Below are 70,433 nucleotides of genomic sequence, written 5' to 3'. Positions count from 1 at the left end.
TGCATGCTAAAACGAGATTCTAGCTAGCTAGGTGTTGACGGCAGTTAGTACGCCAATTTGTGAATCGTAAACGTACGGATCATCGTAGCTTTTTTTCTTAGAGTATTCCATCTAAGGTTTATCAATCTGTGGATCGGCAGCGAACTGGATAGGATTTTCTATCTAGTCTAACGGATCTATCCTAACATGAAACATAGATTGTATATGAAGGCAAACTTGTTGTAAAGATTGGTATCATATATAAGAGTAGATCACATCCACAGATATATATGATATAACACCACCAAGGGCGCAAGAGCCTATCATCTTCTAGTTGTAGTTCCAGCCAATGAGCAAGCACATCATGCATCTCATCCAAAGTAATCTTTAAATTACTACCTCCAGTCAACCTCCCGAAAACCCCCACCTTACACGGAAGCAGACCCTGTCATGATCCCCCTTATCGGCACAGGTAGTTTAAGGGCACGAACACAGATGAACATGTCTAGCTATCAAGAAGGGTCATCATACTAGATCTAATCACCATGATTACATAAAGCATGCTATGTAGTCTAATCGCGAATTAAACTAAGGAACAAGCATATTCATGATAAGTAAAAAGCATAAAAGAAGGCAATCAGTCGCTCACAGATCAGATGACAAGAAGAACATTGCTCACATAATAGATATATTTAGATCATCACCTCCGAGTACATACCATTGATGATCACAACTAGCTCCTGAACTTCATCATGGCACAACCGCGCAGGGAGGCCATGGCGGCTAGGGTTTGGCCTAAGCCATCTCCTAGACAACTCCAAAGACTTGTAGCGGCCGTCAGCTCCCTCTGGTGAACACCCTAAGTTTCATCGAGTTCTCGTGGATGGATTCCGTGTGCCGATGAAAATTGGGCATATTTATAGTCCAGAGGTGCTGTGGGGCGAAGGGCTGTTGACGCTCGTTATTGATACACTTTTACCCCTATCTATCTTCAATAATGACATGAATTTAATACCTAAACTATCGATCACACCTAATAAACCAGTCATTTGTATTTTGGAGGATGTTGTGTTTTTGCAGGAAATTGGGCCTAAAAGCAGATTTTTGGATAAAACATTGAACGAGCATCGAACCAGATGAAGATGAAAGTCAAAGGGTCCAGGAAGGGGCTAGGCCGATCAGCCTAGAGGAGCCCAGGCCGATCAGCCTAGCACTCTCTAGCGTCTCTGGCACCTCATGATGCCCATCTTTAGCAAGCAACCCTCCAATGTTGCTTAGGGGCTAAGTTTATGAAGATATGGCAAGGATCAGCTCGGGATCAAAGAGGAATCGGAGAAGATCAAGCGGAGATTTGAAAATTATTGAAGATCAATCTCATCCCGAAGCTACTGATGTGCTAGGCCCACATACAAGTGAAAAGAAGATTCCAGAGTACCTGAGGAAACTTGGAGATGAAGCAAGACACGAGAGGGCAAAAGGAAGGCTCAGGCCGATCGACTTGGACCCTCCAAAGCCGATCGGCCTGGGGGTTTCCTTCGCCCCCTCACCTTCCAATTTTTGCCACGCGCACTCTGGACTATAAATACCCCCAAAAACCACCAAGACCACATATTGGAGACCACGTACTCGAGTGAAGCAGCAGAGAAGCAGAAGGAGCTTGAGGGAGACCACTTCGGAGAGCCGAGAGCCGTGCAGTGGCCAGGGGTTAGCGTAGGCGAGCCTCTGCCGGCGTGATCACCCTGCGAGGAAGATCACGCTGGAGTTCTGGAGCTAGGAATCATCAAGATCAAGGTAGGATTCCGGTGGTAATCTTGTGATGTACAATCATTCATGGTGAAGTAATAGATGTATTCATGTTCTTAGCGATCTAAGTATCTCCTTGTATGGTTTTATGCTCTATTGGGTTTGCTTGCTTCTCAATCTATTAATCGATGATAGATTGTTTAGATGTTCTTGTGGTCATGGTGACCGGATTTGCATGGTTGATCTACTAATGACTATATCATGTTCTTTTGATCGTGTCTTTAATCTACCTATGCTGATAGAGGGGATCGTGACGTGATCTTATTTGTGTAAGATAGTGGGTTTCAGGAGCCGGAACAGAGGTGTAGATTTAAAAATGCTTTTTACTAAGATCACATATGTGTTTCTTTACTATCTATGCTCAGAATTACGACATATACATATTCTAGGTTGCTCTAGATTAGTTATCTCTGATCTATCTGTTATCTATCTGTACATGTTTAGTAGATTAGATCTGAATCACTCATCAATACCAAGTCCATACTAACAATGCTGGTTAAAATAGATCTTGTGCTATAAGTTCCACAGATTGATAAGCCTTGGAAGAGTACTCTGAGGGAAGAGTTACAACTGATCCGTGCGCTTGCATTTACAACTTGGTGTGCTAACAGCCATCAATAAGGGCACGTCTGTCGGGGCCAGAAATGGGCTAGGCCGATCGGCCTAGGCAATATCACCTCCTTCCTAGCCTCAAACGCCAAAACTTTATGTACAGAAGTTGTAGATCTTTTTAAGCCATACAATTTAAACACTAAATTCGCCCCAATTGGAGTTCAAACGAGGGAGATATGCCTTGAGTTTCCCTTAGCTTGACCACGAGATTGACTTGCCAAATCACCACATACTTCACCTCTAAGTCATCTGGAATGATGGTTCATCGAATGTGCACGCATTTGGACGGTGAATCAGTCCAGGCCGATCGGCCAAAGGGTCCTAGGCCGATTGGCCTACCGTCTTTTGGTCTCCGTTGGTACTCATCTTTCTTGTGTAGACTTCTCGTGTTATCCAAAGTCCAGGTCCAAATCCAACTTGTAGAAAAACCCTTCATTTATGTCGTATTTCCTATGATTTTGCAATATGGTCCAAAACACAACACATATGCAAATATAGGGTTATTTCATATGCCAAGTGGCGGGTTAGTATAAGAATATGCATGAAAACACTATTCAAATGGCACTAAAAGTGTGTCAATAACGAGCGTCGACACTAGATCCATTCTTGATGTACAGGCTAATTTCATCTCAATCATCTCTGTCACCAAAACTTTTTTCCCTAAATTAATAGCATTGGCATTTTCTTCGGAAAGAAATACCAGTGATTTGGAACCTTGCACTGCATATATACATGCCTGGTTTTGCCCGGCTTTTTATCATTCAGCTCGAGAATTAATGGCTCCGGTAAAGGGTCAAGTCGAAAGCAACACACGTGATTATCAGAGTTAACGCATGCATGCAAAAAAATGTTTTGGAGAAAAAAATAACTAGAATAATACAGGGAGTACATGCAAAAGAAGTGAAAGAAAATAGCCGAGAGAAAGGGACTCCCCGACTTATTCCATGCGTGTACTCAGGCAGTACTCTGCGTCGGTTCCTTTAAAAACAGACACTGGTAAATAGTACTCCCTCTATCCCTATAAGATGCGGTCAAACACGGCACGGTCTCCAAAACTAACATTTTACTTTTAATATATCTCATAATATGATGTTTATAGTAACAAAATTATAGTTACTTTTAAACATAAATCTTTTTTTATCAAACATAAATCTAATGATATTACTTTAGTAAGATAAAGTTTTCATTATACAAGATTAATTGCAGATTAAAAATTTTTAAGTCTAAATCTGGAAATACGTGCGCGCCTTACGGGAGTATAATACCATAGCATGAGTTACGGGTCTGAAAACAAATGGTTTATTGTAAACTTGCATTGCATCGTCATCATCACAATCGAGGTGAGTGCTGATGATGATATCCGCGTTTAGTTGCGGAGTCAGTATGGTTTAGCAGCGACCTCTCGTCCAAGAGGACAAGGAAGTGCCATCTTTCGTTTTATAAACATGCAGTGGTATAGCGCAAAGATGCTCAGTGTAGCGTGACTCATGCTTGCCATATTGGCCGGAAGATCGAGGAGGCCTTTCTGCCGGATAGCAGAAGTGGAAGGCAAGGTTGGGACGGCATCGTCGGCATGCAGAGTCCAAGTTGCACTCGGAAGGTAGGCAGCTCCAACACTTGTGTCACCCGCCACCATGGTAAGAGTGAAGAAGATTCAGAGCTAATTAACTAAACCTCAAAAACGCTAGAACATGTTGTGACACGTATTTTCATTGAAAAAAAAAGCTAGTCTCCCCACTTCTCATGTTGTAATTAAGGTGCAAATGCAACCGAAGATTATTCAAATTCCTCTAAAATTTAGTCCAAAAATTTGTAGATTGTACCATATAATTTATGAGATATTAATTGTCAAATCGTGGCATCGAATTAAGGTGATAATCTTCTACTCGATCTTACACATATAGTGAGGGAAAAAAGAAGCTATAAGTAGCAAAGGATATATATATATATATATATATATATATATATATATATATTATACTAATTCTCACTAATCTCCAATTATTCCACCTGTACTCTATTAAGTTAACATGCTATTACCTATTAGTAGTAGTACACCACGGAAGTAGTACTTATGAGTAAAAGGTGACATGCAGAATGCTTGTACGTTTTTTTAACGAACCGCACAACACAGTGCGAGTTTTTATTGATATAGCAGAAAAATACAAGTCTACAATATTGGGAGGTCATAGGCAGGAAAAAAAATAAAAATAGTCTATACTCGTCCGGTTAGATTAGGATATCAACGTGAGTAACACTTAACTCAAAACCGTCAAAACTGACCGACTAGATTGGGACCCCAACGCAGCCGCACAACCAACATCCTGGTGAGGCTAGCTGAAGAGGATCGGGTCGGAGCTGAGTTCAAATTTGGCTGCTCGATCACACCCTAACTCCAACTGGGAGCCGGAGCCCGGAGCCACTCATCGTGACTCGTACGTGTCGCTGGTGTCAGTGCCATCGTCGCTTTACGAGCAATGGAGACTTGAGCGCCGAGAGACCACGCACCGAACCACCGTACTCAGCAAGCCTTCCGAGCTAGTTCTGACTCGAGATCGACATGCATGTACCGGATGCTTCGCATGCATTGCATGACTTGCCCTACACAACTCGCCGACGCCGATGTGCCCGGCCGGGCCGGTCGGTCCTGCATTTGCCTCTAATGGTGCGCGTCCCTTTCACGCAGTCCCATCGATTTTAATTAATTAATTATCGCCATGGTTACGGGCTTATTACGGGTGATCGTCGATACATGCATGCATGATTGAGTGGCAGTGATACGCGATGATTGTGAAGGAACAGAACGAAGAATCATTGATGCCTCTGCGTTCGTGCGTGTGGAGGCGTGTGTGTATACCTGCACGGCATTGCTTCTTATACGGTTGCAATCAGGAGGGCTCGCTCCCTCCATTCGCGTCGTGCGGTCTCCGTCCCGGTTAGGTTCGGGCGCCTCCCTGCCTGTCTTCTTCGGCGCCCCCGAACCACACTCCCTCCGTCCTACAAATAGACCCGTACCTAAGTTTACGAGATCCCGACACGAAACAGGCTCTATATTTTCAAATGTAAATAATAAAAATGTATTTGTATATAATAATGGTCCAAACATAGGAGTGCAAGTCTCTTCTAGAACCCTTCTGAACAAAAATATCAACTATTTTCTGATCAAGTGAATTCCAATATCTTAGATAAAAAATATCAGGTTGAAAAGGAACTGATTCTGAATCAATACCATCGGCGTTGTCACTTTCAATACTACCTGATCCGTCGAGGGCAACATCAATACCATCGGCATTGTCTCCACGAGTGTGTGCCTCAACATTGGCGTCTCAGTTTTCTAATGGGCCTGACGACTTGCTTAGTGGGATAATGAAGTAACGATGACAGCTTTAATTTGGGCGGCCCTTGAATTCTGCCGTCCCGGCGCGATTTGTTCCGCATGATGTACGGTGCTGTGGACGTTCATTTAGCTTTCAAAATTTGTTCATATAACTTTTAGACCATCCAACAAATACTACCTTCTAGCTCAGTTAATAAATCGATCATTTACTTCTACCATCACTGTTCGAGCAAGACTCGTTAAATAAGAAAGAATAATATGTCCGACAATTACTGCAAGCATGCATGCATAATTAATCATACTCGGTAATCTTTCCGATTAAGAAGAGTTATTAGAAGTATTTTAAATTTTTAGTATTGCTACTATCTTATTTAAACGAAAGTCTTTGTATCGTCATCCCCACGCCAACCTGTGTCCAATCCTCCTTTTTTTAAAAACTGTGTCCAATCCTCCTGCTAAGTCCTAGCTCTTGCATAGCCCAATGCCCCAGGCCCCCAATCAATCATCTGGCCAAGATAAGCAAGCTATCGTTTGAGGCAACAAATTCTTGCTTTTATGTCACTTGAGGCGTGCGAACCGGCCTGCTATCTGTTAGGCCGAATCAGCTGGGGACGCTGTCATATCGTGCCAACATGTGTTGGGCCGAATTGATACATGGGCTCAATCATCCTCCCATCTGCTGCTGTCGGTTTGTCACTTCTTCATGTGATTAATTTTTGCTTTGTCACAATGAAGCGCGCGCACCGGCCTGCTATCTATTGGGCCATGTACATACTTTTCCTATCTATATGGACCATGTACATACTTTTGCTATTGATGTTTTGCGTTGTCAACTAAAGAGGAGAGAGAGGATCGGTGCGCGCATGGAAGGAAAGATAAAAATGACGATATCAACTCATATACATGCAAATTCAAAATAAAAAATCTATAAATATTGAATCGAGCATCCAAATCCAAATTAGTTTTTGATTGCATCCTATGTTTTTTAGATAAAATCTTCAAAACAAGATCACACCTGATTATGTTTGGAGGACTATTAAAAAAATAGAATAATCAATTTTGACTACTGCAAAGAAATACTTGAACAACAGCAACAAATGATTAATTTCTACGAGCAAAGGGATTAAACATAACACATTAATAACAGTATACTACAAACAAAAGATTGAATATTGTGTTTGATATATTTAGCAACAATGTTATCATGCTTAAGTTCTTTCCAGCTGTAGGAATGACCAATAAAGAGTTGATATATTTAGCGACAAATTTATGAATGTAGATTAAACATAAAACAATTCCATGATAATATAGAAATGGTGGGCACTGTTAGACTTTTTCTTTTCTCAAATGTTTATATAGTATTACTTTGTCCAATGTGGTGCATAACTCATCACTAAAACAACGAAGGGCACCAAAATACGGTGCCCACTATATCAGAAAATAAATATGCTAAAAGGCTATTGTAATGCATCTTTAAGTAGTCACCTTTCCTAATAAACAGGTATAGCTCTATCACACTAAAATTGGAAATTTAGAAAACTACCCAGCATAAGTGTAGACATAATGATAGATGTGTGCTTAGAGAGTAATGTAGAAATTGCAAATCATAAGTTTTGCAACTATTTTCAATGTAGAAAATAGACTTTTTGTTTCACACCTATATAATTGAGCGTGTATTTTCTCTTGTTTTGATATTTTTTAATAATGCTTTGTTCTTTTGAAGATAAAAGAATATCTTGTTATATGATGTCATCAGCATAGCCTGCTCTCTCAAAGCTACTTTAGTTGCAAACGTATTCTGGTCATAAGTCACAAAAAAAAATTAGCAGTATAACATGCTCTCTCTAAGCTTACTTACACGACGAACATAGTTGCGACGTACAACACAAAGTTAGGAGATGAATAATTTGTGTCCTGATTCATATGATCTTTTTTTGTCACGTCCTATTCACTTCATTACTTCTATTTTTTATACTCCACCCTTTTTCTTAGAAAAGATTGATTGACATTTGATAATTTTTTAACAAAATTAAATTGTTTACAAATTTATCTAACTGTAGGTTTCTTTTATTAGCCAAAGGAGAAAGGAGGGGTGGAAGGAGCAGAATTACAAAACCTTACACAGTACACAACATATGTACTTCCTCCTATCACAAATATAAGTCGGCCAGGACATCGACATGATCTCTAATTTTGCACTTTCACTAACCAGATCTATGGAAATATATTACCTTAAATAAGAACAGTTATATATTGTATTCTTCGTGAAAAATCTAGTGGTATCAATATTGTATTGTCAGCTTATATGAAGTTTGAGGTATTAATAGTCCAAATAGAAAAGTTTGACTTGGGAAAAATCTAGATGGACTTGTATCGGAGGAAGAGAAAAAGTCCTCATGCACCACACAGCCATACGACACAGCCATACAACACAGAATAACAGATACAGCAAAGGATGAAACAACAGTCTCTTGGTCGTCGGTCCGTGGCTCCGTGGCATCGTCGCGTTAATTGTTGCTGACTGTAAGAGGTGCACGGCGGAATTTGCAGCACTGCACAACCCGTGGTTGTTTATAAAGGTGCTTATTAGCAGAAATGGTGGAGAAACGGAGCATTTCGAAATACAATGAACCCGTTCATGCTGTGACGCCACAAAATACAAACAAATAACACGATGCATTTCGAACAATGAACGTCACGTAGAACATGAACATTTCCTAATTTCCCGTTACAAGGTTTGAGGCGCCCAGAAATTTGAGTAGAACACCATGTACTAGAGTCACTAGTCGACCTTCCGGAGCATGCGCACCAGATCTTCCAGGTCCCCGTGCGAGCTCCCGCCCTCTGCCACTGCCGCCACCGCCTTCTTGCTAAGTTCCGCCGCACGCTTCCTCACGGGCTTCCCCTCCTCCCCGACCGCGGCGGCGATCGCGTTCGCCATCTGTCCGGCGTCTGGCACGGCCTCGGCACCCTCCGCCACGGGCATGGCTACGCCGGCCGCCGCGATCAGCCACGCGTTCGTGAACTGGTCCGCGCCCATCGGCCACGCCAGCAGCGCCACGCCGGCGGCCGCCGCCTCGAGCACCGAGTTCCAGCCGCAGTGCGTCAGGAACCACCCCACGGCACGGTGGCGCAGGATCTCCACCTGCGGCGCCCACCCGCGGATCACCACGCCCCGCGAGGCCGTCGCCGCCTCGAACCCCTCCGGCACGGCGGTGCCGCTCCTCACCACCCACACGAACGCCACGGCCGAGCTCCCGCGCCAGCGCGTCGGCGACGCACGCGGCCTGCGGCGTCGACAGCGCGTGCTGCGTCCCGAAGCTGACGTACACGGCGGAGCCGTCGGGGAAGGCGTCCAGCCACGCGGCCACGCTCGCCGCCGGCACCACGGGCTTCCCGCCGCGCCGGTCGCGGCAGAGACTCACGGCGTCGGACAGCGGGCCCACCGCGAACACCCGCTTCGACGCCAGGTCGGGGAGCGCGCGCTCGACATAGGCGCCGTCGAGCGCCGCGAACGAGTTGACGACGAAGCACGCGCTGCCCAGGTTCCACAGGAAGAACTGGCGGATCGCCTCGGAGACCTCGTCGCCGGGCACGCGCCGCGTGAACAGCCACGATAGCTGGCGCCACGGGAAGCTGGGCGAGCCCGGGATGTTCGGGAACGTGACCGGCTCGTCGGCGTCCTCCGGGCGGCGCCCGCTCGGCAGGTGCCGCCAGAGCGAGTGCGACACGGCGGGGTGGAGCGCGTTGGAAGGCGAGAACGTGACGTGTGGCACGCCGAGCTCCGCCGCGAGCGGCTGCGTCCACCCCGTGAACAAGCCGGAGACGACGGCCGTGACGCGGTGGCGGCTCTGGGCCTGGGCCTTGCACCAGGCAAGGAGCGGTGCGCGGAGGGCGGCGAGGGAGACGATGAACGGCCGGAAGAGGTGGGCCGGGAGGTCCTTGGTGTTCTCGCCGCAGCCGGCCGGGAGGAGGGGCGAGGTGGGGAAACGCAGCGTGACCGTGCGGGCAGACGGCCGGACGGGCACGACGCGAGCAGCGACTGCAGGAGTGGGGCGTTGCCGGCTGTGATGGCGACGGTGACCGCGAGCCCTCGCGCAGCGAGCAACGCCGCGAGGTCGAGGAGCGGGAGCATGTGGCCATGCGCCGGGTACGGCACGACGAGCACGTGTGGGTTGCCCTCGCCGCCGTTGCATGCGCGGCTGCCTGTGGCGTGGTTCTGTGGTGCCGATGGCGTGTCCATAGACGATGCAAATGGTCAATGGACGGTTTCCAAAGATGGAGGAGGACAAGAGCACGTGCGCTGGATAGTGGATAGGACAGGCCTAATTATGCTATGCAGATGAAGGAAAAGATAGCAATCACCTACTCGGTAGGTGTGTCTGCATGCAGCCATGCAGGAAGAGCGGGACCTTGTGTAGTTGTGAGGTGCGCTGCTGTCTAGGCGCTGCTGCCAGCCGAGATCATCACACTGTGACGTGCAAACTGCGGTGCCAGTAACCGTTGGACCGAGACTCGTTCGATCTCCTCTTGAGTCTTGGCTAGAGGTCCCTCCACGCGAAGGAACAGGAAGCCTAAAAGCTTAATATGGTATGCAGCGTGTGAGCTGTTAATTGCTACCTTGATAGAAAGTAGAGATGGATTTGAGAGCAAATCCTAACTTTTATATACCATGCTCGTATGTGTGAGAGAGTGTTGAAGAGCCAAGAGAGCAGTAGCCACGTTCAGCCCATAGAACAACAAAGGAAGACTAGAGGAGAGAAACATGCTGTCCAGATTAGTATGTCCTGTGCAACTATCGTCAAACTTGTGATTGGAGGTGCAAACGGAGTTGGATTCACAGCAAACTTGGTGAGCTTATTCCACACTTGTAGCTCTCTAATCCGTATGGTTGGTTTGAGAATTTGGTTAGATTTGAGGGGGAGTTCGTCAGCTCTGTTAGCAGCAGATTCAACAGTGCGCAGTTTTGGTAGGAGTACAATCTGAGGGGTTAACGTGATTTGATTTGGCTGAAACTTTGTCAGCCCATGGGTGATTGATTGAACTTCAGTTCTACCAATTTTGAGGGTATTTGGATTTGTGGTTTGCTTGGTGTGGGTAGAACTCTGAAGGTGACAAACTATTTTTTCAGCAAAGCTAAAAATATTAGCTCTTGTTGTAAATCTCGCTTCAGTGTTGTTGCAATTGTTATTGTATCAAGATTGCAATTGTCTTGTTGGTATTGGTGCTGCTAATATGTACATCTAGATGTTCTAGAGAAGAATCCTTGTACTTATTATTGAAATATAGTGGAAGAGGTTGGGAGTGGTTGGTTGCCTCGTAGTTTTTACTCCTCTTGTTTGAGAAGATTTTTCATGAAAATCATTATGTCACTTATGTTGATTATTCCTCTGCAACCTGCAGTTATCCCTAAGTTCATTGTAAGATGACGGAGTAATTATGCATTTTAATGTTGCTCGTTATTCCCAACATCTCGGCCTATCGACTCGTCGGTTGGTCGCCCTGCAAAATGCGCGGTTTGACAACACTGGCCCTGTCTGTACTCTGTAGTAGGTCTCTCTATGCTGCATCGCGGCCTCGTACGCTACGCCATGCGGGCCGCATAAGACGGACCCCAACGAGCAAGCTGACCGGCTGTCTGTGATCCTGATCCCTGAGGCCCCGACGAATGGATGATCCAATCCTGACACTAGCACGTGTGGTAGCACATGTTGCCTCGCTTACGAACCATACATTATGGGATGGTCGTACAAATGACGGTCCCGGACTCACACGCCCAAAGCATGGGGAGTAGATAACGAAAAGGAGCATCGTCTCACGTGCAGCTGCAAACTAATCCTCACGTGCACGCAGGCGCGGTTTTACTTGCCCGCGACCGCGAGAATCTCCGGTCCGGACGCAGGGCAACGGTCCTGCTGATAATAGAGTACAAGAGCAACGGTTAGTACTACGCTATACGAGTACGAGAGCACATGACGTGCCGGGTTGTTTGTTCACACTACGCCTAAAAAATTTGTGCTGGCGGGTAGAAGAGATTTGTGCTGCGGATACTGCACCTACCAGCAACTTTGAGCTAGCAGAAATAGCTATTTCCACTTGCTCGTCAGCACAAACGGTTCTATGCTGGCAGACCTCTTAAGCCACCCGCTAGCACAAATGGTTTTTTTTGCTAGCGGGTACTTATGGTGCCCGCCAATAAAGATATTTTTAGGAAAACAAAAAAAGCTGGCAGTAGCGGTCGCGCCGCCACCCAGCGTTGTTGCTTGCATCACTTCGCACCGCCGTCCTGCGTCGGCCCCTTCCATTCGCCTACAGGCTGCCCGGAGGCCGAACGCGCTACCGGCGATGGCCGCCCTGCAGGGCCCTGCCCTCGCCAGCGTCGGCCGCCACCAGCTGCCTCGCTGGACCCTGCCACCGCCGGTCGCCTGCGACAGGCTGCCCTGCCGGGCCATGCCCGCACCAACCCCCACCTACGCCCTCAGCCCGCAGCAACGCCCGCGCCGCTGTGGCTCCTCCATCGACAGGTCGCGAAGATCCTGATGCTGCACAATCCAATCCCAGTAGTACGCACACACTCCATTGAGCAAACGAACCTAATTGGGGAGGAAGAGCATCGAAGGGCAGTAGGGGGATTTTGGGGGGCGGGGCGACATGAAGACGAAGATACGGATGAAGATGATGTCGTCGAGCCCCACGGTGGTGTGGACGTCATCCTCGGAGCGGCGCCACGCCTCGAGGAGCCAGGGCTCAAGCTGCGCGTAGGACCGGTGCAGGGCGTAGATCTCGGCGCACGGCGGTCTCCGACGTAGCAGTGTGTAGGCCGCGATGAGCACTGTGAGGGTCTGCCGCTTGGTCGTCGTTTCCTTTGGTCGCTCGCGTCGGGGGGGCCCCGCGCAGCTCGCCGGCTGCCCGCAGGCCCCCCGCACTGCCGCTACCTCCACCCGCCGTCTGCTCCTCAAGAGACAAGGGAGAGAGAAATGTGAGGAGGAGAGAACAATGTGAAAGAGATTGGGCGGAGGGAGATAAAGGGAAAGGTACGGGCTCCTTCGCGCTATTTTTTTTCGTTTGGCGCTCTCATCCACGAATTTTTTTTATCTTTGTGCTAGCGGGTGACGTATCTATGTTGGTAGGTAACAAAATCGTCCGCCAGTATAGATCTACCTACATTTTTCTTTTTCTCCTTTTATTTTTAATCGAAGTAAATCAATTCCAAATTTGTTGAAACTTCTAGAAAAGACTGTATATATATAGTCTTATGCATGTAAAAATTATATTAGGATATATATGATAATTTTATTTGCTAAGTTAGTTCACAAAATAAAAGCTTGACTTGAGTTATATAAAATGTTGTATGCGAAGTATACATTTGTAAACAATGTATAGTCCAATTTTCTTTTAACATACTGAAACTTTTATGTCACGGTTGTGCACTCATAAAATGATTCCATACTAATTTATATAGATTTTAGACAACGTTTAGATATTATTAGAATTTATTTTCACTAAAAATTTTAATAGAAGTGATAAATATGCCTAACAAACTTGTGAATCTTTCATGTTCTTTCATGTTTTGAGTTAAAATAGAACATGTGTCTTTAACTTCATTTTTTTTGAAATATCTAAATCTTATTTGTGAAAATTTTAGTTCAAATATATATTAATGTCAATAAACATCCTTATAATCATTTAAATTTTAGAAAATAGTAAATCACTTTGAAAAATTTTGAAATGCCTACACAACAATATATATGTAGTCTAATACATATTAAAAATATATTTTCATATGCAAGGTAAAGTTTTTTAGGCTATTTATAAACTTTTTGCATTTCCCATTGCTGTAAATTGAAAAATATTTGTGTTGGCGGTGGAATCATTAGAGTGATGGCAGGTGGCAATTAGGCCCGCCAGCACTCTAATTTCGACGTGCCAGCACAAATTATCCGGTGTAGTGTCGGACACGCGTGTAGAGATCGAATGCTGATGGAGGCAGGGATCTCCGGTGACGACGAGCCGGCGGACCGGCGGGACAGCGCGCGGCGCCACGGAGGACGTCGGCGAATCCCTGGTATTCCTAGCGGAAACGTACCATTGCATCTGCGTGTGTTAATAAAGGCGCCTACCATTACTGTTGCAGCTCACAGACTTACAGTAAACCCGAGACGTAGCGAAAGGAAGCATTCATAGCTGCCGATCCGGTCCGTCCCGTCCTCCCTCGGCCTGCCAGATGCTGACTTGCCGTCCTCTCTTAGTTTCGGAGAAAAAAAGATCGATGCGGACGTGCAGTCATGGCCTTGCATCAAATAGCAATGCACCGTGGCTGCCAGCATCGTCATCTGGGTTCTCACTTCTCACTACTTTCTCAGTTTTCCTGACCCTTTGCTGACCATGGGAATGGCCGAATGGAAAAGGATTGATGCGCCGGAAAATCCATGGACTGACTGTGGAAAAGCTAGGCGCGAGAACGACCCACTCGAGGTCAGTTGTAGCTTACCACTCCAGTTTGTCTCAGCGCGCCCCGGCGAGGCGAAAGGCGGCGACCGGCGGTCGCTTTCCTTTGCCGACGTGCAGTCATGGCCATTCATCAAAAGAGATTTTTTTTCCGAAGATCAAATTGCAATGCACCGAGGCTGCGAGCATCGTCACCTGGGTCCTCAATTCTCAGTGCTTTCTCAGTTTTCCTAGCCCTTTCACTGAGGACCGATAGAATCACGGCAAAACCCGTCGACTAACCGTGGAAAGGCTACGCGCGAGAGGGTCAGTCGTAGCTTACCACTCCAGTTTGTCTCAGCGCGCGCGGCCCGGCGCGGTGACCGGCGGTCGCTTTCCTTCCTCCGTCGATCCAGAAGGTCGCGCGTGACGGCGTGGATGCGGGGCACGACGACATGGCCGGCCAGCAGCGCCCGGCATCAACGTCTTCGTCGCCAAACACGTTTCGACAGCGGCGGGTTCGCAACTTCGCATCGCGAATGAATATTTGTTGACGAAATGTTCAGGACGCAAGCACCCGTTTTCAGGAAACCAGGGTTGGAGTACTGATCGATCGACTGAACTTTTGCACCTTCCTTCCAGTCACGAAGCATTCCCAAGAACGGACAGTCAAAAGAAAGCTCGGGGAAAGGAAAAGCAGATGCAGATCGAGACCGCGAAAAACTTCAGTCATTTGAAAACCGCCCAACCAGTAGTCATTTGACGAGTCCGTGTCAATGTCATAATCTAGAGAGGTTCTAAATGAGGAACTGCAACTGAAGGCGTAGCTTCGGTCCATTTAACCTGTAGCGCGCTTTCAGTTCTTGCCAGTTGCCACGGGAACCGAACGCATCAGGTCCACTGGTCCACTGGCCATGGCCGCGCCACCGCAGAAGAAACCCGCGAGCAACGGCCGGTGCCGCGACGGCGAGCCGCACGTGCTCCTCGTGCCGTACCCGGCGCAGGGCCACATGCTCCCGCTCCTCGACCTGGCGGCGCTGCTCGCCGCGCGCGGGCTCGCGGTCACCATCGCCGCCACGGCCGGCAACGCCCCGCTCCTGCAGCCGCTGCTCGCCGCGTGGCCGTCCGTCGGCGTGACCGCGCTGCCGTTCCCGGCGGCCACGCCGCTACTCCCGGCGGGGGGCGGCGAGAACACCAAGGACCTCCCGCGCCACCTCTTCCGGCCGTTCATGGTCTCCCTCGCCGCGCTCCGCGCGCCGCTCCTCGCCTGGTGCAGGGCTCAGCACCAGCAGGGCCGCAGCGTCACGGCCGTCGTCTCCGACTTCTTCACGGGGTGGACGCAGCCGCTCGCCGCGGAGCTCGGCGTGCCGCACGTGACGTTCTCGCCGTCCTGCGCGCTCCACCTCGCCATGTCGCACTCCCTCTGGCGCCACCTGCCGAGCAGGCGCCGACCCGGCGACGCCCACGAGGCCGTCACGTTCCCGGAGATCCCCGGCTCGCCCTGCTTCCCGTGGCGCCAGCTGTCGGGGCTGTTCCGGCAGTACGTCGCCGGCGACGAGGTGTCCGAGGCGATCCGCCAGCTCTTCCTGTGGAACCTGGACAGCGCGTGCTTCGTCGTCAACTCGTTCGCCGCGCTCGAGGCGCCCTACGTGGTGCGCCCGCTCCCCGACCTGGCATCGAAGCGGGTGCTCGCCGTGGGCCCGCTGTCCGACGCTGTGGCCACCTCCGTCGACCGCGGCGGGAAACCCGCGGTGGCGGCGGCGAGCGTGGCGGCGTGGCTGAACGCCTTCCCCGACGGCTCCGTCGTGTACGTCAGCTTCGGGACGCAGCACGTGCTGTCGCCGCCGCAGGCGGCCTCCGTGGCGGACGCGCTGGCGCGGAGCTCGGCGGCGTTCGTGTGGGCGGCGCGTCCGGGCACCGCGGTCCCGGACGGGTTTGAGGCGGCGACGGCATCGCACGGCATGGTGATCCGCGGGTGGGCGCCGCAGGTGGAGATCCTTCGCCATCGCGCCGTGGGGTGGTTCCTCACGCACTGCGGCTGGAACTCGGTGCTGGAGGCCGCGGCGGCCGGCGTGGCGATGCTGGCGTGGCCGATGGGCGCCGACCAGTTCACGGACGCGCGGCTGCTCGCGGAGGCCGGCGTGGCCGTGCCCGTGGCGGAGGGCGCCGACGCCGTGCCCGACGCCGGACAGATGGCGAGCGCGATCGCCGCCGCGGTCGGGAAGGGCGGGAAACCGGTGAGGGAGCGCGCGGCGGAGCTCGGCCGGAAGGCGGCCGCGGCGGTGGCGGAGGGCGGGAGCTCGCGCAGGGACCTTGAGGAGCTGGTGCAAATGCTCACGAAGGTCGTCTAGTGCGTGCCTAAGACAGAGCTAATTAATCCTTCCATGGGATTGCTCTCAAGATTTGCTTCCTCACCATCAGCTGCTTCAGCATCCTTTGCGTCAGATTTCCCACGGCTACCATCCAGGACAATACTCAAGATCTCGTAGATCGTGCCATACAACCCCGCTGGAGTCTTGGGCTGAAATTTCGCATGAAACAAAAAATAAATTAGGTTCATTTTTTGCTATAATGAAACACAGGAATACATTCAGTGTACTTACAGCGGATCCACTACAGATCAAAGCAACCTCGTACAAAAAGTTAGCCACCGCCTTAGCTTCTCTGCTTGTTTTTTAAAAGAACCTGCCATATTTCGTAGTCATATTCTTTATCGTTAATTCCAGGAAAATATGAAATATAACAAGGTGAGTGGAGAGGGGGAAGTCTTACATTCAACTTATTGACAATAGGGTGATGAGGGTTAATTTCAAAAGTCAATTCTCCCCTCCTAAACTCTGTCGTGGTACCAAGCACTTGTGTTTGTGACCTTGTTACCCTATCAGTTGCACAAAACATATACATCATAAAACAAGTAATGATTCTACAAAACTCATAACCTAATTGTACAACTAAATACTCTCTGATTCCAAATGTAAGTTTAGAGCAACAACACGGTCTCCAATGTCACATTATGACTTGCAACTTTTATAGAAGTATATTGTTTTAAATATACAATTATACACTAAGAAATTATTTTCCATAATGAATGTAGCCACACCAATCATGTCATGTGTTGCCAATCTATGTAACTTTTTATATTGATGGGTCAAGTTAAAAAAAAGTCTGAAACCCTAAAATAGCCTATATTTGGAACAGGAGGGAGTAGTAAGCCTACCTTTGCATGTTGGGTGACGAACCTGTTTTGGCTAAATGAAGAACACATGGTGACCTCAAAAGTTTGATACCTGAACCTTGTCAACCTTTTCATGTAGAAGTTGTTGTAACCAGTCACGCAAGAGCTTGGTTTCTTCATCCTCATTGTCTTCTTCACCTGTGAAAATATATTATTTAATGCGATGCAAATAATCAGGAGCATATAACAAAACAGAGCAAACATAAGCATTTTCCCACCCAATTCCAGATCCTCAATGTAGATATTCAAGTTCTCCCCCTTGCACTTCTGATAAAACTCTGAAGCTTTCTCAACCAATTCACGGCCAACCTAAAAAAATAGTCGCGGAGACATGTGCAGTTTTAGTCATGCCTTCAACTGGAAAACAAAACATATGGTAAGTTATGAACATGTGACTAGCTACAATGGAGATTTTATCAAGAAGATCAAGCAGGAATAGGAATAGTTCTGTTCTACAGCGAAATGAAATGATAATTGCGTCAGATATCTTTGTGCGAAACACTGAAACATAAAAGCCTGAATAATAGTAACAGCTGGAAAGAAAAATGATACAGTAGCAATCCAATCTTGGAAATTTGCATTCCGAACGGTTCCGATAAAGCTAGTCAAGAGAGTTGTTAGTATGCGCAAAGATGTGGGGTTTTACTATCTGACAATGGCTTGAGTGTGCTGTTGGAGATTTACCATAACGTGTCAAAGGCACTGACTTGATATTTGCTTCACTTTATAAGAAATGAGCCTTTCATTACTGGTAAGGAACATGAACATTGGAAAACATGTATGTAATTAATTCAAACTCAACCATTCATTTTCAGAAAGAGATAAGATTTTAGTAAGTCATGCAAAAATTAAGTTTAAGCTTAAGCACAACAATTTGTATGTATCCTAATGTCAAGCTTTCCCATTTAGTGTTCACTGGAAAAACTGCAAAATTAATACGAGAATCATTTTCTATACCAACTGTACATGGTTAAATACTGTTCGAATGATTTTTCATGATTCTAGCAAAAACATTAAGAAGTGACACATGCTAATTTCATCAGTAATATAAGGCACAGCAGTACTGACAATCTTGCACAGCGCAATTATCCTTCGTACTATGAGCCAATCCATAAATTTATCTTTTTGGCAGTTACTAAGGCTTTTTTGTCCTTTTCCATAAAACATGGACTCTCCTAGTCCTAGGGGCAGCTAAGTTGCTCTGTTACCACAAGGATCTTCTCAAAGTAAGGTAATTCATTTCTGAGCCATTTCAACTGACTTTAGAGTAGAGGCAGAAACTAAATACCTGATCTTCTAACTCTGCAGTCGTCATATACCACATGCCGTTCAATAACATTCAATAACATACATCCATTTTCTTGGTATTCCTTGTGCTACTTAAAGTGTGCTCATACGCCAAATTCTATATGCAATTCACTATTGCAAATGCTTTACTAAATGATGGGTCGATTGCAAAGAGTGACACAGTTAATGAGATCCTCGGATATGGTGCAGGATAGAGTTCACTGCGAACAAGCTTGGCTTGCTTCGATTGGAATATGCAGCCACTGGCAACATAAATGCCATGGCACCGCTCTTTTTCTCTACAATTTCTTTCCAAGCATAAAGCATTTTAATCTAGTCTTATGAGCGTGTCAATCGCCCCCAGAAGGATTGCATTCCAAGTCCAAAAACAATGAAGAAAATGGATGAGCCTAGGTAACATGACTTATAATAATAAGTATGAGTACATCAAGTTTTTTTTTAATAATTGTAGTCTCTTTTAGAAAATGTAGAATGAAAAGAGAGAGAGGATACATAAGACCTTTAACTCATTAGGAATATGCCACACCGATTCCTTTGTCACTGTGTTGAAATAGTACCTAGAGTGATATTAAAAGGTCAGATTATGGAAAGAAAATGGGATGAAAAATAATAAAATGTTAGCAGAAATAACTCACCTGTGACCTAATGGTGTGCAAAATTCTTTCCACACAGTCAAGGCATCAACTTTCTATTCAAACACCAAAACCAGATGCATTAACAAGAATTTTGGTCCATTGTAAATGTTTTCTCACAAAACATAAATTAGTTAGCTAACCTCCAAGGGATCCATCATCGCAACTGGTTTGTCCCAAACTGTCCGCTTTGTTTTCTTATTATGATAATGCCTAGATAATGGAATTAGCCAGACAAATGAGCGGACACCGAAACTCAAAAAGATTAAGTTACTAATAATGAATGCAAGGATAACTAACAATGTTCCATCCGAGGTCATGTACTCTTTCCAGTCCGGTGAGATAGTTCCAACCTTATCATTATCAAATTCAATTATTGCATATTCTTATATAAAAGAATGACGAAAGTGACAAATATAGGGTGGGCAAAGGAGATTTATATTTGGATAGCCGCAAGGTACTAAATAGCATTCGTAGCATCCGCAATAGCGGTCGCTATAGCGGTAGCAGATCCAAGATAGCATGTTTGGACTTAGCGGCCGCTATTGTCCGCTATTGACTGCTATTACGGCTGCTATTGTTAATGTTAAGCTGCTATTTGCTACATTTATGGTTCAAGTGACATATGAATATGAATCAAATGTTAATAATAATGTTTGAAATGATTATTTAGGTAATGATGAAGAATTATGGGATGACAAATGAATTTTTTATTCATTAATATGAGAATTTAATGTTAATATATATCCATACATCTTAATTATATCTATTTATTTGCGATTCTTACCATGAAATGTAATGGCTAACTTAAATACGTTAACTTTTTAAGTAAACTAGATGTTAATATTCATATACGCTCTAAATTTGTGACTATTTTTTAAATTCCACTATTTGGACTTAGTGTCCGCTATAGCACCCGCTATCTGCGATCTGCTATATTGGCACTAATCTACTACCATACCACTAAATGCTATTTAGTACTTGGATACCGTTGGTGGTAACAGATGTCGTGGAGCTCCTAAAGTCATCTCGGGAGACATGCGAAGCTTCTTGCAAGAAAACAACAAAGGTTACCACCTCCGCCCCTGAAGAACAAGTCATTTAGGATTCAAATTTTGTCTTATGAATTAACTTTTTCTAGACAACTTTCGGGGGCCAAGCATCAAGTACATGTACTAAAGTTGCTGGGACCGGCACGATTCTAGGCATGGTAGTACTGTAGCTTATAACTGACAGTAGGACCGTTCTGAGCTCACACGTCTTTCCTTTCTCCAGCATGCGCACCAGTCATCCTGTGAACGAGCTGTCTCGAACAATCGAGCATCATTCTGGGCCTTGATAGCGTTGCTCCTGCCGAGAAGCCAGCTAACGTTTGCATTACCTTTTTTTTTTCCCTTAAAAAAAGCAAACAAGATTTATAACAGAGGGGGCATAGAGCACGAGCAATCATAGCGGGATGGAGTGGAGTAGTGGCATTGTTAAGATTTATAGTAAAAGTGGCTAATATTTTCAGCACACAAAAACTATTATCTTTGACCTGTGTAGATACAGACGTACAGTTTGGTTGAGAAGGCATTGAATTTGAAAAAAGTTGAATTATGACTTTATTTTATGCCTTTTATTCTATTGGGAAAACCAACAGAGACTGAAGTGTTTCTGCTACTTCAATTATAAATTAATAGTCGCTTGCATTTCATTGTTCTTTGGATTAACTATATACTTTAACCATAAATGTGTTCTTTTTACTCATCTTTTTTGGCAGATTTTTCTCATCCTTTGGGCTGGCACACGTAGCGTGCCAATCTGCCTAGTTTTTATACTGTCGTCGGGAGCCCTAGAGGCAAACACAGCGTCAAACCATGGGGGGATGCGCAGAAGCAGCAGAGGGGAGAGGGGCCGAGCACCGTGCTGACCTGCGGATCGGAGGCGCCGACGAGCTTGGCGAGCGAAGCGACGGGCGGGGGAGGCGAACGCCGTTCGTGCGTAGCCGCTACGGCCTGCGGCTGGCGGTGGGGTGGGGGTGTTGGATGTTTTGTAGTTGTAGGCGTGGTGCGTGGGCTCGGACGTCAGGACGTTGCCATCCTGTCGCTCTTCCATTTTTCCTTTTGATAGGGACACTTCCATTTTTTTGATCGGACTCTCTTCCAAATTCCAAATTGGATCCTGTTGTGCTGCCTCTCCACAGTCCGGCTCGATCTCCATAACCCTCTCTCGGCGTCTCATCTCTATATCCATCGACACAGCAGAACAAATCCAGTTCCACTCCAAAAACAAAATAAAATTATTGCGAGGAAGAGACGATCAAGATTAGAGGACAAGAGATCGATGGATCCACCGTCCCTTTCTCCCCGATGCTACAAACGCGGTCCCGGCTTAGATTGAAAGACGCCAGCTTGCACCCGCCCTCCCTCCCGACGACGACGGCGCCGCCGGGATCCCCTGGGTGCTCCTCGACGGGCAAGCTAGCCTACGTCGCCGACCTCCGCAACGCCACGACCGCGTCCTCCGAGACGTGGGAAGGGCACGAGATCGAGGTCACCCTCCGCCTCGCCCGCCCGCCCGCCGCGCGTCTCCTACCTGTGCGCCTTCTGCCCCGGGCTGGAGGCAGCACGTCGTGTTCCCCCTGGAGCCGAGGGTCCTCGCCACGGAGGACGACTCGTCCTCCTCCGCATCATCGTCACCTGGAGAAGCGACATCCTGAAGGACGCCGACTACTTCGTCTACCGGGCCGCCGACGAGGCAGCCGGCGGGGCGAGCGGCTCCCGCGGCCTCCTAGCCCCTATGGCTTCGATCCATATAGCGTTCGCATCCTGCGCTCCGGCCGCACCAGCGACACGACGGCGGGTGGTTTCTACTTTGTCGCCGGACTCGGTAGAGCACCCAATGCCTATGCCATGGACCCAGGGGAGTTCGTCCTCTGCCTACACAACTCCAATTTCCCAACCAGTTGGAGGAGCATCGGCGCGAGTATGGCCGCGGCTTCCACCATGTCAACAGCAAGGTCATCGCGATCGGAGGTGACGCTGGCACCATGGGCTTCGTCGACCTCTGGCGGGGCATCCTCTTCTGCGACGTGCTCAAGGTTGAGCAAGGCAAACCCACCTCTCCGTTATGTAACGCTGCCACCGCCACTCCTGCCGGCGGAGGACAGCGGTGATGTGCGCAACTTGCTCGGGACATCGCCGTCGTCCAACGTGGTCGCACCATTAAGTATGTCGAGATGCAGCCTCGATGGAAGCCTTGCCCAACCTGCAGGGGTGGCTACGTCAAGGATGGCTGTGTCCAGGACATGGAGCACAGTGGCCGCTGATTGTTCCAAGGGTTGTCGGGATCCGGGCTGCAGGCAAGAATCCTCCGGTATCCCTGTTGATGGTAACCCGCATTTTGAGCTACTCTCTAAGTTTTGCCAAAATCCGGGACTGTAAGCATGTGACAACAGTTTAGACAGCAGGTGTCTGTAAGTTTTGTCATGTCACAGCTAAACAGACGACTTGTACATTAAGTTGTCTATTTCATTGTCTGAAACTATTTAATGCATGCATGTATCCATGATCAAACACGAATAAGATCTTCGTATGCTATTTTGTTGCTTTTTTATATATAAATTAGATCAAAACTAAGTTTCAGATATATAACAGAACCATCTTGATTTAGTAAGACAAATAGATTGTTGAATGTGTCACGGCCACCAAGTAACGCAGCCATGTCAACTTCAGGATAGTGCAGCAATTTATCTACTACATATTGAAAAGAAAACATTGATAATTTTGAAACATCATATTACATGTTTAGGTAGTATCACAAATGATCGTACATGGTACATACGAAATAGGCTCAGTATGCAGCCATCCTTATTTAGAACCAAAAAAAAAGAGTAGAAATTGACTATGCAGCCAGCCAGCCATCTAAAACAAGGTTGATCTGAACTTACTCATTTAGTAGGACAAATTCCATCGTATGCGTGATCAAAGGCACAGGCTGCACAGAGCTGCTGTAGCTGATCGACCACTTCCAGGCTGTAGGAATCAACTCCGGCCGGATCTGGTTTTTTTTTTCCGTAAACAGAGCCCTAGCACGTTTTTCATTAAGTAGCACGTTTTTCATTAAGAAGAAAGCAGTTTACAGATACAATCTCGATGAAGCTAAACAAAGCTTGATCAATATAAGAGCACAAAGGACCAAAGAAAGAAAAACACTGAAGAAACGCACAAGCAACCACCACACGACTCGAAACAACAATAAGAAATCACACTCGAACTCACAAATTTAGACACAACCACTCTCTTGAACCTATCAAAATATACAACCTCGTCAAGGGTGCTAAAGGTCTCAGAACCACAATGGTGACAAAGCATCCACCCAGACATCTGGATCACGACGGCAAAGCATCCATCCAAACACAACAACAGTAGCAAAATATCCACCCAACCAGCACGATCATGACGGTAAAGCATCAACCCGAAGCAACAACGACGGCGGCAAATATCCGCCAGAGCAAGAACGGCGGCAAAGGAATCAACCGAGAACTGGCTATACCAGCGGAGTGACAGAGGATTGAGAAGGTAGCCAGGCTGCATTGGAGCGGTGACTTGGTCGGGTGCATAGGTCCAGCAGCTGCTCGGGCGGACACCGGTGAGTTCATCACGCGGGCAGCAGGGCAGGCGCTGACAAGAACGGGAAAATACAGATGAAATTGAACACGGAAGGAGCAAGATTCATAAGGAAAACGAACTAGAAAGAACCAAATTGGCAGAATCACTAACCGAATTTGCACCGAATCAAGTTGCCAAGCTTACAGACTCGATACAACTGCCGCCTGGAAGACAGACGAGATGAATGCCCCATTGCCATTCCTGACAGGCGCGTCCGGGAGGCGTCGACACGGACGAGCGACGCGTGCAGGAGCTTGCTGCTGTGCCCTTCTGCTATCTTACCGCCGCTGCCCCCTTTCGCTCTCTTTCCGCGCCCCCAGCTTCCGCATCGTCTTCCTACTGCCGCTCTTGGAGATCTGGTGGGGATACATGGTGCGGGAAGTTGCTCTCCGTCGACGGGACGACCCGGGGAGGAGGCGTGGATGGATTCATCTTGAGCGGAGGAGGTAGGGATGATGCCTGGAGCACCTGATCCGGCGGCATCTCACAACGACGCGAACAACGGGAGGATGAGCGTCGCTGTAACTTTGGAGCACGAGCCGACGCCGACGACGAACGAGACGACGGCGGTATTATCTTCCCTCATTTGATGATGCACACGTCGGACGAGTTTGCTTGCGTGGCGCGAAAAAAAAGGCAGCCGTCTATGGGTTGTAGGTGCCCTAAGCTGCTGGACCATGGAGGCGAGCCTCTGGAATCATCATTCAAGGGGCTCGACATATGCCAACCCACGCTCAGCTTGGATGACGACGACGACGACGATGATGGTATTGTTTAATTCATGGCCAAGAAGGACCGCATGGTCCGCATGGATGGGAAGGCTTGGGTGGTTGCTGTGGACATCAAGAACAACACGTTGCAAGAGGTGGCTGAGTTTGCTGCAGAAAGATTTGCCGGCGTGGGCTTCGCCTATATGCACAGCAGGATATCCAAATACCTGACCTGACGACAGCTCCAGGAACGAAGGGAAACGTGAAGAAGACAGGGATTTGGTAGATTGGCGCCATTCTCTTGTTCTGGTGCTATATTTGTCGTGTTAGTCAGGATGGAACTGTCGAAACTTGGTTCTTGTATTTTGACATGTTATAAAAGGCACCCACAGGTAACAGACAGGGTTTCTTTTTATCCTCATCGAAATCACCCAAATTCGTGAAATTTCGGCTGAAATTCAGGTTTTAAAAGTGGTCTTTCGGTGAATGGTGCCGAAAATTAGGTAAGACCAAAAATTTCGGTGAGTGGTTTTAAAAGCAGTAATTTCGGTGGTCACCGAAAAGACCAAAATTCGCGAAATTGATGAAATTTTGGTCGGAATTTTTATCTTCCTGGACTACCCCGTCCGTATCTGCAAGGCTGACTCAGGATGTGTGTTTTCTTTAATTGAACTCAGGATGTGCTTTGATGTTAAGCTGAGCGGATCCCATTGCACAAGAACGAACTGAGAGAGCTGGCAAAGAGAGAGACGGGGACATGAGGCCCAACCTGAGCCATCTCGGCCCATCCCCGCCATTTGAGGCTCAGGCTCTATACCAGGCCCACCCTGTCTCCAATTTCTTCGCCTACGCGGACGCGTCGATGGGCTCGTCGTAACCTTTTTGTTTGGGACAGGCGAGGTATGAGCGTACGAGTCATTCAACTTCAACACGGCCGAGCCAGAGAATCAGAGATGGTCAGGTGGATGGGTGCTGGGTGGTGTTTGTTGATCCGGGATTTCTAAATACTCTGTGCTGGAAACTCTGACCTTTTTGATCCCGTTGCAAACTTGCAATGCATACGGACTGGGTTTGATTGCCCGCGAACTCTAAAAAACATCTGACACGAAAAAAATACTAAACCAAAGTAAAAGATTGAAAGGAGGAGCTCCATATTCAATCATAAGTTTTCCCGCTGTTTGTACTCCGTTATCGGCTTTTTCAGAAATGTTCAGAAGATTTTGCAGGCTTGCAGGTACCCATGCTTTGCAATTTGCATTGCTCATCAGTCAAGGCACTTGTCTCTACCTTCTAGGCTTCTACTAGTCACTCGTAATATTATATTATCACATAAAGCTTCCTCTTCTTAATAATATGTCGACTATGGCCAATGATATCGTAGACAAATGGCAACTCTTAAAAATGCCTAGGCCAGTTCACACTTGGCAGTCACCTAAATACGATTCAGGGCTATTAACTACTTCCTCCGTTCCAAATTGTAGATCATTTTAATTTTTGTAGGTTCATAGATATTATTATGCACTAGATACATAATAATATCTATGAACCTAAAAACAACTAAAACAACCTACAATTTGGAATGGAAGAAGTATTAAACATAAAGCTTTATGGTTCATGATGGTTTTTATGATCACAATCTTGACTAATGCTGGTTTTAGAGTACACAATTGTCAGTTCAACGCTACTATGGTGTCTAAACCCTGAAGCTGCCACAACCCCATGCATGTCATCGAGATGCCCGTATTAGATATACTACATTGTAAAGATATTCTGGTTGTTGTGCTCAACTTGATTCTCTTAGAGATAGAGTTAGAGATAGATTGATCTCGTACTTGAGATCAAGTTGAGTACACAACTAACTCATGTAAATCCCAGAAGCTGTTGCCCCTATCTATTAACATGCAACCGTGGTCATCCAAGATAGGAAGCCATGTTCTTCCCATTCTTTCATGGTAATCAGATTCTATCTCCCACAAACACATCTAGTCCACGGCTCCATCCTCTTCCTCCACGAGCGCCCTGCCTCCTCTCGGCGTCCCAGTGACCAAGAAGCTCACCCATGAAAACTACATCCTCTGAAAGGCGCAGATCATACCAACCATCAGAAAAGCCAACCTTGTGTCGATCCTCAATGGGACGTCACAAGCTCCAGCAGCCACCATGGAAGTCACCAAAGATGCCAAGAAGGTGATCATCCCCAACCCGGAGTATGAGAGGTGGATGGCGCAGGACCAGCAACTCCTCTCGTACATCCTCAACTCGCTCACCTCCGACGTCCTCGCCCAAGTGTCGACGCTCGAGTCCTCAGCGCCAGTCTGGGCGGTGCTGGAGACCATGTTTTTGGCGCAATATCGCACACAAATCACCAACCTTAGGATGCAACTTGCAAACTGCAAGAAGGGTGGCATGATTACACCAGCATACTTCTCTAAGATGAAGAAACTCGGCGACGAGCTCGCAGCTACTGGCAAGGTGATAGAAGACGATGAGATGGTGACACTCATCCTGGCCGGCCTCGACTTCTACTACAACCCGCTGGTATCTTCTGTTGTTGGGTGCTCAACTCCCATCTCGGTGAGCGAATTGTACTCTCAACTGTTAGCTTTTGATTCAAGGTTTGAGCTGCTCCACAAGAACTACAAACAACGGCAACTACCAATCCTCGGCAAACGCGGCATCCCGTGGTCAAGGAAACTACTGTCGCCGTGACAGTGGCGGCCATGGTGGTCACGGTGGCCGTGGCCCTACCAATTTGGGTGGCCGCGGCAATGGAGCACAGAAGCAGCCTCGGAACTCCAACAACAAGCCCATCTGCTAGATCTGTGGCAAGCCCAACCATGAGGCTGCAGATTGCCGACACCACTATGACGAGTCCTACCAGGGCCAGGCCAACACCAAGGTAGCTGGCTCGGCTACTACCAGCTATGGAGTAGACACCAACTGGTACGTCGATGGTGGCACCTCCGACCACATCACCAGCGAGCTTGAAAAGCTCACCGTCCGTGACAAGTATCATGGTCAGGATCAAGTGCACACAGCAAGTAGGTCAGGTATGAAAATTAGTAGCATCGGTCATACAGTTTTACATACCCCGCATAAAGATATACACTTGCAAAACATCCTTCATGTTTCTAGTGCCAACAAAAGCTTAGTCTCAATTCATCGCTTAACTTATGATAACAATGCTCTTATTGAATTTCATCCAAATCTATTTTTATAAAGGACCGGGCCACGAGGAGGGTAATCCATCAAGGTAGGTGTGAGGATGGATTGCACCCTCTAGTCTCGCAATCTATGGGAGTTGAGTCTTGGAATCAAGCTTTTAGTGCAATAAGGCTGTCTACATCAAGATGGCATAGTCGTTTAGGTCATCCATCATTTCCTATAGTTGAGCGTGTTATTAAGAATAATAGTCTCCTTTGTATTAGTGATCAAAACTCGAGTTCAGTTTGTGATTCCTGTTTGCGAGCTAAAAGTCATCAGCTTCCATATCACAAAACTAATAGTGTGTCACATGCTCCTCTTAAGTTAATTTTTACGGATGTTTGGGGACCCGCCCCTATTTCGGTTGGGAGACACACATACTACGTGAGCTTTATAGATGATTACAGCAAGTACACTTGGATCTACTTGATTAAAAACAAATCTGATGTCTTTTAAGTGTTCCATGATTTCCAAAAACTAGTTGAGAGAAAATTCGACAAAAAGATCATATGTGTTCAGAGTGATTGGGGAGGGGAGTATGAGAAATTATATTCCTTCTTCCAATGTATTGGCATCTCATATCATGTCTCCTATCCACACGCTCATCAACACAATGGCTCCGCCGAAAGAAAGCATCGCCATATAGTAGAAGTTGGCTTAGCGTTGCTTGCAAATGCATCTATGCCCCTCAAATTTTGGGATGAGGCATTCCTTACTGCCACTTTTTTACTCAATCTACTTCCTAGCAAGGTTATAAACTTTGATACTCCTACTCAATGTCTTCTCAAGGAAACTCCTGATTATAACTCCCTTCGCACGTTTGGATGTGCATGATGGCCAAATCTTAGACCATATAACAACCGCAAGCTGTCTTTTCGGTCGACTCGATGCGTCTTTCTTGGCTATAGCTCGCTCCATAAGGGTTTCAAGTGCTTAGAACCGAACAATGGGTAGGTTTACATCTCAAGGGATGTGGTATTTGATGAATCAATCTTTCCTTTTGAACATCTACACCCAAATGGTGGAGCAAGACTTAGAAAGGAAATTCTCCTTCTTCCAGATAATCTTCTTAATCCAGATAGTAGGGTATTAAACTGTTTTGATTCGCATGCTTCTAATAATTCTGCTGGAGCTAACCTGCCACAGGAACCAGATCACCCTTAGGCGCATGGGAGTGCAGAAGATCCAAGCGCAGGTTCCAGGGCTGATACGCCTGACAGATCTTGCATCCGATCCGAGGAGGATCAGGAGGATCCGCCCGCAACTCTGGCCAGACCATCGGAGCCCTCCGAGGATGCTGGACCCGCTCAGAGTCCGCCGCGTGGGGGGGGGGGAGGGCAGAGATTCCCTCCGCAGCTGGCGCACGCGCGGTGAACCCGCAAGCGACGAGTGGCACGTCAACAACAACCCCTCAGCGGGCTGCTTCTCCCTCGACGACAGCTGGCGCGCACTCGGCCGGAGAGGTCCCGCTTACCTCGACAACAGCTGGCGCGCACTCGGCTGGAGAGGTCCCGCCGCTGTCTCCATCAGGACCCTCTGCCCCCTCAGGATCCCCTGCTCCCTCTCCAATTCAAGCTACACCGCCAAGACCAAGAACACAGCTACAAAGTGGTATTATCAAACCCAAACAAATCACTGATGGGCATGTACGTTGGTGCAATGCTTGTGTAACAAGAGAACCAAGCACTGTACATGAAGCATTTGCAGATTCTCGTTGGTAACAAGCTATGCAAGATGAGTTTGATGCATTGCTTCGGAATCAAACTTGGTGCCTAGTACCTCCTAAGCAAGGTCATAATCTCATTGACTGTAAATGGGTGTTCAAGGTCAAGAGAAAGTTAGATGGGACAATTGAAAAATATATGGTCAGGTTAGTAGCCAAGGGGTTTAAGCAAAGGTATGGAATTAACTATAAAGACACATTTAGTCCAGTAGTTAAAATTGCTACTATTAGATTGGTTTTATCAATTGCCGTATCAAGAGGATGGTGCATGAGGCAACTAGATGTGTAGAACGCGTTTTTGCATGGTGTTTTGGAAGAAGAAGTGCATATGAGATAGCACTAGGTCTTGAGAGTACCTCTACACCACATTTTGTGTGCAAGCTAGATAAGGCCATCTATGGTTTGAAGCAAGCACCGAGGGCATGGTACTCGAGGTTGAGCTCTAAACTCATTGATCTTGGTTTTAGAACTTCAATATCAGATACTTTATTGTTTATTTATTCCAAGAGAGATGTCACTCTATTTATGCTCATATATGTTGATGATATCATTGTTACTGGAAATTCTATGGAAGCTATTGCAGCATTACTTAGAGATCTCAAGCAAGACTTTGCCCTCAAGGATCACGGTGAATTGCATTATTTTCGAGGAATAGAAGTGAGAAAGAATAAAGGCATAGTTCTATCACAAGAAAATATGCTCATGATATTTTGAGCTGAGTAGGTATGTTAAATTGCAAATCATCACCAACTCCTTTGTCAGCCACTGAAAAGCTATCCAAGCATGAAGGTGAGCTGCTGGGTCCAGATGACGGTACACGGTATAGAAGTGTTGTTGGGGCATTGCAATATCTTACTCTTACTCGACCAGACTTGGCCTACTCTGTAAACAAGGTTTGCCAGTTCTTGCACTCTCCTACTTTTGTTCATTGGTCAGCAGTCAAGAGAGTTCTTCATTATGTAAAGCATACCTTTGATGTTGGTTTCAAAATCTCACGGTCCATCTCAATGCTAGTAAGTGAATTTTCTGATGCTGATTGGGCTGGGAGTATAGATGATAAGCGATCGACAGGTGGTTTTTGAAGCGTCCCCACATAAGTAGGGACTAAATGTGATACAAATATCAGTCCCAGGAGGCTGATAACACATTTATTCGACAGATAATTCAGTTACCGTACAACTCCCGAGGGAGTGGGCGTGAGAGCCACGCATCGATAAGAAGTAAATAAACAACAGCGGCTAACCAAGCGACTGCCAAAAGACAGCACTCGGGACTACACGGCAGCAGCAACATCTTGGAAAGGCCAACACCACAAGCAGCGTTGGGTGCGGACACAACCTCTACTCAAGGTCCTCGGCGACGAAGTCCGGGTCTTCCTCTGTAGTAACGAAGCAAGGGTGAGTACGAACGTACTCAACAAGTCCAACCCCATCCACGGAGGGGGAATACAAGCAAATATATGCACAGGATAAAGCAAGGATAGGCTAGAGTTTATTTGCAATAAAGCTAGATTTTCAACACATGCATAGGCTCGTTTTCAAACAAATTTTTGTAAAGCTTTTCTTTGGTAACCGAACATTGAGTGGGGTTGATCCTACACAAGGATCCAAGTTTTATTGCTATCGGACTCCCCGTCCGCCATAGCACACGGCACAGCTGCCGGACACTCCAAAACCCAATACACACACACACACACCCGTAACCATCCATGCCCAAGCACTAGTTATGTGACCAAGCCGTAACTCGTCCAATGCCGTGGACACGGCTACCCGGATAGATTTTAACTCTGCAGAGGTTGTACACTTTTCCCACAAGTAGGGTACCGCAGCACGATCACATTAGTGCCGGTGCGGATCCTAACAAAGCCATTACCCACCTTAGCTAAGACTGGCTAGTCCACACGGAAGCACCCAAGGGGTTCACGGCTCATCCACGAGGCCGTAACCGGGACCTAAGTCACCAAGATCTTACTCCTTTTCCATGAGCTCCCATTGCTCACCAGCACACCTGAAGACTATCAGTTCAGCTAGTGGGATTTATGCTAAGCCGTTGCCCGATCGAGTGGTTGCACGATGGTTGAATTAGGCAAGATGACACATCAACTCGGTCCTTAACCATGACAAGATGGACATCTCCCAACCTTGCTCAACCACTAAGGTACGAGCACAATAGTCTGGCATTTCACACAAGAAACACCCATCCATCTCATCTACACATTCCTTTCCTTTGAACCCAGAAAACCATTTTCCCATTTGAACACACACACACATTTATTCTCCAAATAAACCATTGTAGTAATGATTGCAGTTGAGTAACAAATTCCTAAGCGTTCTAGCAGTAGTTATCATCTAAACAGACCAAGTCGTATTTAGAGATAAACATAGGATAACAAGGAATATTCATAACAATCAAGGGGTGGCTACCCAACCATGTCTTGCAAAGAAATAATATGCATTTTATAAAACAGGCCAATAGGTTGTGTTTGAAAAACTAGGTATTAAGTATGCATCAAAGGGTGGGATTGGACTTGCCGTCTTCAAAGCCTTCCGGGAGTTCCGGCTCGTGCTGCTAGTCCTCGGGCTCGGGCTCGCGGTCAAACTCCTCCTCGGGATCCTCCTCGGGCAATCCGCGATCTACGGCACACACAAACGGACACACAAATGAATAAATGAAAGATCGGTTTTTAACCGTGAGCTCCGAACAGAAAACGTGAACAGAAAATAGGTAGAAAGATTATTTTTGGGAAATTTGGATATGGATCGGCGAAAGTATTTCGGAGGATGACGTGGTAAAATTTAGGATCAATTGGAGGAAGTTTGGTGCATGAAATGACGGGTTAAACATGAATTAGGGGCTTAAACAGGAGGTTTAGGACTGATTTGTAATAAATTAGGGACCTATTTATGAATACTTTTGGAGGTGGAGGGGCCTATCCGCGAATAGGTTTATGAGAGTAGTGGAAGGACTATTTCACGAATAGTAGATTCTTTGGGGTTAGATCGGAATTTTGTGGTTTCTTCTTCCTTCCCCTCCAGGAACTTGGAGAGGGAGAGAGAGGGTGGGGCCGGCGACGGCCGGCCGGCCGGGCTTCGCCGGCGGCGAGCCATGGGCCGGGGGTGGCGGAGGAAGGGGGCTCCATTTTGCCCCTTACCTTGGAGTTTCGGAGAGGGAAAGGGGGCGGCCGGCGGTGGTTCGGTGGAGGCGGCGTTCGGGTGGAGGAGTTCGGGCGGTGGCGGCGCTATGTGGCGGCGGCGGGGCTAGGCACGGGCACCCGGGTGGCGGTGGTGGTGGTTGGGTGTGGAGGAGGTGGCCGAGGCGCCCCTCCTTTTTATAGGCCGGCGGTGGCGTGCTAATCGGCGGCAAAGGGTAGGGGTCCGGGTCCGGCGGCGTACGGCGGAGGTAGGGGCCGGGCAGGCCGGGCCGGCGGCGTGGGTGCTAGGAGGTGGCGTCGCGGCGGCGGCACGGCAAGGGGCGGGTTCGGCGGCGTGCGGGGAGGTAGGGGACCGGCGGCGGCGCACCAGGCAGAGTGGCCGGCGAAGCCGGACCGGTCGGGGAGCCGGTGCCGGGCGGCGGCACGTGGCCCGGGTGCGGGCCCAAGGCGGCCGAGCGGCGTGGCGCTAGGGAGTGTGGGCGCCGGCGGGAGTGAATGCGCCGGTGGGAGGGAAAAAGAGAAAGAAAAAGAGAGGGACCGGCGGCATTCGCGGCACGCGGTCGGAGCACGCGCGCGGCGTCTGACGACGGCACACGGCGGAAATTACGGGCACGGATAAAATGATGGTGGGCGGCTTGGGTGCCGGAACGGCGAAATCGCCGGGAAGATTTTAGATTTTCGGGAGCTCTGCGGTAAAAAGACTTTAAAAGTAATTTTTAACGGGTGAATTTAGGTTGGTGATTTTGCGGATGTTATAGTTTTGCTATTTATTATGGAGATAATCTCATCTCTTGGAGTGCTAGAAAATAGGCCATTGTGTCAAGATCCAGTATTGAAGCTGAGTACAAGTCCATGGTGAATGCAACTACAGAAGTTATTTGGTTGGAGTCTTTATTGGCAGAACTTGGGATAAAGCTAAAGGAACCTCTTTGCTTGTGGTGTGATAATCTTGGTGCCACATATTTACCTACTAATCCTATGTTTCATGCAAGAGCTAAACACATAGAGATTGATTTTCATTTTGTAAGAGAAAGGGTCACCAAGAAACAACTACAAGTTCAGTTTATTGCATCAAAGGATCAGTTAGCTGATGGTTTACCAAGGCTCTACTTGCGCTCAAGTTTGAAGACTTCAAGAACAATCTTAACCTTGAGAGAAAGGCAAGTTTAGATTGAGGGAGGGTGTTAGATATACTTGAGGTTTTGTGTAACAAACATTGTAAAGATATTCTGGTTGTTGTGCTCAACTTGATTCTCTTAGAGATAGAGTTAGAGATACATTGATCTTGTACTTGGAGATCAAGTTAAGTACACAACTAACTCATGTAAATCCCGGGAGCTGTAGCCCCAGTATATTAACATGCAACCGTGATCATCCAAGGTAGGAAGCTACGTTCTTCCCATACTTTCAGCCTGAATTTGTGGATGACATTGCCAGTGCATTTTGGTGTCACTGTCCATTTTGCCGATCGAGTTCTTCAGACAGATTTCATCATGGCTACCAAACGGTAGGGCACAGCGGGCGCCACAAGAAATTGGCCTGCCCTGCAGGAAAAGAAACGAAGCGCGGATCAGTCCATGATTGACCTCCCAACCAGCAGGCATGTCTACCCCAACCATGCGGCTCTGCACTCTTCCTGGCGAGCACACGAGCTCCGCGTTCTGATACCCAAGACAAAGGAGAACGACGGCGAGCATGCGCGTTCGATTTACTCGTCCTTTCACCCCCTCCATCTTTTCATCGCCCAACTGGAACCATCGAAAGAACTCACCATCATTGCTGGAAGCGAAGAGTCGAAAAAGAAAAGGAAAAAAAACAGAGACAGATTGCAAAAACTGCTGTGCCTTGTCAAGCCGTCAGTGAACACTGCAAAGTCAAAAAGGCTAAGAGAAAGTGTGGCTGGTGAGAGGTAGCTGCCTTTCATGCTACAGATTGCGGGTTTTGCGTTCAGCGTGGGTGCAGTGCAGGAGCTTAGTTGCATCCAAAGAAGAGCTAGAAAGTCTCGTAGCATTTTTTTCTCCTAAGGAAAAGGCTAATGATATCGATGCGAGTTTGTTTAAATATTCATTCACGATCTGCTCTGTGTGTTCCATTCGAGACAGCCTTTGCAAGCCCTAATAATTCCATCCACTGACATGGGCCATCTCAGTCTCTCAGAGTTAGTGGATTTGATATTTTGATCTCGACATGTACATTAGCAAGTCCATGTAGGTTATTGCGTGCCACTACAGCAATATGTCATGGTGTTGCTGTAAAAGGAGTTAACATTCCATTCGAAACAAAGTTGCGGTGAATATCATTGTTTGAATGGGTGATTTTTTTGGTGATTTATCTTATTTCTTTTGATGAAATCATGTTGCAATGTTCATGTCATGATGGCAAATATGGCATATGTGTATGATGATATTGCAGTATGGCCTGGAACTGAAAGAGTGAGCTGGGTGAAGGGACCCAGTGGCAGGTCATAGTGCCCATACATGCCAACCAACTCCAATTCCATGTCGCCGGCACAGCTTACACTGGATCTGATCCCCAGCAGCAAGACCCGGATAGAGATCATGAAAAAGGCAATTTGCATGGACCATGGGAAGTTGATTTTGTATATACTAACATCTCTACCACAAAAAAGATAGAATCGGTATTTCTTGTTCGAAAAACAAAGAACAGTACAAACACGTTACACGTAATTAACATTCCTGTTCTTTAGAAACAAACAACTTGTTCCACGTCATCATCAATTTGTATTTTTTTTTTAGAACGTGCAATGCATATGTATCAATGTACTATCATTAAGACCCACTGTCAGATCAGGCCATACATTCCACCGGCAAGCATAGCTCATAGCGTTATACTAGCTACTAGCATTATTCACATCAATTCAAATTCAAAGATGGAGGTGTGGACGTAACAAATCTCATATATTCTAATGGTTTGATCTTATGCTCCATATTTAGAAATAAGCATTGGCATAGTAACCTCCCAAATCTTTGGTCATTAAGCTCGGATCAAAGAAAGGAAATGCTCAAAGCCAGGAAGCTGCTCAGTGCTAAAAGAAAAGGAAAAAAAATGTTGAAAAGGGGACCTCACGTGCGCTCCTTCCGGTGATCACGTGACAGCCCATCCTTTAGTTCTCCCGGCAGCGGCAAAGGCAACTCGTCAACTCCGCCTCCCTAATTCCGCGCCAATCTTTAACCCCCACCCCTCCGATAAACCCCGAAGAAATTAACTATTTCTTATAAGATCCCTGAAGAACTTTGCAACTCCAAATAGCCCCTTTCGTGGAGCAGCCCTTCGCTGTAAACTTTCCAATTAGGACTCTAAAAGAATCTGGCCTTGAAGTTGAAGCCCCTGCCCGCCCCCGCCTCCACCTCCCCCGGCCGGAGAAGACCCTGATGCCGCTGCGGCCGGAGGCCTGAGGTTGGAAATGGGCGGGGTGACTTCATCGGTGGCCTCCAAGATGGCGTTCTTCCCTCCCAACCCGCCGTCTTACGGCGTGGTCGACGAGGAGGAACCGCCGCCGCCGGCGCGTGCCGCTCAGGGGACGAATGCCACGGCGGCGGAGGAGGATGCGTGCAAGGTGGCAACGAGGAGGGTGGCGATGACGGGCGTGCGGTGGAGCGTGGGCGTGGAGGCGAGGCGGGTGCGGACGCGGCGGGGCTCGGAGATCATCGCCATGTACGTGCGTCACCCCGGGGCCAGCCTCACCGTGCTCTTCTCCCATGGCAACGCCGCCGACCTCGGCAATATGTACGGGATCTTCGTCGAGCTTAGCGCACGCCTCCACGTCAACCTCATGGGGTAAGTACTTGAACTCTTGAGGTGCTTGTGTGATCGACGACTGATTTCTCGGGTAATTTTGACTCGGTTGGGCGTGCTCCACTCCACGCCTTGGGTAACTGCTTTAGTTACTGGATGATGATCCTGTGAAAAGAAACGATTTTTGGGGAATTAATTTTCTTATGAGAAACTGATCGGAACATATTTTTCGAGAAGGCCACAATCTGATCGGATCATCGTTTGATCCTTCAGAGTGGGCTTCCTTGATTGATTACATAAAAAATTGTTTTTCTTTTGTTTGGCTCTGTCGTTTTCTGTGTTGTTGATGGTTTTTTGTTTGACTCGTGAAGTGAATATGATGGATATAGTGATCATACGGTCCTCCGTACTGTTATTGAGTGGGGGTGAAGTGCTGCTACTGCGATTTGCATTGATGGTTTTCATTAGCTTTGTATTTCTAAATGGGGTTTTATTTCTGTTGTTAAAGTTGTATCATGTGCAATTGATGCTCCTGATTCTTTTAAGGAATTCAGTTTTTCGCATGATTTATGGGATCAGGGGAGAGCATGAGCGTGGTACTTGGCTAAGATTTAGTTTGCCATTGATACTTGGCTGTGTAAATTTTGTGTTGCTGCTGCTGTTGCAGAGACTGAGAGTGGTAATTTCATTTACCATTTTACAATGAATTTGTCAAACTTGAACCTGAAAAATATTTCATTCTTTTTTATTTTTAATGTCCATTCAAGATTAAGCTGTTAATGACGCTTTTCTGGTCTAGTTATCCATTTTTTTTTCCTGGAAGTGGCATGCTCAAAGGTTTCAATATGATTTTGTGGTTGTTTCCCACTGCGTACTGTAGACAGAAAACTAATCATTGGCTTCAGTTTACAAGATAGCGCATTACAGTTTACTTGACATGATTGCTTGTATTGCTTGATTAGCCTACAAGGTCTGCACTGTCTGTCTGTCTGTCTGTCTGAAGCTGGATTATAAACTTGTTTATGTGGGCCACTGTCACTCACGTCAACAGTATTTTGATCTTTTATGGGATTTGCTTTCATACACGTTTCCTGCTCAAGCAGTATATTTCTTCGAGTATGCTGCATCATATTTAATAATTTACTTGCTATTTGAGCTAACTATTTGGCTACACAATGACACTCAAGTTCACAGTAAAACAACCCCTCTGTATGTCCTACATGTTACCCGGCATTAAATCTTTCGCTCAATCCAAGGATCAAATTAAGTCAGGACCAGGTTTGTAGCAACAAAACCCAGACAAATGAACCGTTAATTAGATGGATGAACCACGCAATGGCGCAGAACACGTTAGGGTGCCCATTCCAGCAGATACTGTTAGGTGAAAGTAGGCAAATATAGTTTTTTGGTATTTATGTTATTCAGAAAAAAAATGCTTACACAATTTTTAGCTCTATTTACGAAAACTTACCTTCATGGTTGAATCTTGCACTAGGAGTTTTATTCTTTAACATGACTGTAACATGCAAAGTAGAAATACTCCAAAAGAAGGCCACACATATATACCTTTCTATTCTCTCCATTTGTTTTCGAGGAACACATTTGTATTCTCTCCTTAGTACAAAATGCGTAATACCCTATTAAGTACAATTAAGAGGACAAGAGGAATTTTCACACTAGGGTGGGGATGGGTGCAGACTGCAGGAATGTGAAGAAAAGGAGGGAACAATGACATGGTCCAGGGGTTTTGTTTGTGCAGAAAAGTGAGACAGTGAGTGATGGGTTATGGGTAGGAGCAGTTGACAGAAGAAGGCTAGATTGATTAAAAAGAAAATATTGTTGAAACAATTTTTGTTTTAAGATGGTTAAAGATAAAATGTCAAAGTGAGTTTGAAAGGGCATGTCATATACTGAAACGGCTGCCATTACTCGTATCAAACCAATAGCAATTCTCAGCGCTATTTTTCCTAGTAAATAGATTCCTCTTATTGGCACACAGTACCATCAAAAGTTCATGAGATACTATATTTTGGTAACCCATCCTGCATGAGCTGAAATCAGCATATTGCACTTGATAATTGATTTGAAACGCATGAAACTTCCATTTTTTTATATATATCGTAATTGACTGGAGCGCCAAACTTAAGAAGCTGCCTGCCCTCAATAAGTCAATAACCATTTAAACTCGGCTCTTATGTAAGACAAAGTCAAAGAGAACTGTTGTGCAACCTGCATCAACTATTTATAGTATTCTGTTGGAGTAGGATCACAAAACTTATTGTCAATTTCATTTCCATGGGCCACAACTTAGGGTAGACTGTTGCTTGTATGAAGATGCAGAACAGACCTTCATTTTTGTTCTGTTGCTATTTTTTTACTAGTGTATTAGGGTTACTGTGTGAATAGTTTTATGATATGGACATTTTCATCGACGTGAAGACATCGATCATGCTAGCTTCTTTCTTCATGCTGGTTAAGCCACTTAAATAACTACAATATGCTGCAAGTCTAAGTCCCTGAAGCCTTAGCAAGTTCTGTGATCATGCTATTCTCGATAATTGAAGTTGCTTGTCTTAAAAGAATTTCATCATACTTCACAGGTATGATTACTCTGGTTATGGACAGTCATCAGGCAAGGTAATTTTATCTCTATCATTTTTTAAACTAATGCTCATACCACATCATATTCAGTAGAGGACCAACTCACAATATTATTAGACGCCATGAAATTTATTCGTGCTCGAGGGAGTTTGATTCGGGGGATTATTGATCTTAGCTAGTTCGTTTTTTTAGTAGTTGCTTCTTTCTAGGAATAACAGTAATGACAAAATGTTTCTGGAAAATCCATCTTCAGCCAAGTGAAGCTAATACCTATGCTGACATAGAGGCTGCATACAAGTGCCTTGTGGACGTTTATGGGACTAGACAAGAAGACATTGTTCTGTATGGTCAGTCTGTTGGCAGTGGACCAACCCTCGATTTAGCTGTTCGTTTGGATCACATAAGAGCTGTTGTTTTGCACAGTGCAATACTGTCTGGCTTGCGTGTCATGTATTCTGTGAAGAAAACATACTGGTTTGACATATACAAGGTTTGCATCGCTGACTGAAGTATCTAAGATAAGTAATTCGCACACTGTATATGCTAACACTTATTTCCTTTTCAGAATATTGACAAAATTCCACATGTGAAATGCCCTGTTTTGGTAATCCATGTAAGTTCCTTGTATATATCCATGTGCTATGATTCTTGTAAATCCTAATAGCTTCAGATAACTAAACTGAGGTATTTTTTTTCCTTGTTTTCAGGGCACAAATGATGATGTCGTCGACTGGTCTCATGGGAAGCGGCTCTGGGAGCTGTGCCGGCAGAAGTATGAACCTCTGTGGATTGAGGGAGGTGACCATGGTAACTTGGAGAGATTCCCAGTGTACGCAAGACATTTGAAGAAGTTCCTATCGGCCATAAAAAAACTGCCAGCTGAAAAAGAATCTGCAGCTGAGAGTGAAAAATCACCAGCTGAGAACAAAACACTATCTGATGATGTAGCTATTTGCGAGGTTCCTTCCATGATCTCGCGAAGGTTGGAGCCATCGAGAAAGAGCGCGATTCATGAGCAGCCTATGCTGGGCACCGGACATGTGGACAAACGCAGGCGAAGCACAGGCCACAGAGAGAAGGCGAGATCCAGCACAGACAGGAAAGAAAGATCAAGGAGAAGTGTCGACTGCTTTGACAGGATTGATGAACACGAGCAATCAGAAAAGCCAAGGAAAAGCTTTGATAGGTTGGTTTTCTCTGCTTGTCTTGCACATTACAATTTCATTTCGTTGATCTGAAGAAGCATTCCCCCTACAAATTTGGACTTTTCCTTATAAATTGCATCAATTTCTTACTTCAAGAACATTAGCATTATATTGCCTATGATTTTTTTCCTTATGAATTTATGATAATGAAAAGGTGATAGAATTGTACCGAATTGAAGTTCACAGTAATCGTTTGCAGGATTGGAGAGAAGATTAGATCGATGGGTCTGTGCAACGTGGATTGCTTCAAAGAACCTTCTCACAGCACTGAGCCTTGTCCTTCCGAAAGAAAACAGCAGTGAGCCTCGCCGTGGTCACTGAGTGGATTTCTGGTTGCTGTCAGTATTCCCCCACCCCCCAGCTGCTTAGATACAGGTTTGTGTTGCTCCGTGTGATGGAAATCATAATATGTTCACGAACAGTAAAGAGAAATATAGCACGACCTTCTTAAGTTACCTTCTGATTCTTTGCCCCTATACGTTGGTTGAAACTTGTAAACACAGCGCTGTGATATGTACAGATGACTGTTCAGTCTGTTATCAGCAAGAAAGATTGCCTCGAACAAGATTAATGCAATATCTGCCTTCGGTTCAGTTGAATCAGTTTTAGCGTACGAATTGTTAGACAAAAGGAACTACTTTTCCATTGGTGGCTGAAGTAAAGGATCTGTTTGGTTGGTGTACTAGGATTGCCAATGTTCACCATATTTTTTTTTTTGCCAGACTTGACCAAGTCTAGTTAATCAAATTGTTCGAACCATTTCTTAGTCAGTGCCCCAGCTTATGGGTACAAGCCAGCAACCCAAACATCTACTAACGTGATGACCAAACTGAGGCCTCCTTTATATCCTACGTAAGATAGATAAACAACTTATCTTTAAAGCACGTATAGCTTATGTACAACAAATCTTTTAACATATGTTGACATTCGTCAACATTTTTTTAAAAAATCTGACTTAATTGTTATCAACATTTCTTGACATTGACTAACATTTTTTTATATATACTAGCATTTTTCTTTAACTTTTTTATATTCACAAATATTATTGCTCAACATTTTTTTACATGCACCAACCTTTTTTTGCACCTACCAATATTTTTTTTTGCACTCACCAACAATTTTTGCTCAGCATTTTTTTTACCTTCACCAACATTTTTACGTAAAAAATGTTAAAATAGTTCATCTAAAATGTTGAGATACTCCTCCGTCATGTAATATAAGGCATCAAAGTGTCCAAAAAAATTGTCCTAAATACAAGGCATTGTAGGCACATTTGGATAATTTCCATTTAATTCTTTCTATAATTAACAAGATCACTAAAAATAAGAGTCAACTGCTATTAACTCAGGTACATGCGTCTTTTACTACTCCCCTAAAATCTTAATCTTTAGGATGAAAGGAGTAGTTTGTTGAGCTGTTGTGGGTCCGTTACTAGGCTAGATGTTTAATTATCTAGAAGATGGATATGACTTATAACGGTAGCTGCAGGCTCTCCGACAATCGAATCCCTTTCGTTAATGGCCCAAGAAAGCCTATATCTTCTTATTTTGAAGAAAAGGCCTGTTGGGCCTTACAGAAACGACTTCGACTCATAAAGCCCAGCCCGCTATCCGAACTACACAGGCAGATGGGCTTGTTTGGAAGAAAAATGGAATCGACCCTTCGCCCTCGATCCACCGTCCAATTCATCATCGACCGTGCTGATGTGAGCTCGGGCTCCAGCCCTTCTAGATGCTTCCTCAGCGCCTCATCTCCTTCCTCCTCTTGAACCCGCCCGCCCCGCACAGCTTACAAAAACCCTAACCCCCCTTATCCTCTCCCTCTCCCTCTCTCTCTCTTCCCCCGAACATTGGCGCGCCAGCTCGTGGCACACGCGGTCCCTGACTCCCATGGCGCCGGCGCTGAGCGGGACCCTGGGCGCGTCGTCGGTGGCGGCGCTGCGGCCCTGCGCGGAGAGGAGGGCGCCGTCCGCCGCGAGCTCGGTCGCTCCGCGGGGGAGCGGGGCGGTGAGGTGCCCCAGAGGGGTCAGATGGGAGGCCGAGAGGAGCAGGGGGAGATTGGTCACGGTGAGGTGCGACGCGGCCGTCGTGGAGAAGCCCGCCGGGGAGGAGGCGGCCGAGGAGAAGTTCGAGTACCAGGCGGAGGTGAGACGTGGGCGCCGTGCATATCCGTAATTCATGTTGTTTCAGATGAAATTTGTCAGTTGGTATAGTTACAACTAGTTCTTTTAGGTGGATTAATGTGATAAAAGGTTATCTGACACGAGTTCGGCAGAAATGTTGCCAAATTTGTATGGGTGAGAGTAAGATTGAGTGTGTAGCTTTCATTTATGTGAACGCTGGCTACTGAAACACGTTCGTTTGTTTCTGCTTGTGTTTGTGTAGGTGAGCCGCTTAATGGACTTGATCGTCCACAGCCTGTACAGTCACAAGGAGGTATTTCTTCGGGAGCTTGTCAGGTTTGTAGCTATTCCTGGTTTGGACATAATTAGTTTATACAATTATCCATTTGATGACATGAACTAGTAATTTATGGATGCTATTTTATCTGGAGTTCTATACAGTAATGCCAGTGATGCATTGGATAAGTTGAGGTTTCTTGGCGTGACTGATTCTGCTTTACTTGCTGATGGTGGAGAGCTGGAAATAAGGATTAAGCCTGACCCTGATGCTGGAACAATTACTATCACGTAAGTTGCTGTTCTAAGGGATGTGCTTGGTCGTGTTCTCAAAAGACGCTATGATAGCACTGTTTGCTTATGATTATCGGTTACTACAGTGATACTGGTGTTGGGATGACCAAAGATGAGCTCAAGGACTGCCTTGGTACGATTGCTCAGAGTGGCACCTCAAAATTTTTGAAGGCCCTCAAGGTGCAGCGTCATTCCTTCCCTTTCCATTCTTGTACATCTGTGTGTGATTGTTTTGTTGCTAATGTGGGATTAATTTCTTCCTCAGGAGAACAAAGACCTTGGGGCTGACAATGGTCTAATTGGTCAGTTTGGTGTTGGGTTTTACTCGGCTTTTCTTGTAGCAGAGAAGGTATGAAGTATATCTTGATGGTGCCTTTTGTTATAATACTTTAAATGGAACACACTTTTTTTTTTTGACAATTTGCATGTGGGCTCAATGTGCTACCAATGCTAACATTTTGCCAATCACGGTGCAGGTTGTGGTGTCAACTAAGAGCCCAAAATCAGATAAACAGTATGTGTGGGAAGCTGTGGCGGACAGTAGCTCTTATGTCATCAAGGAAGAGACTGACCCTGAGAAGATGCTTACTCGTGGAACTCAGATTACTCTCTTTTTAAGGGTATGTTCCTGATATTGTCATGAAATAGCTAGATTTATATTTTCTTTTTTGGTAACAGAAATCTTACATTCTTGTTACTTTTGTAGCCTGATGACAAGTACGAGTTTGCTGACCCTTCAAGGATTCAAGGCTTAGTGAAGAACTACTCTCAGTTTGTATCATTCCCCATATACACGTGGCAGGAGAAATCAAGAACTGTTGAGGTGGGTCTTGATAGTGATTATTGCTGATTCCCTTGACTATGAAAGTCCTTTGGGGCTACTACCATATATTGCCTTTTTTATTAATTGCACTGATCTAATCTTCTTGATTGACAGGTTGAAGACGATGAAGAGCCAAAAGAAGGTGAAGAGGCAACAGAGGTTAGTTTTTCTGAATGGGCTGCTTGTGTTTTTCTAATGTTTCTAGTGACCTCACACCTTTTGCAACTAATTCAGCATGGTTTAACATACAGGGTGAGAAACAAAAGAAGAAGAAGACTATTACTGAGAAATACTGGGACTGGGAGCTGGCTAACGAAACAAAACCCATTTGGGTAAGTGTGCAGTTGATTGATCATCGCATACTTTTCTGGTACTTGTGGGCACTCTAGTCTCCACATTGACAAGTGTACAGGATTTAGTAATGGCCATTGAAGAAAAGGATACAGATTTTTGAATTCTATTCCCTCTGTGCAGATGAGAAGTCCAAAGGAAATTGAGAAAACTGAATACAATGAGTTCTATAAGAAGACATTCAATGAGTTCTTGGATCCTCTTGCCCACACTCACTTCACAACAGAGGTTTGTGATTTCATCAAACTCCACTCTATTAAGCACTTAATTCTCACATTGAGTACTGTCTAACCTGACCTTTTCTTTTTACAGGGTGAGGTGGAGTTCAGGAGTGTTCTGTATGTTCCAGGAATGGCACCCCTCAGTAATGAGGAGATAATGAACCCCAAGACCAAAAATATCCGGCTATACGTCAAAAGAGTCTTCATTTCTGATGACTTTGATGGTGAACTGGTACATTATCTAGCAACACTAACACTATTTTGGCATTAACTTTTAGTATTCATTAAGTAAGATGGGATAATAAATTACTGATTTCAATATGTATCTTGCAGTTTCCAAGATATTTGAGCTTTGTGAAAGGTGTTGTAGATTCAAATGACCTTCCCCTCAATGTTTCTCGTGAGATTCTTCAAGAAAGTCGAATTGTAAGTTGTGGGCAAAATGCCTATCAATTTCTTACTTCAAAATTGGAGACTCGGAAGATTCTTATTTACTAGAGAGTCCTTTTGTGTGCAAATATGTGGAGATAATCTTATTTTCTATTCAGGTAAGGATTATGCGCAAGCGACTTGTCAGGAAGACATTTGATATGATTGAAGAGCTTGCTGAAAAAGAAGATAAGGAGGTACAACTGAATCTTTATTTTACTACCAGTTATTCTGTTTACTTGATGTTAAAGCTCTTTAATTTGTGCTGTAGGACTACAAGAAGTTCTGGGAAAGCTTTGGCAAGTTTATCAAGCTTGGTTGCATTGAGGACACAGGAAATCACAAGCGCCTTGCTCCATTGCTGCGTTTCCACTCTTCTAAAAATGAGGGTGATACGATAAGCCTTGACCAATATGTAGAGAACATGCCTGAGAGTCAAAAGGCGATATACTACATTGCTACAGATAGTCTCCAGAGTGCAAAGACTGCTCCTTTCTTGGAAAAGCTGGTCCAGAAAGACATTGAAGTATGTACATGAATAGACATACGTGATTATGAGTAAGAGCTGTTTCTCTTCCATTGCTCTGACCCAGGATACTGGTATTTTGTTATTTAGGTTCTCTATCTTATTGAGCCAATAGATGAGGTTGCTATTCAGAACTTACAGACCTACAAAGAGAAGAAATTTGTGGATATCAGCAAAGAGGATCTGGAATTGGGTGAGGAAATGCTCAAGTTGGCTCAGACTGCTATTCACTATTTGTATATTTGCTTGACGTTAACTAATATATATCTGAACTTGTATTCGCAGGCGACGAAGAAGAAGAAAATAAAGAAACAAAGCAGGAATTCACACTCCTGTGTGACTGGGTAAAACAACAGCTTGGTGACAAGGTTGCGAAGGTCCAAATATCAAAGCGTCTAAGTTCATCGCCGTGCGTTCTTGTATCTGGCAAGTTTGGTTGGTCTGCCAACATGGAAAGGTAGGATTACTGTTCACTTGTGCAATTAGATCATTAGAAGAATCATGACCTGTTTCCTGATGTATGTTTCCCAAAACTAGGCTCATGAAGGCACAAACGCTTGGTGACACGTCAAGCTTGGAATTTATGAGGGGGAGGAGGATTTTTGAAATTAACCCTGACCACCCTATTATCAAGGATTTGAACGTAAGGATAATTATCTGTGACTCACCATTCAATAACAATTGATATGCTCGGTAACTAATATAAATGGGAAATATTTTTTGTTAGGCTGCTTGCAAAAATGAGCCTGAAAGCACAGAAGCTAAGAGGGCGGTCGAGCTGTTGTATGAGGCTGCTTTGATCTCCAGTGGATATACTGTAAGTACAATGAAAATACATCTCTTAATTCTAAGGTCATTGAAAAATCATTTACTGATATGTTTGAATATTTGTTCACTGGTGATGTCCAGCCTGAGAGCCCAGCAGAGTTGGGTGGCAAGATCTACGAGATGATGGCGATTGCCCTTGGTGGGCGATGGGGGAGGTCTGACACAGAGGAAGCTGAAGCAAGTAATGATGAGGCCAGCGCAGGGGCAGACGCATCTGAAGGCACTGTAACGGAGGTGATTGAGCCTTCAGAAGTAAGACCCGAGAGCGACCCGTGGAGGGATTAGTGAGTTATCTCTTGGGCATCCTTTGTTCAAGCTAGATATTTAGTTCTGACAGGGGGTGAAATCAATATTATGGGCTAGGACATTATTTGGTTACAAATCCTTTTATACGGGTTACTTCCATGGCAATTTTTGTAGGTGTAGACTTGCCAGCCACTTCCATTTTAATGTTGGATGGGGTAGTGGCCTTATCAATAAAGCATGAAGATCGAATGCATCAAAAAAGTTGAGATGTCCCTCTATAAGAAAAAGCTACTGCGCCACCCACATTGCATTTCTTTTCCTGTTTATATATTTTTACTGACATGTAGTCTTATCAAGATCAGATGTATTGTATTCTTGACTTTAGCAATGAGATGCAGTACTAATGATGAATGAAAGCCATTGCTAAGGCCGCTACGATGTGGTGATTGCCTGAGCCGTTTACACATCACGATAGAGTACTCCTTGTCTTTGCCTTCGTTATTGTACTGTACGGCAATTGGTTCATGTACTTGTCCGAGTGATCAACAGGGTAAAATGGTGATTGGAAAGCACGAGGTTAGAGCTATTGAAGTTTATATGATCCCTAATGTTGCATTAATGTCTTATTGTTACTATACCGTGAAGAAGTCAGGAACAGAAACGGAAGTAGGCAAGAGTAGCTCTAACAAAATGCTGCAGGCTGCAGAAACATTCATAAAACTTATGCCCATACTGTGGTAAAAAAAAATAAGTAGAAGGAGCGAGTAAAAGTAAGTGTTCAATTTGAACATATGTTTCGACTGCTGTTTTCAAACTTGCGCTGTTAACAATACAAACAATTCCTTGCAACTAAAATGCACTCTGCAGCAATTCTGCCTATTTTTGTGAGTATTTTATCTTCAGGAATAGTCACTCCAGACTCCATGCTCCACCCAGACAGGGTTTCCAACATCATAAATTCTTAGCTACAGATCCCTACTTTCGGTGTCTGAACTTTCAGCTCTGAACACAAACGACACCCCATGTACAACCCTGGAGCAGTGGTAGCAATGCCTAAACTTTCCTGGAGCATTCAAACTTGTCCCGCAGTCCTGCTCCTGCACTATGCAGTTACTCCAGTGCACATGCTAGTTCTGTGCCTCTCTCTCTAGACGTCTGCAGATGAGAAGAAACTTTGGTCATCCATGGAGCTGGAGATGAACATCACAGATGAAACCCATCCTGATCAGGCCTGATGCTCAGATGTTCAGGATCGATGACTGCCCTGTACGCTGTTTGCCCTGCATTGTGGAACCATCCATCGAAAGCGCGAGGCATCTGCTCCAGAGACTGAGAATTCGTTAGAATTCTTGAAAATCAATCCGTTTAGAAATGCATAGCCGCTAGCTATTTCTACTCCAAAAAAAAAAGGCCTTTAGGAATAGGACTCATGAATCATGAGTACTTGAACATGTTTCATTGATAGCCCTGTAGACTACACACTAGGGTATGTGGAAATACAGATGTTCTAGTTTCAAAAGGAAAACAAAAAGGAAAAAGAAATACTGATGTTCTGCTTTGCAAACCTGAGAAACATGCTCCCTGAACGAGTCTCTCTCGTTCAGTTGGTCCTGCATGACTGTTCTGAACCCATTTGAACTGGCCACGCTATGAACGCCTTCCTGGACCATGCCTGACTGCGCCACTGAGAATCCGATTGGAGCAGATGAAGGAGCACTGGGGTAGCGGATAAGCTGCATGTCATCAAAGGAAACAGAGCGCGTTTTGTAATTTTGATGAACATTTCTTGCAAATACAAACTGGAAAGAGAGCAAGGAAGAACTCCCAGGTGTGATGAATCGACTGCATACATCTTTTGAAAGAAGCCCTTCTATGTTGAGGCCGAGCTGTGGATTGACAGCCGCAAGCTTCATCGATAGGAACTGCAAGATGAACAGGAAATTGTTTGATCAGTGTCAGATATTCAGTCAAATGAGAAGCTTTCAGTGGCTTTCCTTCTTTCTGAAGATTGAGGAGAGACCATACCTCGACCTGCCTTTGCAGGGACTGGACGTAGTTGATGATCTCATCCAGCATTACCGCCTTCCCGGTGACCTAAACCAAACCAAATCCATCCCAAGAAGAACAAAACGAGTCATTCTTGTGTAATTCACATATCAGGGGTGACAAGGCTGCTCTTTGGGTCAGAAGGCTCACTTTGCTGCAACCAGGAACAAGGTCTTGCAGAAGCTTCATCCTCTCGCTGATCTTCTCCCTTCTCAACTACACAAAAGTAAAGTTCGATGAACCAATTCAGTTCAGGTGCTACTCCTGAAATGTTGCAATAAAAGTCTGAATAGTATTGTAGTGCAGTTTGTATATACCCTCTCTGCGAGGCTGTGCCTGTTGGTTGCCTGCCCCTTCCGGGCCCTGACATGGATGTACCCTTCGCCTTCCTCGTCAGGCTCCTTCGATCCCTTCCGTTTCCTCTTGCCGGCCGCCGCCGTCGCTGCGGCCAGGCCATTCTTTTCGCCGTTGACGCCCTTGCTGCCCGAGCCCTCGTTTGCAGAACCCGTGGACGCGTTCGCTTGATCCGTCCCTAGAACGTCCTACGACGCAACGGCAACAAAGTTGTGCGACAAAGATTGGTGGAGACGGGTGAACAGTAAGTAGGGTGAGAACTTACCTCGCTTGATCTCTTCTCCGGCTCCGGTCCACCGGAGGAGCAGTCTCCGGTCGCGACCTCGCCGTGGACGCCATTGACACTGCTGCTCCCGCCGGCGACCTTGCTCCGGCGACCCGACGCCCCCTCCAAGGTGATGTTCGAGGCGCTTGCAGTGGGTGCTGTTCCATTTCCAGCGCCGAAGCAGGACGAGGAGCGCACCGCCCGCTCGACGAGGCCGGAGTCCACCGAGAAGTGCTCGAGACCGGCCGGCGGTGGGAGCTGGAACCCGGGCATCGGCGGCAAGAGACCCCCGCCTCTCCCGTCGGAGACGCCGCCGCCTAGCCCTGCGGTCTGAGAGACCGTCGCCCATGCAAATGAATCCATGGTGGGGACTAGAGAGAGAGAGAGAGAGAGATCAAACGGGTAGTTCTTGAATTTATGGAACTCTTCAGTATTGACCGCCCAAGGGAGCCTTTTACTCTTGTTTTAGCCTTTGCTTTTGTTTGCTTAGCTCGGTTTGGCATCGCAGTGTCCTCCCCAAAAGCATCTCTCTTCAAGTTTTTGATGTGGTATATAGCGAAGGTAGGATCATACAAATAAAATGCCCTGCAAATTCATTTCGAAATAGAATTCATCATTCTTATTTACGGCCACAAAATTTTCTGGAAATTAGCAATAGTGGACATTTCAAAAAAAAAAAGAAATTAGCAGTAGTGTAGCTAACTACTCCACTGTGACTTCTTGCTTCTTACTCCTACCATTTAATCTGACATCTGACATTACCAAATCTCATGGCCTCCTGACTGACACTCTGACAGTGCCGACTACCACTGGCGTTGTTTAATCTGCCTGCTTGTAATTAAAAATCATGTGTGTCCCTTGCTCTCTCATCATTAGTTGACTGTTAGCATAGTAGTGCTACATTGAAGAAAGCATTGGGCTGATCACTTGTAGACTCTATTTCCATTCAAAATGAGAGGGAGTTTATGTTTAAGGCCGAAGGCAATTTTCTTCTGAAAAAAGAGAGATCATCTTGATTTTTTCTCATTTTTTACATAGCTAGAATTTCCAAAGAAATTGCTACCATTCCTTCATGAAAAGATTCCAATGCAATACAGAGCAGTTGGCCTTACCCTTCTGACTCCCTTAACCTCTCTAATCTCCAAACACTTAAACAAAACTATCATTAGCCTCGGGGTCCGTGAAGCCCCGAATCTAATCTTTTGATTACTAAAGCAAACCACACAAGCTTTGATGCCGACTGCAATCTTTTACCCCGTTTGGACAACGCGGTAACTTCCTGCTGTTACTGTTACTGTTAAATCCTCCTTTCGGACGTAGCAGTAGCAGTAAAAAATCACAACGTAGTACTCACACACTGCGAGAGCCAAGAAGGCAAGAAGTGACTTGCAAGCCACTGCTGCTGCTGCTAGCACAAATCATGGCCGTCTCTTCTTTAATCGGGGCACCTTTCGGTTACGCTGTTGCTCCCACTTTTGCCCTTGCGCACTGTGGCATCCGACACAAAAGAACTGCTTGCCGGTCTTGCAAAGTGAAAGGGAGTTCAAGTCTTGAGGACGGCAACGAAACCGAGTGAACCAAAGCTTTGCGAGAATGTGAGCTGCTAGGTAAACACGGCTGAAATTGTAAAAGCGTGTTGCTTGAAACTTCCCCTACAGTCAGTAACATGGTCGATCTATGTAACCTGCTTACTCAGCAAGGTTTCATCTAGGCAGATTGAGTGCTAAACATTGAAAACTTTCAGCGGCTTTTGCCAAACAAGGGCTGATAGAAACTGTTAATTTTTGTCAAGGAAACAGGGGCTGCGCATCTTCAGTGAGCAAAAGGGGGTTGCTTGTGCAACGCCAACAGGGCAGCGGTAACCGATGTTTCATCAGATCAGAAGTCAGCCCTGTGTGCGGATTTAGCTACCAGTAGTCTCCTCCCGGCAGCTCAAAACATAAGGAGATGAAACACTTGTGACAGGTCAAGATGCCAGCTTTCGTCGTCAGTTTCTTCAGAGAGAGATCAGTTGGTAACAGAAAGGAGATGGTAACTTGAAACCGTGTCAGCATGCATGCTAAGCATGATTGAGATGCAGAGAAAAGTCTGCGGAAGCCGTTCAGAATGTCCATTTCCGAGAAGCAATGGTTACCGAGACGCAAAGAGCAGAGAGGGTCATTACCGAGACGAAATGATTAGTCAGGTAAGTTTATTCAAGTCGTACGGCTCGCAGTAGCAAGAACAGGGGGTCGAGGATAATCAGAGCGTGTCTAAACGCCCGTCAAAACTTGCAGGTCTGTATAGACGCGTCGAGGAGGGGAAAGCACGAAGAACCATGCAGATTGCTCATCAGGCTCTGTCACTGCATAGATTTTAGGCTTCCCAAAGATCAGCAGCTCTGCTCCCTGATCGCTTCTTAACTTGTCCTATGGGGACACGAAACATGATAACGGCGGTGATGCAAACAGTTTCCATTCATATGGTTGAAGTTAACATGGTCACATCGGATGTTCGGATGCTAATTAGGAGGATTAAACATGAGCTAATTATAAAACTAATTGCACAAATGGAGTCTAATTCGCGAGACGAATCTATCAAGGCTAATTAATCCATCATTAGCAAATGGTTACTGTAGCACCACATTATCAAATCATGGACTAATTAGGCTTAATAGATTTGTCTCGCGAATTAGACTCCATCCGTGCAATTAGTTTTATAATTAGACTATATTTAATACTCTTAATTAGTATCTAAATACCTGATGTGATAGGTGCTAAAGTTTAGCAGGGTAACCAAAACACCCCTTAGTTTCTGTTTCACATTGTGAGTCCTTAGTTTCTGTTTCACATTGTGAGTCAAGGTAAGGCACCCTGTTGTGTGTGAGCTCAAACAATTGTTTGTAGGATTCAGCAATAGAAAAATTCTTTTATGGACATAACATTTCCGAGGCAGGGATGGTTTTTTGTGAGAAATTAAACTCCCTCCAGTGAGTGTCACACCCTAAAATTTTTGAATTTAGGATATGATTAAAAAAATAATTAAACAATAAATTTTCTCATAACTTTAAAAATTTTCCAACATTTATTTTCTTAATAGGAAATGTTGTATGGGAAAAACAATTGGTTGTTTTTCTAAATAGAGTTGTTATATGTGTGTTGTTTTCATGCCAATACATCCTGGTGTTTCTTGAGTGCAAAATATTTTAATATGCATTTAGACGATGTCCAGATCCTTCTGAGAATTTTCCAGCTTTTTCTAGAATTTATTCTCAATTTCTTAGAGCTAAATCTATTTATTAGAAGGCTCTAAATTCTCTTTCACGAGTTCCAAGTATTTTATTTAGACTCCTCGTGTCCCAATCTATCTCCAGGATTTTTTCTAGAATTTTTAGAATTTTTGAAGTATTTTTCATGAATTAAATGAATTATCTGAATTTTCTAGATTTTTCTTTCACGGGAAATATATTATTCAAAAGAAAAGAGAACCAATCCTATCCTTCGGGCCCAGCCCGCTCTACCCCACTCCGATCGCCTCCCGACCCTCCAGCCCGTCATGGCCCACCGGGCGGCGCCAGACCTTAGGCCGGCCATGGCCTCCACTGCCGCCGGCCTTGGCGTGCGCGCCAAGCTGTAGCCGCTCCGCGCCTCGCGCCGCCCGACCCTCCTCCCCCACCGCCCCGCACGCCCCTGCCGTCCTGGTCCACCACTGCCTCGTCTCCTTACCGCTGCCTGTTTTATGCGCCTTCGTGATCTATGTGTCTTAGTGTTTTACGCGCCTTCGTGATCTTAGAATTAAATCCTATCCCTTAGTGCGCTCTTTTAAAGTTTTTCTTTTATTTTGGTGTATTGTTCTTAGTTGTACTTGTTTGTTTGCTGATATGTTTGTGCCGGTGATTGCTTCGAGTAGAAGGATAGTTGTTCGAAAGATTTGAAGATTAAGAGTTTCAAGAGAGTAAGAGGTGAAGAGCAGTAAGAGTAACTTTTCGTTGGAGAAAGGCAAGTGTCCCTAACCATCCTTCTATCTATGCTTATTTTTACAAGAATACTATGCATGCATTAATTGGAACATGGAGCGATCACCTAGGAAAACAGTGCAACCACAAGAACTATATGGCTCTGGTCTTGGCTAATTTATGAAAAACTCTAGTTTGTGGTAGTTTTACCTAAAAGGGAAAAGAGGGGGAGATAGCAGTTGGTGTATAACCCGACCCTCAAACTAATCTACTCTATGGTAGCTTCGCAGTTTGAGAGAGGTTTATGCATTGCGCTGATCATTAAAACCTTAGCGAGCTATCCTCACTAGGGAATCTTTGTAAAGGTCTTGTAGCGTCCCTATGCAATCACACCTCGGTAGTGTGATAGGTGCCTACTTTTGCACAACATGGTTGGGTCCAAAGTTCTTCTGAATTTTTACGCGACTTGTGGTGAAAGTGTACAACCTCTGCAGAGTGTAAAACTGATATATCAGCCGTGCTCACGGTCAAGAGCGGCCTGAACCCTCACATGATTAATAAACTTGAAGATGGACTTAAATCGTTATTTTGGTTATTTCTTGTGGCCTTGCTGAGTACCAACCATAAGTGTACTCACCCTTGCTTACCGCTGCTCAGTAGAGGAAGGTGTGTGAAGTCTTTTTGAAGATGATGCTGAGTTCTAGGCGTACGCAACCCCCAGTCTATTGCCTGTGAAGTTTGGAGCCTTCGTTTTCAGGATTAAGCTATATATCTCTGATAGACTCGTAAATTATTATTTATATTTCTTTACATGATACTGTTACTGTTATTCACTGATGATGTCACTATATGTATGAAACTAGATCCTGACATACATATAGGTAGCATTTGGTTTTATTTTAAAACCGGATGTGATAGCGAAGCAGAGACATCCATGAAAGTTTGCAGATGCATCAAAGGTTCTCCCTTTCTTTGTGTCGAAAGGGACTTCTCCAAAAAAGTTTAGACACAGACTTGACATGAAGCTTCCTATGCTGGAAACTCGTATAGAGCATGTCTTTGCATTGCGCGAATGCCATATGAATCTTGTAATAAGATAAGAGTCATTGGTAGCATAGCATTATGAATCTTGCAACTGGCCGTTCTTTGTATGGATCAAACAGCCCGTGCATTCTGATTCTCTATGGAGCAAGCACAGCATTATAGCAATATGCATCTAGATTTTTTCTTAAGATAGCCTTGCTCCCGAGAGTATAAGTTGTAGTATCTGAACTTACACATACGCACACTCCCTCCATACCCCTATGTGCAAGTTAAGACCTACATCCTACATTTACACTCACACATCTGCTTTGAAGAGATGGTCTCGGATACCAGTTCCCAGCACGTGTTGAGGTTGCAACAGTCCAGAAAAAATAATGAAAGATAGCCTCGCTTATGAGAGTACAAGTTGTAGTCAGTCCCAGCACGTGTGAGGTTACAACAGTCTAGAAAAAATCCCCGAAATCCGCTTCCGAAGAGATTCAAACCTAGGATCTCCTACCGAGGATGGTGCTACTTGGGCTTGGTCCTGGGCCCGTTCGCACATGCATCTAGGGCTATAGCAACAAGCATAGCATTATTTTTTTTTAGCAAAACAAGCATGGCATTACAACTCCCTACGAAGAATCTGGGCCCATGTAGCTGAATCAAAGAAGAACTGAACTGGGCCCTCGCTAACCTTGTGCCCAAAAGACTACTGGTCTCGCGGTGGAGTGGGCTCTATAACTGAGACTGAACGAGTTCCTATATCGGGGCCCATTTGGAGCCCGGCAAATTCCGTGCGTTTCTTCGAGAACTCATGTGGGAATTGAGATGCGTGGCCATCCCTCCTCGTGAGGTGAATCGTGAACTTCTCCGGTTCTTCCATATTGCATACCAAACTTTCTTGAATTTTGGCATAATCGTGCCACCAAAATAAGCTAAGCCAGTGGGGCAGAAGGTGAGATCAGTACAAGACATGCTTTCCTTTCCTCGTACAAGAAATTGGAAGATTCCTCATGACACGTGCAGGGTGGAGTGTCCCTCTCACCAGCTCATCTACTGAGACCCATCAACAAAAACACCTGCCTTTTGGCCAATCACAAATGCTTTGCAAAAACTTAACTTAAAATTTTATTGGGGTAAAGCATAACGAGAGGTCAAGCCCAACAACAAAAAGAGGAGCATGTGGCCGCTATATTTTTTTTCCCGTTTTCCTAGTTTTTCTTCCAAGCACAGGCAGGCCACACATTTGCCCACTTCACACACTTGTCTGTAATCGTCAACCGTGGGATCATTCTTGTCCTAACGCTGAGTTAGTACAATGACAAAGAATTCAAAGCTTGCACGAGCTTGGTTTTTGTATTACATGGAAATGTTCATGTCAAGAACAGGTACACCACTACTGCACCGTCAAATCGATCGCTTTGCCGCAGCAGTGCAGATTTGTCGTGTTCCAATCCGGATTGTGAGCCACCGACAGCGTAAACTTTACCCCGCATGTCTTGACCAAGCTTGTTCGTGACCGGCGATTTTTTTTTTATTTTGATTTTTCAAGATGGAAAGGAGTATAAATTCTGGACTTTTCATCGGTTCGTACAATCATAAAACTTACAATGATTTAAATAGGTAGATACCAGAACTTGACACAACGATACTGCACTTTGTTCGCTTTTTACTATTGATGAAAGTTCGGTGCGAAATAGCAAATGCCCGTAAAGTTCAGCATCCAGCGACAAAATTGTCATATTTTTCTCCGAACTTAAACTATTCCGGTGAGAATTTCATGTGTTATTAATTTTTAAAAAATCATGTACTAGCATAAAATGCAAATGCAAATATGCAATACGCCAATACCCTGAGGGCTTGGGCCGGGAAAGCGTATATAGTGGTGATGTCCAAATGGTCAACGCCGGAGCCAAATAGAAACGGCGGATCTGCCGTGACGCCGCTGCGATCCCTAGCGTCGCTGTTGTCCAGCCTGTCGTTCCCGCAACACAAGCAACCAGCACCTTTGCCCCGCTTTCACACTACACTGCCCAGCGTCCCTACCTGTCACCCAGTGGTATCAGCAAAAAGGCCCGAACACCCACTCTCACCGCACTGAACTCTCCTCCTTTCACTGACACGCGTGGACCGAATCATACAGGTCCCACATGTCATGTCCACCGTGCAGAACCCAGAGTCATAGCCACCCTTTTCCCGTTCAGCGCCGTCTGCTCCCTGTCTTCTTGCACACACGTAGTAGCCATAAGCCATCTCCAGTACTGACAGGTGGGTCCGGTAATTTGCGCCCCACCTGAAAAACGAGACCGCACCATTACCAACCACGGCTTCTCGGCAGACCCACCACCCACTAGGCCACTGCCAATTGGGCCCCATTTCAGTGACCCCACATGTCATGAGCGAAGCACGCGCTTACCACGAGAACCGCAGAATTGAAGGGCACCTTCTAGTATTAACCCCCGGGGCGGGCGCTATTTTTTTTTTCTCCCCGTCCCCTCTCGCTTCGCATCCATGGCTTCCCCATCCATCCACCACCCCCTGCTCGCCGCCGGCGAGATCTGCCACCGAACCCTAGATCCCTCCTCCTCCTCCCGCTCCGCGTCCTACTGCGCCGACGACGCGTTCGTCCCCGTCTTCCGCCCGGACCCCTCGGCGCCCTCCGCCTCGGCGGCGGCCGCGGCGGTCGACCGCGTCCGGAGCCTGTTCAGCTCCGTGGACGTCGCCCTCTTCCGCGGCGCGCTCCTCGCGCCCGCGGGCGAGGACCTGGGGTTCACGGAGGTGGACGCGGAGCCGGATTACGACGGGGATCTCACCTCGATCTGCTGGGACTGCCTCGAGATCGAGGACGCCGACGAGCCGGATCTGCCGCTCGTCGTGGGCTCCCCCGCCGAGGAGTTCGAGTGGGAGGAGGTCGCGTCTCCTTCGGGTGCCGGAGGGGACCCCCCGGAGCCCGAGTGGGAGGTGCTCGCCAACGTGCCCCCGCCGGCCGACGCCGACGCCGAGGAGGAGGGGTTCGTGTACACCTCCCACAGGGGTATGGAAGAGGTGCTGGTCGCCGGCGGGGACGGGCTATTCCTGAAGAGCAAGCCGCCTGCGGCCAGATTGGCCGTGGAGTCGCTCCCTTCAGCCGTCGTCGCGGCCGGCGAGGAAGGGGAGGGGGATGAGTGCGCGGTCTGCAAGGACGGGGTCGCGGCCGGGCAGCGCGTGAAGAGGCTGCCGTGCTCGCACCGGTACCACGACGAGTGCATCGTGCCGTGGCTCCAGGTGCGCAACTCGTGCCCGCTTTGCCGCTTTGAGTTGCCTACCGACGACCCGGAGTACGAGACCTGGAAGGCTGGGCGAACCGTGGCTGCCTGAATCAGCTTCGCGGTTAGAGCAAAAGCTCTACTGGTATGGTTTATAGAGTTGTACGGTTTGGTTTTGAATCGGCCGCTCCGATTACAAGGTTGTTACTTACACAGTTGTATGAAAGAGAGTATAGGTAGCTGCAGAGATGGTTTTGCGTGAAGAGGGATTTGATGTTGTCTAAATGACAGAGAGGTTGACATACTAGTTGCATCTGCTGTATTTATTCTAAAACCGGAGAGGGTAGCTGTATATCTTGATCAGGAAATTTCATTTGCTTTGTACTGAATAATACCACAAAAAGTTCATCCTTGCATCTATACCGGATCACAATTTTTCTTTCATTTATACCATAAGTGTCTCTTTTCCTGTTATTAAGGCTGTTTACTAGGCACTGAAAATGCCCCTCTGGACCTCCCCTTCATCAGGCCTCCGCGGCAGGGCATGAATGAGGTGGTTGTTGTGGGGGTACTGCCCAGAGTTGTTTCTTTCTCCTCTTCGCCAGCGTTGGTCTCCCTGCACCTGCGCTGGGTTCGTGTAGTCGGATTCCACTATTGTCTCATGTGCGCTCTCTGGTGCCAGGGCCTTGGCCAGAAACTCCACGAAGCAACTATCTGTTGGGATGGCTTTCTCACTAGATTAATTTTGTTCAAAAAAACAAATGCATTGGGTTGATTATTGTGTTCAGCAAGATACTCTTTTTCATTTCTTCGCTGAACAATCAGAACATATATCGTCCTCACAGACTCCACGGCAAAGATGAAAAGCTTGATTCGTGCTTCGAGGCTAACAGAATAACATTGATTCAGGCGGGGGAACTTGATCCTGTCGGCCAGAGCTTGATTCTGATGATGTGGAGCTCTTTTGCTTGAATTGCTTGACCCGGAAGAGAAGGGCAGATAAGGAGACTGATATGCCTGCAGGTCAACCGATCCAGCAGAGTCAGGAGATGGAAGGTCCACGGAGGGTATTCATGGAAAAGAAGAAAAGAACAGCACAGAGGGAGGGATGGAGGGTGACGGTTCAGTGGTATGGATGGAAGAAACTGGGAAAGGAGGCGGTATGGATGAAGGTACTTTTTGATGGTATTATTGGGTACATACCATGTCAAGTTTGATTGTATGGACGGAAATTTCCCCATCTTGATGCAATGGGATGGTATACTTGCTGGATATTCTGGTTTCTATTTTGCTTATTGGTTATGAACTTATGATCTCTGGTTGCAACTGGCTGTTATTATCTGTAGTTTTAGAACATCAAATCATATCTTCACATCATATTTATTGTATAGATGAATGAGGGACATTGATTCTCAGTTCAAGCTGCTGATTCATATTGCTTTCAATCTTGTAGACAATTGATAACATTTCTTTGAAAACCTATGGACAATTTGATTGCTTGTTTGATTCATATGAGCAGAAATATCTCAGACAAGAGCTTCAGTTTCTTATTTTGCTAAGAGATCAGGGAAACATTGCTATTTAGAAGTTTGGATTAGTCTAGTTAATTTCTTTAGTGCTGTCTACATTACAGTGGCCCTATTCGTAAATAAAGAAAATCTGAGACAATTCAGTTGGTGCGAGTGCCACGAAGAATGCAAGGTCATTATAAGTTTATAACCTGACTGTAACTGACCTTGCCATTTGCTAGGTGGCATGGTGGTTTCTGGAAAGTATGGGGATTGAATCTCAATTCCTGAAGACTATATGAATGATTGTCCTTATCCTTCTATGTTATCGGCAATGATGTTTTGCATTGCTTTAGATCATCTTAGCATGATTGCTGTAAAGAATTGGATGTCTAGAGCATCATCTATGTGCTACTTGCTTTGCCTACTCTGTAGCATGCAGTATTCTGAGTTTCTGTTGTGTAATGTGTTGATGTCTTGAAGTCGTTTGGGAGCAGAGGACTTATTATTTAACACATTGATAGAGAGGGAGTTCCTGCAGCTGATGGACTATATCCCTTCATGCCCACTCTGTCAATGTGCAGCTGCCTGGAAAGAAGATTCTGGTGACGTACTACTACCTTACTCCTTCCAATTTCCCATTAAACCATCGCTTCAGATTGAGTTAGGGTGTTAAACATTGTACATGAAATGTATTTTTCATTATGCGCATTGTTCAGCATAAACTTGCTCACATTCAGAGAAGTTTGACTTGATGAATCTAAAAGTTTCAAGTAGGGAGGGAGTACTTCATAGTTGACAGCCAAATCGAACTTGCAATATTTCACATGAAAATTTGGAATGCAAAGCTTATTTTTGAGAGAGGAGAAAAGTTAATGCTGTATGACAAAGCTGTGGCAGTCTCAGTTCAGGCCAGACTTCATGAGTTATGACCAGGGTTTTACTAAATTTTAGCAACCTACATCCTAGGTGTTATTCAAATTTCTGGTTTCCTTTAGCTTACATCTATGGTGTAAGGTGCAGGTTAGATCAAATTGTGCAGAAACTTTTTGATTTGCCTACACGGGAAGGTCCTTGATAATGTCTCTGGAAATGCTGTTTATTATAATGGATAGAGAATGTTTCACACCTTTACTACATGTTTCTTTATAGGTACCTTTGTTTACAGAACATAACAAAGACTGAGTGTTCATTCTTTATCACACAAACTTTTCTGCATACAACAAATTCTGAAATGTACATACTATCTAAAAGCTTCTCATAGGAGGCTCCAACAAATTCTTTAGAAGAGCGAGGCTCAATGGAAGTGGCGCAAACTTAGTATTGTTTAAGGTTTTGTCTATTTGTACATGTTAGACTTGAGAAATTAATACATATACATGCCCTTCTTTATTCCCAGATATTATTCTTTTGGTGATTAGAGTTTATCTCCAAAGATTTGATGGTCTTATTTATTGTTTGATGTTTTTTGGTACATTGATAAGATATATCTCAATCTCAGCTAATAAAAAATATTGCGCATTTGTTCTTAGTTTTTGAAAGAAATGGTATAGACCTTCAGTTCGTAATCACTGCATGCGTCTGCGATGAAAAAGTATGTGGAATTTTAGTCCTTCCTTGTCTTAGTGGCTGTGCCTTCAAAGACCACATCATCATGAAGCCCCTATGCAAGGCATGTCAAATGTCACACTGCTAAACCATTTTATTATGGTATACTGAATGAGATATTGTTAATCAGTTTATGCTGTTATGTATCATGTTTGCAGCATGTCTCCAGGGTTACCTTGTATTGAGGGCTAGATTGGTCATATTTCATTCATGATATGCCCATTCAAAGTTGCATGTGAGTAGGAGGGACACAGGATGTTTTGACGTTTAACCTGATTTGCTGTTGTTTCGTTAATCCTACTATTACTGTTAAGCACCACTCGAATGAAAAACCAAAAACACGTTTCCTTATTGTTACGGCCAATTGGATGATGTGTTCTTGCACAGCAATGCTGAAACATCTTTACCACCATTGCGGCATTTTTTTCAGGCATCAGAAGTGCTTCCATTGAGGGCGTGGCCCTTTCTCTGTTCAACTGGACAATGCAGCCGCCATCGCCAGATCAAACCATTCAAGCTGCTGTGCACTACTGCAATTGAAGAAGCCGCTCTCAAAGAAACGGGGCACAGAGAATAAGCAGTCTCAAATACGCAGCCTACTTTAACACACATACTAATGCCTACGCATTACCAAGAGGAACACGACAGAGTCACGATTCAAAGTTCAAAGTAGAAGTGTGATGCATGCATGGTAGACTAGCAAAGCTCAAAGCAACGACATGATCAGGCACACCACCGGCTCACAAACATGCATTGACGCATGAAAGAAACTGTCCCCTAGAAACACCCAGGACGACTCGTGCTAGGCTCCTTTGCGGTTTAGCGTATGGCGATGCTTGTTGGCACGGCGTTTGTCCAGCCGTTCGAGGTTTTAATTTTTTTCGTAGTTTCTATTCTTCTCTGATTATAACTTCTTAGGACAATACTTTCATATTTTTTTCTGCTATATGAATGAAACACCCACTGTCTTGTTAAAAAAAAATGCCCAGAGCGAGGGTGAGGGCGAGGGCTAGGACACTTGACGCAGATGATACGGCCGCTGTCCTCGCTCGCTACCACCTCCAGCTGCAGGCCCTTGTGCGACGAATCGACGCCGAGTGCCGGGTTCGACGCTCTCCGCCTGGACCACCTCCATGAAGTCGCACTCGCGCAGCCTTTCCAGCAGCCCCCCTTCACCGGCCGACGATCAGCGTCACGTGGTCCTTCTCCGTCAGTGTGAGGAACATCCGCCGCCTCATGATCCTGATCTTGATGAAGCGATAAACTCGGCCGTTCCGGGCCGTCAGGTTCGCCTCGTGCTGCCGGCCGAACACAGTGACGCCGTCCACGGCGTAGCGGCCGCCGCCGCTGCTGCTGCGCTTGCCCGCGCCCACACAGTTTCCCATGTTCTCTGGCGGGGCCAGGCTTTGATCGGGCGGAAGGGTATGGTTGGTGGCTAATGCTGTAGTAGAGCGCTGGCGCCTGTATGGTCGAAGGAAGAAGCCGCGAGGCTTTAGGATAATTCATAATTGGCTTGTTTCCATAGATCAGGATAATTACTTTTTTAACAAACCGCACAGGATAGTGCGAGTTTCTATTAATATATTAATATAGTAGAAAAAAATATAAAACTACGATCCTGGAAGGCCATAGGCAGGTTGGATTGGGATATCAACACGGGTAACACTCAACTCGAAATCGCCTGACCAGTTGGATTGGGACATCAACACGACCGCACCACTCCACTCGACAACAGCAGCCGAATCTAAGCCTAATCGCGGCATCCACCAACATTCTTATTCTCATGTAGTCACCGAAACCTCTAGGCGTGACTCGCATTGATAGGCGGCACCGCACCGAGAAGGCCACCGCTATGCGGGATCCTCCGCCGTGGTGCCGCTGCAACATCACACTTCACTCGATAGAGTGATACCACTAGATCCAGACCTCTCACAGGCTGCCTTGCAGTAGCCACCATGATGACACAAATGTGCGGGGGCCTCACCACATACGCCGTTGGACTCCTCCTTGCTCTCGTTGTCTCAAAAAAAACACCGCGTGTGGGGGCCTCGCCACTCCCGCCACAATACTACTCCTCGCCACATACGCCGTTTCTATTGTCGCCATCAGAAGGGTGAGCAATATTACCCTGGTTCTCAAGGTCTCCATCAAACAACCAAGCCGTCGCCGCAGGTCAACTCCGTGTCGTTGCTCCACCTGCGCAAATAGCCTTCGCTGCCGTGTTAGCAAGCCAAGGTAGTCGTTTGCGCCGTCTTTCGACAATGTACCGCATCGGAGAAACCTAGCAAAGCTAAGCAACCCGCCACAGTCCGCTGCAAGCCTAGTTGTCCCACGATGCCATTGCTGCAAGCGTCGTCCTTCGACGCAGTCCCACACCGCACTGATAGTTGCCAAACAATGCCAGCCGCTGCGGTGCGCTGCAAGCAGCCATCTCGACAACAAAGCAAATAACCCCTAGTTGCCACCAGATCCGCCATCGCCTCCATGTGAGCTCAGCAACCCCCTTCAATGTTGCCGTCCTGCACCATGCCGCCTTGCTGTTGATGGCAGTTAGCACGCCAAATTGTGAACCGCAAGTGCACGGATCAGTTGTAGCTTTTCCCTTAGAGATTCCCCCAAGGTTTATCAATCCACGGAACAAGAGATTTGCACGCTTAACTAAGCACTAATCGATGTAACCGAAAGCTCTTTATATAGGATATGATTATGCTAAAAAAAGAACTAAGCAATCTAGATTAAAATGGATAGAGAGTAAAGGTTGCGAACAAGATAGATTAAACACTTGTCCTAGGGATTTAGGATAACCTATAGATGCAATCGCCATGCATGAACGAATTAGATTTAGGTGTTATCGTGAGTGGTTGTGAACCATGCCCAACACTTTTCCACCCGCAATACTGTCACTACACAGGGGTACTCAACTATCGAAACTTAAGAACACATCAAGATGATTATTCTAGGTAAGCAAATTAGCAACCCAAAGTAGCGCTAGCCAGCCTTTACATGAAAGAGCATCATCAAGATATGATTGATAACAAAAAAAGATCTCAACCAAAGGTTCGGTGATTACAAATCAAGATCTCCATACAACCCCGAGGACAAACAGAGGTATTACCCTATGATCTTCCACATGTCGACGAATTTTAGGGTAAAGGATGCCCTGTAGATCAATTGGACTAAAGATGACGATGGACGGGGGTAGGGAAGAGAGCCGATTGGCTCAGGGGTTTTTCTCCTCCCCTAGTGCTCCTCTTCGCGTGGCCTCCTCTGGATCCAATTTTCTCTCCATATTTCCTACTTGTGGCAGCGGTGGATGGCTTTTTCGTGGTGATTTCCTCTCTTCTCCAACTCTCTTTCCTTGAAGTCCACGAGGGGTATTTATAGTCTCCAATAGGCGGCGGCTCTGAGTCAATGTTGGTGAAAAAACCTAGAGATCATCATAGACTTCACGCTGAAGAAACAAGAGGTCGATCGGGCCCTGGAATAGGCCAGGTTGATCAGCCCAAAGGGTCCTAGGCCGATCGGCCTGGACCCTTCTTGGCTATTCTGGTCCTCTCCTTCCTTGTGCTGGCTTCCTTCAATGATCCATGTCCAAATATTCATTAAGCTCTTTATACAAACCCCCTTAATCATGTCGTATTTCTTGCCAAAATATAATATGCTCCAAAATACAACACATATGTAATAATGGGGTTATTTCAGGTACCAAGTGACGGGTTAGTATAAGAATAAGAATGAAAACACTAGTTAAATAGCACTAAAAGTGTGTCAATAATGAGCGTCAATAATCCCCCCACGCTTAGCTCTTGCTTGTTCTGGAGCAAGTCAAGCGACTATAAACTTCTCTAGTAGGGTTCAACAAAGATCTCGAACTAAAACCTGAGCAAGCGAGTCAAGTACCTAGCCTTCAAACAAAATATCAGAGGAGCAGCAAAGATAATCAAAGTATGGGTGTTCAAAGATTTATCTAAGCAAAGATTCCTCCAAAGCTATTATTTAGAACCAAGTAACTTCAAGAATCAACTACACTTACTTTCTGACTTTCTTTGGAGGGTTTTTCTTTCATCATAAATCTCCCCGCAATAAAAATTAAAATAAGATTTCTTTTCCAGGTGCTCACATGTCACTAAATAAAAGGTGCCTATCCTATTTTCTTTCAAGCTCTCATCTCTCAAAGATTACTCAATTATATGGTGGAGCTTGGGTATGACTAGCTAGAATCAACACTTACAGTATCGAATTAAGAAAACTCTCTAACGGTTGCCTACCTTTCGAGCCACTGATCATAAGAATATCCATATAATGTGAGGTTTTCAACGATGAGAAGGTATAGAATGGTGGACATGTGCAAAGGAAAATAAAATAGTGACTCTGAGGCACAAATGATGTCCTCGTCATCGGATTGCACATGGTTGGAATGAAAATACATTCCGTAAACAAGGTCATCTTTATTTGCACTTTTTTTTTATCTTCATGATAGTAAAAACTCCTCCATTATTTATTTCTTCATTTTCATTGTTATTTCTTTTTCTCAATACTCTTTCTCTTTCCTTCCTTTCTTTCTTTCTTTCATTTTTCATCTCTTTCTCTGAACCTCCTCTGAACACCACACCATAAAAATTAGTTTTAGATCCTTCTAAAGGCTTTCCACGATTTTTCTGCGTGCAAACTTAGGCAAAGGAGCCCAGGCCGATCGGCCTGGCCTCTCCTTTCTTCCCCTCTGGCTCTCCTTTCTGGTGAAGCTTACTTATCTTGTATTTTTTCTTATTTTTCATAAAACTCGACCTAAAACGGAACAGATCTGCGTCTATTGGGTTGTGTTCAAGGGATAGGTAATAAAATTAGGAAATTTATGGTTCGGGTTTAGGAATTTAGTAGAAAATATGATTGTTCCTGTGAAGAACTCTCATTACTGAATATTGACGAGGCTAGCAATTAGAGATGGTAAAAAGGATATGATCAATGCTCAGAATTAAAGCAAACCAAGAGAGAGCGATCCTAACTCAATTCAAAACATCAATTCTACTTATGGTGGTACGAAAAAATCTTTTTAGTCATTAGGTACGATAAATAATAACTCTCAACCTGGTTAAAAGATCTTGATCAATCTTGTTTTTTAGAGATTTTAGATAAGCAATAAAATTTTAAATAACCTCCAATTCAAGACTTACTCATAAAGCTCATGATCCAAAGTTGCAAAGAAAAAAAATAAAAGATAAGCAAGTCAAGGTAGACACTAAAAACTCTCGCACGATTCTCGAATTTTATCCATCATTCTTCTCACAAAGATGCTAAAGTAGCAATCTAGGCCTAAGTCTTCCCAGAAGCTTAAGAAGACTACTACTTTATCTACATTTGATTGAAATAAAAACACTAATTTAGACTCGCACACGACTCGACTTGACCAAACTAGATCTAAAACTCATACAAGCAACGATCTCACCCCACGCTTAAAATCTATGACGTCCTTGTCGTAACCACATGAAGTACAAAGGGAAAGACACTCATAAACGCACTAGTGACGCTGCCCGCGTTGCTTGCACACAGGACATTTGCTGTTTCCTTCACCATGAGCTCTATTCTTCCTCATGTTGCCGCGCATCCCGAAGAGCTTCCTCACGTTCCTCTGCAAGAACTTGAAGTCATCCTCCTGACGGTGATAATTGTCTTCTACCTTCTGATCCAGAGCTTGCAAGGCTTGCATGATATCATCAACGGTGTCGAAGAGGTAGTGGATGTTCTTCCTGCAAGCGGTGCAACACGTAAAATCATGCTCCTCCGTTTCTAGCCCATCATCTTTTAGATCCTTTTCTTTGCCCTTGTATTGATGGTCGCCATCCTGCTCCTTGCTCTCCTTCTTGTCTTCACCCCAATCCCAATACGTGTTGTCATCTTATTTGTCATCATGACTTGTAACACGCCACGATCCAGGGCTCCTATCGTCCTCCCAATCGCTATCATCTCCATAGTCAGCCGGCGAATACTCGAGCATCTTCTCCACATAGCTCTTGCGCTTGATCCCAAGGAGACTTTTTGAACACCTTGTGGGAGCGATGATGGCCTCCTTCTTGTTTTTGGTTGCTTCATCATCACTCGAGAGGACGATGAACTTGCGATCCGTGAGCTTTCTAGACGGTGCCTTGCCTCCAACGATGATGCGAGAGTTACGAGCAGTCATTGGTGGAGTTTTGGAACCCCACTCGCACCTCTTGGCTTCCATGTGAAGGGCGAAGGCGGCAGCCAAAGGAGGGGGTGGTGCCGATAGGCTTGGGGAGGTCAGATCGATCGGCCTAGCCTCCTCCTTCGCCGGCTGCTACCCCCTCTCGTCTCCCGAGCTCCTGGACATTGTCATTGCACTTTTTTTTTTTTCTGATTTGGTGGATCTTTTGCTTGTGTAGATGCGAAACTCGAGCTGCATTTGGTCTCATTATATACTCTTGAAATCTTGGCCAAGTATCCACACATTTTCAAAAACTTCCTCACCTCTTCCCACAAAAATTCACTTCCATATTCTGTCACTACCAAAGATGGAAAAGGGGGAACCGAATTGGAGAAGAAAACCTCCCAGGCCGATTGGCCTAAGGGCTACTGGGACAATCGGTCCAGGGGGTTTTCAGCCCCTCGGCCTCCCAATTTTTTGTGGCAACACGTACGTCTAAAATACATCTAATTTTTTGAGTCCCACATAAAATTTGAAAAAGAAAATAACATAATTTAAGATAGAGTATGTAAAAGGTACATGTTTTAGTGTCATCAGGGTTGACGTAGCCGTTCTTCCTCCATGATATAGACGTCAATATAATTGATAGGCACAACGTTAGGTTCCAAGAATACCTTTAGCCACTGTCTATTCTCAATAAATTGATCCCCCTTGACGTCCATGATTCTTACTGCTCCGGTAGGTGACACAGAATGACCCACGTATGGTCTGTCCCACTTGCTCATCAATTTTCTCTTATCGAAGAGTTTAAATCTAGAGTTGAACAATAACACTTTATCCCCTTTTTTGAATTCCTTCTTGTGAAGCCTTTTATCGAACCATCTCTTGATTCTTTCCTTGTAAATGCTTGCACCATGATAAGTTTTAAACCTCATCTCTTCCAATTCACTTATTTGAATCCTTCTTTTTACTCTCGTAGCATCAACACCAAGGTTCATCTCTTTTATGGCCCAATAAACTTTATGTTGAAGTTCAATGGGAAGATGACATATTTTTCCATAGATGAATTGATACAGGGTCATACCTATAGGTGTTTTATGAGCTATCCTGTACGCTCATAGTGCTTTGTCTTGTTTCTTTGACCAATCCTTCCCTCCCTTGACTACAGTCTTTTTCAATATATCTTTGAGCTGCTCATTTGAAGTTTCTGCTTGGCCATTGTTTGAGGATGATAAGCTATAGACACTCTATGTTCAATCCTCAATTTCTTCAAACATTTGCCAAAATATTTTCCTGTAAAATGCGATTCGTCGTTGCTTATCAATATTCTAGGCACTTCATACCTAGAAAATATCATCATCTTGATCATGTGAATTGATTCCTCTGTCGATGCCTTCCGACATGGAATAACTTCCTCCCATTTAGACACATAATCAACCATAACTAGGATGTGCTCAAACCCATGTGAATTTAATAATGGTCCCATGAAGTCTATGCCCCAAACATCAAATAGATCCACTTGCAAATTATAGTTTAAAGGCATAGAGTTTCTAGATAAAATATTTCTTGTTCTTTGGTATTCTGGGCAAGTAGCAATGAACCTCTTTGCATCCTCATGCATCTCCGGCCAATAAAATTTGCTTGTCCATACTTTTGCTTGACTTCTGAAGTGTCCATAATATCCTCCGTATTCCGATGAATGGCATTTTCTAAGCACCACGTCTCTTTCTTCTCTAGGAATGCATCTTCTCGAAAAGGTGCAGACCAATACTATTTCTTACTTTCAGCAATAGCTTTTCTTCTTTCATTCCTATCCAAGTGATGCAAAGGCATTCTTTTTATGCTCTAATAATGTCATGCATCCAATCATCCTTATCAAGAATTCTGTATAAATGGTCATCTCTCATTTGATCTTCATCAGGCTCTTTCCATCATCTTGTTGATACATCCTTGATAAGTGGTCAGCTACCACATTTTCTGATCCCTTTTTATCTCTGATTTCCACATCAAACTCTTGTAGTAACAATATCCAATGAATACGCGTGGTTTATCATCTTTCTTGGACAAAAAATATTTAATTGCAGCATGGTTGGTGTACATAATTACTTTAGAATTCACAATATATGATTTGAATTTTTCAAAAGCAAATACTACGGCAAACAATTCCTTTTCTGTAGTTGCATAATTTATTTGAGCCTCATTTAAAGTCTTGCTAGCATAGTAAATTGCGTATACCTTTCCTTCTTTTCTTTGTCCAAGGACTGCTCCAACAGCATAATCACTCGCATCGCAGATTATGTCAAAAGGTAGATTCCAATCCGGAGGTTGAATAATGAGCGTGCTGATAAGTGATTGCTTTAAAGTTCTGAAAGCATGAAGATAGTCTTCATTAAATTCAAAGCTCATGTCTTTCTACAGAAGTTGTGTTAACGGTTTTGTTATCATCGAGAAATCCTTAATAAATCTTTTGTAGAATCCGGTGTGTCCAAGGAAGCTTCTTAATGACTTGATGTCTGTTGAAGGAGGTAACTTTTCCACAGTTTCAATCTTTGCTTTATCAACTTCTATGCCCCTCCCTGAGATGACATGCCCCAGCACTATTTCTTGATTCACCATAAAGTGGCACTTCTCCCAGTTTAGGACTAGATCAAATTCTCCACATCATTTAAAAACTTTATCAAGATTCTCCAAGAAATTATCGAAACTAGTGCCGTGTACTGAGAAGTCATCCATAAATACCTCCATAATGTTTTCAATAAAATCTGAGAATATAGCCATCAAGCAGCGTTGAAATGATGCGAGTGCATTGCATAGATCAACTGGCATTCTTCTATAAGCGAAAGTTCTATAGGGATAGGTGAATATGGTCTTATGTTGATCATCCGAATGTATAGGAATTTGAAAGAACCCGGAATACCCATCAAGATAGCAAAAGTGAGAATGTCTTGCTAACCTTTCAAGAATCTCATCAATGAAAGGCAAAGGGAAGTGATCCTTCCTAGTTGTCTTCTTCAACTTCCGATAGTCAGTACACATCCTCCATCATGTCACTGTCCTATGGAGAATTAGCTCATTCTTCTCATTTGTCACAACAATCAATCCTCCTTTTTTGACACGCAATGCACCGGGTTCACCCATTCACTGTGTGATATTGGATAGATTATTCCAGCGTTAAGCAATTTGATCACCTCCTTCTTTACTACATTGCGCATAGCATGGCTCAATCTTCTTTGGTTCTCCACAACTGGTTTGTATTGATCTTCTAATTGTATTTGATGAGTGAAGAAGGCTGGACTGATTCCTTTCAAGTCTTTGATCGTATATCCAATCATTTTCTGATGTTTTCTTAATAATTTTAGCAGCTTTTCAATTTCTTCCTTGCTCAACTTGTCACTGACAATGATTGGATATGTCTTGTTGTTCCCCAAATATTCATATTTTAATCCCTTGGATAGTGGCATCTGCTCAACATCCGGTGCTTCCGGCTCTTGTTGCTCTAATTCTCCAATATCTTCAAAATTTTTTGCTTCCAAAGTTCTATATTGCGGTGATAATGCTTCGATTGCTTCTCCCAGTTCATCATCCTGACCATCCTCGTTGTTTTCCATTGCTCTTAGTAGAGGTTCCCTAAAATTTTCATCAAAGCATACACTCTCTACTTCCTCGTTATCAGGAAGTAGAGGTAGGATTTGTCGAGAAGCAGGTAGAAAATTATAAGTGTATTTGGCACCATCAAGATTAATCATTACATTGCCCTTCCCAGCATCAAGCACATCATTAACAACCTTAAGAAAAGGTCTACCAAGGATAATATCATCATGTTCATCATGGAAAGC

The 70,433-nt window shown here is 45.3% G+C and overlaps 6 protein-coding genes and 1 non-coding gene across 8 annotated transcripts; 5 read left to right on the top strand and 2 right to left on the bottom strand.

The window, feature by feature from the left end:
- Positions 1–8,338: 8,338 nt before the first annotated feature.
- LOC117861909 (UDP-glycosyltransferase 89B2) lies at positions 8,339–10,280 on the bottom strand. The gene is given in 3 exon segments (XM_072294574.1): positions 8,339–8,993; positions 8,995–9,744; positions 9,747–10,280. Coding segments are annotated over 3 exon segments (1,458 nt in total). The 5' UTR covers positions 9,975–10,280; the 3' UTR covers positions 8,339–8,513.
- A 4,542-nt stretch (positions 10,281–14,822) lies between these two features.
- On the top strand, positions 14,823–16,804 carry LOC117860400 (UDP-glycosyltransferase 89B2). Its single transcript, XM_034743669.2, has one exon. The coding sequence runs from the start codon at positions 15,073–15,075 to the stop codon at positions 16,507–16,509; it is 1,437 nt and encodes a 478-aa protein (XP_034599560.1). The 5' UTR covers positions 14,823–15,072; the 3' UTR covers positions 16,510–16,804.
- A 10,363-nt stretch (positions 16,805–27,167) lies between these two features.
- LOC117862330 (small nucleolar RNA Z247) lies at positions 27,168–27,306 on the top strand. Its single transcript, XR_004641977.1, has one exon. It is a non-coding gene; the product is annotated as a small nucleolar RNA Z247 (small nucleolar RNA).
- Positions 27,307–35,930: 8,624 nt separating this feature from the next.
- LOC117859829 (uncharacterized) lies at positions 35,931–40,937 on the top strand. The gene is made up of 6 exons (XM_034743006.2): positions 35,931–36,571; positions 39,130–39,166; positions 39,384–39,620; positions 39,696–39,743; positions 39,838–40,316; positions 40,535–40,937. Exons 1-6 carry the CDS (start codon positions 36,198–36,200, stop codon positions 40,635–40,637), a joined length of 1,278 nt encoding a protein of 425 aa, XP_034598897.1. The 5' UTR covers positions 35,931–36,197; the 3' UTR covers positions 40,638–40,937.
- A 1,201-nt stretch (positions 40,938–42,138) lies between these two features.
- LOC117860892 (heat shock protein 90-5, chloroplastic) lies at positions 42,139–46,917 on the top strand. The gene is made up of 19 exons (XM_034744313.2): positions 42,139–42,479; positions 42,720–42,793; positions 42,899–43,024; positions 43,114–43,207; positions 43,293–43,376; positions 43,504–43,647; positions 43,734–43,850; positions 43,965–44,009; positions 44,102–44,182; positions 44,325–44,429; positions 44,514–44,654; positions 44,756–44,848; positions 44,971–45,048; positions 45,123–45,377; positions 45,468–45,570; positions 45,663–45,834; positions 45,915–46,020; positions 46,105–46,194; positions 46,287–46,917. Exons 1-19 carry the CDS (start codon positions 42,225–42,227, stop codon positions 46,488–46,490), a joined length of 2,367 nt encoding a protein of 788 aa, XP_034600204.1. The 5' UTR covers positions 42,139–42,224; the 3' UTR covers positions 46,491–46,917.
- Positions 46,918–47,216: 299 nt separating this feature from the next.
- On the bottom strand, positions 47,217–49,643 carry LOC117860893 (uncharacterized). 2 transcript variants are annotated; one of them, XM_034744314.2, is made up of 7 exons: positions 49,117–49,643; positions 48,815–49,039; positions 48,648–48,713; positions 48,477–48,545; positions 48,302–48,373; positions 48,017–48,184; positions 47,217–47,780 (listed from the first exon to the last, which is right to left on the bottom strand). In XM_034744314.2, exons 1-7 carry the CDS (start codon positions 49,477–49,479, stop codon positions 47,655–47,657), a joined length of 1,089 nt encoding a protein of 362 aa, XP_034600205.1. In that variant the 5' UTR covers positions 49,480–49,643; the 3' UTR covers positions 47,217–47,654. The 2 variants fall into 2 exon arrangements, with proteins under 2 accessions (XP_034600205.1, XP_034600207.1); XM_034744316.2 differs by having other exon boundaries at positions 47,217–47,768; positions 49,117–49,641.
- Positions 49,644–56,534: 6,891 nt separating this feature from the next.
- Positions 56,535–57,741, top strand: LOC117862057 (uncharacterized). Its single transcript, XM_034745571.2, has one exon. The coding sequence runs from the start codon at positions 56,588–56,590 to the stop codon at positions 57,431–57,433; it is 846 nt and encodes a 281-aa protein (XP_034601462.1). The 5' UTR covers positions 56,535–56,587; the 3' UTR covers positions 57,434–57,741.
- Positions 57,742–70,433: the final 12,692 nt, after the last annotated feature.

Source organism: Setaria viridis, chromosome 6 (assembly GCF_005286985.2).
Source record: "Setaria viridis chromosome 6, Setaria_viridis_v4.0, whole genome shotgun sequence".
NCBI classification, from domain to species: domain Eukaryota; kingdom Viridiplantae; phylum Streptophyta; class Magnoliopsida; order Poales; family Poaceae; genus Setaria; species Setaria viridis.
This window is presented reverse-complemented; position numbering and strand designations above follow the sequence as displayed.

Bases quoted from the DNA above. Each gene is read 5' to 3' on its own strand.
- LOC117860400 (XM_034743669.2), top strand. From the start codon at position 15,073: ATGGCCGCGCCACCGCAGAAGAAACCCGCGAGCAACGGCCGGTGCCGC.
- LOC117859829 (XM_034743006.2), top strand. From the start codon at position 36,198: ATGGGCGGGGTGACTTCATCGGTGGCCTCCAAGATGGCGTTCTTCCCT. The intron at 39,744-39,837 runs GTAAGTTCCTTG...CCTTGTTTTCAG, and splicing joins GCCCTGTTTTGGTAATCCAT to GGCACAAATGATGATGTCGT. The intron at 40,317-40,534 runs GTTGGTTTTCTC...AATCGTTTGCAG, and splicing joins CCAAGGAAAAGCTTTGATAG to GATTGGAGAGAAGATTAGAT.
- LOC117860892 (XM_034744313.2), top strand. From the start codon at position 42,225: ATGGCGCCGGCGCTGAGCGGGACCCTGGGCGCGTCGTCGGTGGCGGCG. The intron at 42,480-42,719 runs GTGAGACGTGGG...GTGTTTGTGTAG, and splicing joins AGTTCGAGTACCAGGCGGAG to GTGAGCCGCTTAATGGACTT. The intron at 46,021-46,104 runs GTAAGGATAATT...ATTTTTTGTTAG, and splicing joins CTATTATCAAGGATTTGAAC to GCTGCTTGCAAAAATGAGCC.
- LOC117860893 (XM_034744314.2), bottom strand. From the start codon at position 49,479: ATGGATTCATTTGCATGGGCGACGGTCTCTCAGACCGCAGGGCTAGGC. The intron at 49,040-49,116 runs GTAAGTTCTCAC...GTTGCGTCGTAG, and splicing joins CGGAGAAGAGATCAAGCGAG to GACGTTCTAGGGACGGATCA. The intron at 48,714-48,814 runs GTATATACAAAC...ACTTTTGTGTAG, and splicing joins GGCACAGCCTCGCAGAGAGG to TTGAGAAGGGAGAAGATCAG.
- LOC117862057 (XM_034745571.2), top strand. From the start codon at position 56,588: ATGGCTTCCCCATCCATCCACCACCCCCTGCTCGCCGCCGGCGAGATC.